The sequence below is a fragment of the Manacus vitellinus genome, unplaced genomic scaffold (genome assembly GCF_001715985.3).
Source record: "Manacus vitellinus isolate BGI_N305 unplaced genomic scaffold, ASM171598v3 scaffold_66_pilon, whole genome shotgun sequence".
Taxonomy (NCBI): Eukaryota; Metazoa; Chordata; class Aves; order Passeriformes; family Pipridae; genus Manacus; species Manacus vitellinus.
This window is the reverse complement of record NW_021940729.1, coordinates 2954675-3013248: the sequence shown is the minus strand read 5'-3', so window position 1 is coordinate 3013248 and position 58574 is coordinate 2954675. Positions and strand designations below refer to the sequence as shown.

At 42.7% G+C, this 58574-nt stretch overlaps 2 protein-coding genes and 1 long non-coding RNA gene across 3 annotated transcripts in view; 2 read left to right on the top strand and 1 right to left on the bottom strand.

Moving 5' to 3' along the window:
* The first annotated feature begins 21485 nt into the window (after window positions 1–21485).
* LOC108641513 (C-type lectin domain family 2 member L-like) lies at window positions 21486–28762 on the top strand. Its single transcript, XM_029963966.1, has 6 exons — window positions 21486–21729; window positions 22524–22607; window positions 23510–23694; window positions 24387–24487; window positions 26121–26347; window positions 28345–28762. The coding sequence occupies exons 1-5, from the start codon at window positions 21486–21488 to the stop codon at window positions 26236–26238; spliced, it is 732 nt and encodes a 243-aa protein (XP_029819826.1). The 3' UTR covers window positions 26239–26347; window positions 28345–28762.
* Window positions 28763–31730: 2968 nt separating this feature from the next.
* Window positions 31731–40656, bottom strand: LOC108641517 (killer cell lectin-like receptor subfamily F member 1). Its single transcript, XM_018083628.1, has 7 exons — window positions 40575–40656; window positions 36507–36584; window positions 35129–35227; window positions 34423–34563; window positions 33313–33464; window positions 32508–32620; window positions 31731–31866 (listed from the first exon to the last, which is right to left on the bottom strand). Exons 1-7 carry the CDS (start codon window positions 40654–40656, stop codon window positions 31731–31733), a joined length of 801 nt encoding a protein of 266 aa, XP_017939117.1.
* Window positions 40657–56499: 15843 nt separating this feature from the next.
* LOC108641519 overlaps window positions 56500–58574 on the top strand; it is a 7643-nt gene continuing 5568 nt past the window's right edge. The window contains exon 1 of the long non-coding RNA XR_001922037.1: window positions 56500–56568. This is a non-coding gene — a long non-coding RNA (uncharacterized LOC108641519). The remainder of the gene's footprint in view (window positions 56569–58574) is intronic.

Sequence of the window (58574 nt, the reverse complement as noted above, 5' to 3'; positions counted from 1 at the left end):
AACACTAACCCTAACCCTAACCGTAACCCAAACCCAAAACTGTAACCCTAACTAACTCGAACCCTCACTCTAACCCTAAAACCTAACCCTTACTAACCCTAACCCTAAACCACAATCCCTAAACCCTAAACACTGACCCTAACCCTAAACCTGACCCTAAACCCTAACCCTAACCCTAACCCTAACCCTAACCCTAACCCTAACCCTAACCCTAAACCCTAAACCCTGACCCTAACCCTTAACCCTAACCCCAACCCTAACCTTAACCTTAACCCTAACCCTAAAGTCTAACCCTTACTAACCCTAACCGTAACTCTAACCTTAACCCTAAACCACAATACCTAACCCTAACCCTAACCCTAACCCTAAACCCTAATCCCTAAACTCTAACCCTACCCCTAAACCCTAAACCTAACCCTAACCCTATCCCCTAACCCTAACCATAAACCTCAATCCTAAACCCTAACCATAACTAACCCTAACCCTAAGCAGAACCCTAAACATAACCCTAAAAATAACCCTCACCCCTAACCCAAACCCCAACCGTAACCCGAACCATAACACTAACCCTAAAGAACCCTAACCCTAACAATAACCTTAACTGAAACTCTAATCCCTAACCCTAACCCTAAACCCTAACCCTAACCCTAACCGTAATCCAAACCCCAACCCTAACCCTAACCCTAACCCTAAATCTAACCCTAACCCTAAATCTAACCCAAACCCTAACCCTAAACCTAACCCTAAACTTAACCCTAAACCCTAACTCAAACCCTAACCCTAACCCTAACCCAAACCCTTACCCTAACCCTAACCCTACCCACCCTTTTGCTTCATGAGGATCAGTGCAGCCAAGTCATATATGGTAATGCACTTTCTGAGCCCTTTCTAATAACCAGTGGTGTGAAACAAGGTTGCGTTCTTGCACCAACTCTCTTCACATTCTTCAGCAGGATGCTCCAAAGGGCCACGGTAGACCTCGATGATCAAAACGGTATCTACATCTGATATTGTACTGATGGAAGCCTATTCAACCTAAAGTGACTGAAGGTCCATACTAAGACCTTAAATCATCTTGTCTGGGAGTTGCTTTTTGCTGATGATGTCACCCTTGCTGCCCACACAGAAGCAGCTCTGCAGCGTTTAACTGCTTTGCTGAGGCTGCTGAGCTTTTTGGGTTGGAAGTCAGCTTGAAGAAGACAGAAGTTTTCTACCAACCTGCACCTCAAGAAGTCTTCCATCATCCCCACATCAAAATTGGTGAATCAGAGCTCAAGTCAGTCCAGCAGTTTAATTATCTGGGAAGCATCATTTCCTCGGACAGTAAGATCGACAAAGAGATATACAACAGGTTAGCAAAGGCATATAGAGCTTTCAGAAAACTCCATAAAAAAGTTTGGTGTAATAAACACCTGAAGAAATGTACAAAGATTAATGTTTACAGAACCATTGTGCTGTCTACTCTTTTATATGGGTCCGAATCATGGGTCATCTACCGCCACCATCTGCAACTCCTAGAACGCTTCCATCAACAGTCTCCGTACAATCCTAAACATCCACTGCACTGATTACATGACTAATGTGTCTGTTCTTGAACAGGCAGCAGTTATGAGTATTGAGGCCATGTTGCTGAGAACACAGCTGCGTTGGGCAGGGCATGTCTCCAGGATGGAGGACTACTGCCTCCCTAAGATTGTGCTCCATGGTGAACTTGCCCCGGCTGCTGCAAGAGAGGAGCCCCAAAGAGGAGATACAAGGACTCCCTGAAACAGTATCTCAACTTTGGCCATATTGATCATCATCAGTCTACTCTGGCCCTCAATCAGGAGACATGGAGACACACTATACATAACGCTGCTGCCTCTTTTGAGAACACACGCAGAATCATTCTTGAGGAGAAAAGACAATGCAGGAAGAACCGTGTCTTGACAATATTGCCTAAGGAAACTTTCCGCTGTGCCTTTTGCAACCGGACTTGTCTATCTCTCATTGGCCTTTTTAGCTGTCAGCGTGCTTGTAGCAAGCATGGATAGAATCTTTCTCAAATCTTCGTTCATGAAGCCCAGCCATGATGATGTTGTTTTTCAGCTACTTCAGAGGTTCTACTTCTGTTTTCTTTGACAACATAGTTTCTTCTATTGCCTTTTCCTCTTCCATCATAAATTTTCAGTTCCTTCTTCATCTTTCTCCTAGAGCTTGCACTGAAATGGGATCTCTTTGCATTTCATGGGCTCAGTTTTGTAGTGTCTTTTCCTCAAATTTCCATGCCATGAGATCTTGAAGAAGTCAGAATGGGCTGTACTTTTTCCAAGCTGGCTCTGAACCAGGCCAGCAAACTTCCACAAGGCTGGAGGAGCTCAGGGCTCTCACACACTGATGTTAAGCACAGTAACTAGAGGAGTTCAGAGCACACATATGAATCAGAAAAAAAGGCACAAATCTCACAAACATAAGCACAAGTGAGACGGGGAGCTGGGCTAGAATTTGTGTGTCATATTGGATGTCTGTTCTTTGCCTGAAGACAAACTATGGTGTGAATATGTAGAACTATAGACAGATTATGACAGGAGACACTAAATAAATCTGTCTGGTTTTGGTTATTTATTGCAAATAAGGGAGGCCCTTTTGAAAAAATGAAAGCAGGACACTGAAACAATCAAAATCATTTCATCACCTTTCAATTAAAATAGGGTGGGTTTTGTTTTTATTTGGAGTACATATTGTTTGCTCAATATGCTCAGTTTACAAAACTGCAAAAGGAAGTGGCTCCTGGTTTTAGTCACCCATCTGTGAGCACACTAAAGCAAGGAAGACAGGGAATCAGATAGGAGAGATGAGAGGGACTGGCTTCTCCCTGTGTGCTCTCCATTTTCCCTTGTATTCACTTCCATGTCCAACACAAGCCAGCAGACAGTACCTGAGCCAACAGTGGGATGAGTAACAGACATGGCTCAGTGACTGAGATGGAAAGCTTCTTCCTGGACAGTCAAACTGCAGTGCCAAAGCAGACAGGGCTAATGGGCATATGATGAAACTGCTCTTTCTGACAAACCGATTTCTTCTCCTCCCAAGTGCCAGCAGATGGGCACGAGTGGCGAGTTCTTCCTCTTTCAGATCCTCCTTCCAATGCCAGATGTGAAACAAAGACCTAAAAAACTATTGCAGTTGAGCACAGCAAGGTCTTTGTGAACATCTCTTCCCCCTTACTCTCAAACCACTTGCATATGAGGGTTGCTATTTCTAGGCCCTATTAAACAGCAACACAAAGCTAAAGGCAACATCCTCAGTAAAATTCTGAGTGGGTCTTACTGGGAATTAAAGGGCTGACAGTACTACTACATTCAGTAGCAATATACAAATTCAACTGTGAATCAGCCAGTTCTTTCTGCTTTACAGATGAACAGCTGTATCAAAATCACAGGGCCACAGAAGCCCAGGGTACCTGAGACTGGAAAGCACCTCTGGAAATCACCTGGTCCAACCCCCTGCTCAAAGCAGGGTCAGCTACAGCAGGTTGCTCAGCCAGAGTCTGTGGATGGAGACTCCACAACCTCTCCAGGCAGCCTATTCCAATGTTCAAACAACTTCACTTTAAAAGAGCTTTTTTTTATGTTTAATGAAATTTCCTCTATTCAAATTTGTGCCCATTGCCTCTTGTCTTTTCACTGCATATCACTGAGAAGTCTGGCTTCATTTTCCTTCTTCCCTTCCGTCAGATATTTATACACATTCACAAGATTCCCCTGAACCTTCCCTTCCCTACACAGTCTTACCCTTTCAGACAGCATAGTGGTGGATTTTGATCAGTTTTGACCCAGATTTATCTTTCTGATTATCAGTTTCCTTCAGAGGAAAAGAAACAATGTCCATTTATAAATAGAGTAATCTGCAAATATTTTATGCAATTGAAAGCCAAGAAACAAATCATGCTTTACTGTGACACTGTGGCATATGCTGGCAGGTGAAAACACAAAGCTGGAGAGTGTAAACGTTGGGATTTCCTCACTCTTTTGGGTGTGCAAAGCCAGTAGACCTGTAGGATACAAAGCTGATGCTGTTACTGGTTACTATAAACAGCGATGTATTTGTCCTCTTTTCATCAAATTTATCAGTTCAACATGTGAACAATGAACCTGTAGCTTAGGACAAGAATGCTCTGTTTTCTTATCTAAGTTGAACTTGCAAGTGGGATGGAGAGCACCATCCTTTTTATTTATAAATAAACCTTTCATCTGAAGTGCACTTGGGAGATGAATGATCCCATAAGCAGCAATAAAATGAAAGAGGCAAGTAGAACAAACAAAGAATAACACTATCACCACAATTTTTATCCAAGTATTTTGTTATAAGCCTTTATTTAAAAACTTGTAGATGGATACAGTGGAGCAAATGTTGCCATTGTTTATATCTTATATAATTCCTCCTTAAATTCACTATGCTTAAGCAGAACTTGGTTTTACTGTTGTTCTAAACTATTTTGGTCATTCTTGATTAAAGCTAGGGCATTGAGTTAATCAAAGTCATATTTGCTTGTTTTGGTTTTTTTTTTGAGCTGTAAAATATTGTGTGTAAAAATATCTGTACAAAAATACTCGGCATTTTTTCAAAACCTTTCAACCTGGCAGGTGATGCAGTTTCACAGTCAATTGGGAAACATGGAAGCTTCCAGACTTTGGTATGATTGAATACAAAGAACTTTAAAAATATTTGCATACCTTTTATATGAAACTCAAGTCATCAAGGACAGAATAGCTACAAAATTGACTAAAGAGCCATTACTAAAATGAGTTGCCTATAAAACGAACAAGTTAAAAAAGAACAATCAGAGTTGAAAAGTAAATATTGCAGTTTAAGTACAAGGTACTGGTACCTGATCCATCACCTCTCCACAGAAGTGCCTCATATCCCTGATACCTCAGGTATGTCTCCAGTTAAGATGTATCTGTACAGACATCTCAGTATGATTTCTGGCAGCAGGAGCGACAACAACATGCTTGAACATCTGAAACGCAGCAATTCTTGTCTAGGCTGTTTCACAACCTGTGGTTCCAATGGTAGCAGTAAGTCAGCGCAACTGACTTTCCTTCCAGCTTTCCTTCCCTGCCCCTTGCAAAGCAACCCTTTCCTTGTCTTCTAACTGTATATACCCAGCAACTACCACCTGAAAATAACCAATGACCCACTGCAGATTAGAGAGTCACTGAGATGCAGGAAAGAACATCTTGATGTGCTCAGAAATCAGGTTTGTAAAATGTTCCATGTGGACCCCAAATGTTGCCCCTGAAAAGGCCAAGTAAGGGATTCATCCTATTGACAGATGACTGTTATTCCCCAGCTGCTCTCACTGGAGCTCTTAAGGCCAGAAGCACATCACCAATGGCATCCATCTAAAAACACTGCTGGCCAGAAAGGATGAATTTCTAGAATCTACACTGGTCTCTTGTGACTCCACTGCTGCTCAGCTCTGCCCACTGCTGTCCTTTTCACTAGTACTCTTCTGGGTATTTTTTCCCTACTCAGCACTCATATACAGCAAGGCATTTCCTCATGGACATTGTCAAGACCTGGAGGTGAACATCTGTAGGCTGTTTTGTACAGCCTACAGGGAAGATTAATTAAAGGGATACAATAAGGAATGTGCCGTGTTCTTTACAGGAAATCACCCCACCTTCTCTTTCTAACTCCCCTGCAAATAAGCCTAGAATGGAGGGTAGATAAAGTTCTCTTGTGGACATTTTCCCCCATGTTAGCTTGTATTAACCCTCTGCTGAGTGCTTGAATGTCTGCTCTTCCAAACATTTTGTATCTTACACTTTTTCCTCCTCACCTTTGTCTTATGGGAGGCTCCTCAGAAAGGTGTGTAAGTGTAATTAGCTCAGTTGATGAAAAAAGACCTTTTTTTTGATATTTACACCATAAATGTTTGGGTTGCCGATACTTTAGTCTTGAAATTCTTTAAGGGTCAAGTGAAAATAGGAGAGAATCCCTTTTTCTCCCTGCTACTCAAAACTCTTTTTGTCAAGAGAAAAGGGACTGATTATCCTAAGAAGTGTCCACTACACATTGATCTTGACAACTGCTCAAAGTACAAACTCTCTTTTATCTGGATGGTAATCACTATTCCAGTGCCAGGACCCTTCCTCCATGCAGTGGGAAACAAACTGGCAAAAGAAAGGCCCTTTATCCCTGTGTCCTGGTGGGGTCTCTGAGTAGGAAAACTGGAAGTGTTTCTTGGCTACACGACAGACATAATCAGAAGAGAAATAGTGTAAGGTTTGCTGGAATGCCTCTTCAGCAGAGGGTTTTCCCTCTCCAGAAGTTTCCAAGAACTGCCTTCTGCACCCTGCAAAGGAGATGTAAACTAACTGGAGTTTCGAGTTGGAATCACAGCAGGGTTGTGATCATCAGCAATGAGTTGCCTCACCAGCAACCTGGGACATCTGTAGAAGTTTCTCATCAGTTGATTTGGTTGCACACTTGTAGGCAAAATTAGCAAAGACAGAAAAGGTAGACAAAGTTGCAAAGACCTTAATACAGCCGAGGAAATTCTTACAGGAGTCACCAGTGTCCTGGTCTAATGAAGCAAATATGAAGATGGCAATCACAAAATATAAGGGTGCTAGAAGGAAAGTTGATATCCCGAAGATAATACTAACTGATTAATAAGGTGATGCCCTAGATGATACCTCATTAATCATCTGGATGACTTTTCCATACACCTCGGTACCTTCACGGACCGTCTTCAGCTGGTCAGGTAGTGCCTCACTGAATGTGCCTCCTCTCCATCTTGGAATGACCTGATCATCCACTGCAGGCAGGACCAGGAGGCACTTCCCACTGTAAAGGGATGGGGGGCTATAATAAACCATGGTGGCATTTTTCATCTCGTTGTTGGGAGTGCAAATAACTTTGATAACTTTATGCAGAAAGTGGATGTCACTGGTGTCAATGTAAGTCAAATGGGTGAAGTGTAGCAGCAGCAGACAGGGCACCAACATGATGGGGATCATTGGCTTCCTTTCTGAACAGTCTTGGAAGATGGGTAGATCAGCTTCCAGAAGGCACCACCTGCTCTGGACAAAGTCAGGGTTGAAGATTAAGACAATTTTCTGGTTTCCTTGCATGGCCTCAACCTTGTTTTCAATTATTGATTTACCTGTTATAAAGTCCCTCTCATGATAACAGGCCTTCAGATTTGGAATCATGACTTCTAAGCTCTGGATAACGGTCCTTGCCCAGTCTGAATTGCTACTACTGTAGCTGATGAAGATGTGATGTCTCTCATGGGCTGCCAGTGCAGGTAGCTCAGAAAGGATCTGTGGTCCTTGAAGATCTGTCATTCCTGCTCTTGCAGATATTGCAGAACTGGTCTCAGTAATACAAGTATCTGAAATGGGTTTAATTTCCTCTTTGAAATCTGCCATTCTTTACTGCAAAAGCAAACCATGAAAGTACAAATGATTAAATCATTCTCTGCAGAAACAGAAATAAAAGGCATAATCATGCATACCATTTATCCTGTTTGTGCTTCTCTTCTCAGGCTACACTGTACATTTGTGGTTTCACGGACACACTGGTGATGGTGACAGACTCCGAATTTGGGAGTTGGGGTATAAGCATCCAGCTTAGTCCCTGGCTTCAACTCAACTCTATGCAGCAAATTTCAGCCCCATTGGGAAACTTCAGTCACTGATTCATATTTCTATTTTAATGCAGTGGAATTGTTTATGTGAGCAAATCTATCATCTATCAATTAAACTATCTACTCACCTATTTAGAATTTTGATTAAGTTACAATAGTAATTATAAGTAACTATTTCATTCAAGGATTTCCAACAGTAAAGCTCCTTCGTGATAAATAAACTTGGGATATAATATTAGGAATGCACAGAATAACGTTCACTGCTTTTGATCAACATGGAGAAACAAGAAGCAGAGTAAGTGCAGCAGCCCTCTTGAGAGAACTCTCTGCAGACCACCAGGGTGTGTCCTGAACCTTCTTCTACTGTCTGTCCCTCACTTCAGCCTGGCCATGCAAGAAAAGAAGAATTGTAATAAGTAAGGAAGGAAGAAATAAACAATTTGCTCATCAAAATATATCTTAAAATAATATACTTTATACCAATATTGTTAAAACTTCACTTAGGCTGAAAAATCATAAGTTGCAGAATAGTTAACCATAATGCTGACATGACAAATTGTTATGCTTTGCTAAATGGGTATATATCCTGTTATTCTAAAAGTGTATTGTCCAAGTGTACTTATAAGGCAAGGAGGAGACGGTAAGGAACAGAGGGTCAAGCACAAGGACGATAAAAGAGGAACCAGGACTGCCATCTGGAAAGTCCCACATACCAGGCCTCAAGGACAGTGGACTAATCAAACTATTGGTGGGAAGTCTCTAGCAACTAAACTGAGCCCACAAAAGAAGGACCAAACAGAATGGAGCCAGCAAACCTAAGTCCAATGAAGAGATGACAAGTGACGGTGGGAGGGGAAATTAATAAGGGTATAAATGTTGACTGTGAGTGGAGCAAAGGTGTCCCTGGTCACCCAGCGCACTGTTTTGCTTATTTGCACTTTCAAATAAATCTTATAATAAATTTTTACTATTTTGATTTGATTTAACCATAACAGGATGGAAACAAATTGTCTTGGAGCCCTTTATAAGAGTTGGGGGTATTCACTGTGGAGGTTTTTGTTCTTGGTCTGAAAATCTCTCCGAAACAATCCATCTATCCACACTGGAGAGACTGTGGGGAGATCTCTTAGTTTAACAAGATTACAACTTCAGAATTAAGAGAGACTTCAGATGGAAGTGTGGAAGAGGAAAAAGAAACAGCTTTTTATTAACAAAATCTGAATAAACAACAAATGGTGCAATCAAAAACCTTCAGAGGAAACAAAACAAAGTCCCAATTCCCCAGGTGGGGAGGAGAAACCCGCGGCAACCCGGGGGGGGTGGAAATGCAAGACTGTAGCTGCTCGCAGCCATGTGCACTGGCAGACAGAAATGAAGGAGTCCTTTTTCCCACAGGCAGTCTTGAAAGCAGAACACCTCGCTCTGAGACGGGTCGGTCTCTCTCTCTCTGCTGTTCTCTGCGAGGTGTCCCGTGGGGAAAAAACTTCCTCTCAGGCAAAGAGAATGAGGAGGCCAAAAACTGGGCTCCTGCTCTGTCCGGTCCCGGACCAAACCCCAAAAGCCCCCGAACAAAAGACTCCCCCAGCTGTCCCTGCAACCACTGTGTTTTCCCGCGAGACCTGCCCCTCTCCCCGCTCCTGTGCTGCCCCGCACATGCGGCTCCACTCCACACCCCCACCACCCCCATCTGTTTTTAGGGCACATGGACGAGACCCTAAGGAAGAAAAAGAAAATTCCAACATCTCTTTTCAAACCTGTGACAGGAGAATACAATGACCCTTCCAAACACCAAGATGCAAGATGCCTGTTCCCCGTGAACAATGAGGTGTAGTAAGGCTCAGGTTTTGTCACGTTATATTACTCCCTGTATCATCCAAGACCTCATTAGTCTTAGAAAACATTAATTTTATGATAGCAAAAAGATCTAAGGGATGCCAAACTCTGTCATTCTACTCACAAACACTCTCAAATACTTGCCAAGAACTGCATGAGCAGTGCAGGATGTTCTTTGACATCTCCAGCCTCTCCTTCCACTCCCTTGCCAGTTGATGGCAAGTGAAACCCTACTCTTCTTCCTGCCCTTCACCTCTGACACCTCAGAAAGGAATTCCCCTTTTGCTGAGAACCTCAGATCAAAACTAACCATCTCTGACAGCGCCAGCACAGAGACCCTAAGCCTGAGGAACAACCTGGGAGCTGCGGATGGGGCATCATCCTCACCGTGTGAAGGAAAGCAGTGCAGCAAGGAGGAGGAAATTGTTTACTCTCCACCTGGGAAGAGGTGAGATCGAAGGCTCCGAGGCTGCTGATTTCAGCGGCTCCCTTCCAGAAAGGAGAAGCCTTAGTGACAAAGGGGGAGGGCACTTGGCAAGAAGACAAATATTTGATGCCTTCCTGGTTTATGAAGCTCAAGCCCTGCCTGTGGTAGAATTTCCTTCCCTGAGCCTCTCCTTGAAGCATCATCGCAACATGGTCAAGGGCAATGTGGGTTCCTCCACAACAGCCATATAGAAACATCCTTATCCTCCTAGTGTCAGGGAGTATCCCACTCCTGGACAACACACCATGTCCTCCCAGGGCCAAGACAGAAAGAAACGCAGGGAGAATGAACAAACAGGGGCAACCACAAGGGAAGTGGGTATGGAGACAGGAACTTGGACATGGTTGGCAAGAGAAGGGACAGAGCACAAGGTGCCCAGGTGGCCTGGAGTCATGACCAGGATGAGCTATCCCTGTTAATAGGATTAGTTCTCCAATTGACCTTTATGATTTCTATTACCTTTTCCTTCAGAATTTACTTGAAATCTGCCTGTGTTATTGATGTGAGTCTGGCAGCCTGTATTTTGTCTGGATATAAGAAACAGGCAATGTCTCTCAGAAATATTTGGGGAGCATTGTCTGTTTCCTTTTTCATAGCAGTCAGTGATTATCCAGGCAGCCTGTGAGAGAATAGACTGCCAGAGAATAGCTCTTGCTCTGCCAGCAAGAAGAAGGTGCTGTCACTTCAGCAAGGCTGCAGCTCTGCTTTACCAGCCCCTTGAAGAATAGTGGGTGCTTTAAACACAGCGAAGGAAGCAGCAATGGTCGGATGCCCCAGACTTTACATTATTTCCCACCAGCTTCAACACCAGTTGGCACAGGCTTGTGACCCAGCAGGGTCCTCTGCGATCCCAGATACCAACACATTACTTGTGCCTCATAAAGATGACCATAAATGGTATGAGTTATACCTACATTTCCTGTAATAAGCAATTGCAAACTTAGGAAAATAAATTGACCCTGCCTCCCGCACCCAAGGGAAATGGATGCCATTCACAGCCCGTTAAGTTGCACTGAGAACATCTTCAGGGTCTCTCAAGATCCTTGGCTTAATTAGGTATCACAAGTGGTTTTTTTAAATTATGTACCACAAGAGGTTTTGCAGATGTTTTCTGTAAGTGTGACGGTGTCATCAACTTTTTCCTGAATGTAATTTTCATGATTTCATCAGAATTTGTCCTGGAACAGACAATCTGCTCTACTGGCAAAACGGCTTCCATAGGAAAGGTTCAGCACAGCTTTATCTCAGCCACTGACCCCAAATCCAACTTCCTCACTCATCCCAGGCCCAAGCTCTACACACAAGACACAGGCATCTTCAGCTTTCATGGAAAAGGCCTCTGTGTCACACTGGAATCCTGCACTAAGGAGAGAGGAAACACTGCTAAACACAGTGAGTCAGGAAATGGACAAACAGGCAGACTGTGCCTTTGGAATACGGGAATGATCTCTGCTTTACTGAGTTTTGTTGGCATAAAGGAACGATGTGTTATTCACAGGGCACAAAGTGTAGCTGAATCGAAATTCCTGGGGGAAAAGGAGGATGTTATATTACAGAATCAAAGAATCCCTGAATGGGTCGGGTTGGATGGGACCAAGTGGGTCATATGGTTCAACCTCCCTACCAAAGCAGGGTCATCCCAAAGCACATGGCACAGGATTGTGTCCAGACAGTTCCGGGCTATCTCCAGATAACCCACATTAATTTTATACTATGTTCATTCCCCTAGGTAATAACTTTTGAGTAACTATTATATTTACCATTTCTAGGATAGATCCAAGTCCTCTATAGGCCCTTCTGTGTTCCCAACTCCACCAGCTGAAGAGCTCCTTACTAAGTCTTGTAAAACACTGGTGCAAGTTCTTTGCTGGAAATTTTGTTCTCCTCATGCTAGTTGGGTAAAATACTGCATGTTTTAGATTCATTACTTGAGCAATAGAATGATTAAGGAGCAAATAGAAAATATCTCATCTCCCTTTATGCTTCTTGCCATCTCTGGCTTCTCATGTTGACACAGGGTTGGTCTGTGTGTACTCTTCCTTAATATTGTCACTGAATATCACTGGGTCACCACTAAATTCAACAAGCAGTCAGGCCCTTGTTTAATTGAACAAAGCCTTTGTTCCACTCACTTGTGCTCACAGTCTGGTCTGGGACCTGCAGGAGCACAGGATTGTGTAAGAAATTCCTACCAGTCAGAGTTCCCCCAAGCATTTTTGTTCCTATTGAAGGGTCCCTTTCTTAACACAGAAAGTTGGAGGTGAGAGAACAGTTCTGGCCTGTTCAAAACAAGCCACTATCAACAGACACTTTTAGAAATACTTTGCTCCATCTGCAAAAAAAGAAAAAAAAATTGGTAACACCAAAAGTTTAAGTCTTAGTTCAATAAGTTTATTTCTAACACTGAAATAAGGAGAAAAGCAAATTCTTTGTCTCTCACCCTCTCCTGAGTAACCTGAGTGGAAACCAAGAACCCCTTCAGCTCAACTTCCTTCTGAAATAAGAGTGCAGCTCCTGGTTTCTGACACTGACATTATTCTGTTACAGCTCCATGTTCTTACTTTTCTCCTTGGGGATGCAAAATCAGGGAAGGAACAGCAAATCTGTTTCCAGAGCATCCTGATGAATGGGGGCAGTGAGGAGGATTGCTTGTCTTAGGAACATCAAAATGTGCTTTCCAGTCACAAAGAGACGGTTTTTCCTGTATGATTCCTTTTTCACTACCTTTGGCCACAACACACCACGTGTAAAATCTCTAATGAAGCAAAATATTTCTTTCCCTGAAGAGAACCCAGGCCATCATGGTCATTTCATCAATGACTTCACAGAGCTTTCTTAATCCTGCATGTGAAGGAGAGAGCCAGGAATGGCACCATTCTACCTCAAAGGACACAGTGAGAAAGATAATCCTTGGAGTCCCAAGAGTCATTGAAGCATATTGGAAGAGTTTTGGCAAAATTCTCTGTTTGCTGATCACATCTCTGTTTTCCTGGTACCACCTCTTCCTGGTGTTGGCTTTGCCTTGTCTGAGAAGACAGAAACAGAAATACAGAGACAGTGTATGAAGTCTGTTATTGCAGGAAGTAATGTTATGCAGGTGTAGCAAAACCAGTGCAAGTTTCTGCAATAGTTCCTAGTGCATTAAGGAAAGTTAAATCATAGGTTAGAATTTTGCAAAGTCCTTTATACTAAATCAAACAAAATCTATCCTTGAAATATTTTGTGCTTGATGTTATCAACACGTAGTTTGTACAGATAGAGCCAGGAGGAAAAGCCCCAAGGCATTCTCTGCTGTGCTCAGGGAGCAGAAACAGCCTGTGCCTGAGACTGCTGCAAACACCAGCAACAGGAGGCACTCAATCCTGATCCCTTTGCTGCAGGAATCAGAGTCTGCTGGGGGAGAACAAAATTGATAAAAACCACTCTTAATATCACACAAGACACTCTCCCTCACACGTACACCATAGTAAATGAAAGTAGAACTCAACAATCCCCTCGCACTTTTTTTTTTGTAAAAAACCCACATGGATACCCCCCCTCCACTGGTCCTCACATTTCCTTCATGCTCTTTGGGGCTTTGTTGCTCCATGGCACACCTTCAAAATATGTGGAAAACAAACTGAAGAATGCAAAGAAAGCTCAGTGCACACCAAGTGACCTACCTTGGACATCAGTGACCTGCTGTACTCTGGGTCTGGTTGATTCAGGCAGGTTCAAGTCAGTGCAAATATTTTCTGCCATTCTTGCTCTCCCTTGTCCTTTCCTCTCACTGCTGTTCTTACAATGACACTCTGGACTGGGGACAACTCAGAGCTCTCTCCCCTCTCTAACCTTCAGGAGGCAGTTCTTTCCTTTTCCAGTCCTACACAAACTCATAATGAGAAGAGAATTCTAGTACCAATTCACCTTTTGATGGAAGAAGGTTAAATGTAAAAAACATAAGTAAATATAAATTCTGGCCTCCCTGTGGCCACCTTTGTTGGGAAGTGGTTCTGGCATTAGTCGTGTCTTGATTTTCCAAATCTTCAGATACATACACACTGCTTTTACAGATTGAAAAGCCAACCTTTATTCCCGGAAATGGAAAGCAGAGGAAAGTGCAGGGATCCAGCAGTCAGCCCCAGAGAGCAGAGGGAAGCTCTCTGAGTGGGCCCATGGCCATAGCACATCCCGCAGAGCAGCCCTGTGGGGTCCAGCAGGTCCTGCTCTCCAAAGCAGACATCTGAAAGTAGGACATGCTGGCCCTGAGCCAGAAAGGAATGGACTCAGCCCTGCTGAAACAGGACCCTACCACACTCAGGGGGGTCACGTGTCTGCAATTCTTCAAAACCAGACCCAAGCTAACTTGCTGTGTCATGAGGAACGTGGGGTTTGTGCAGCTCGGAAACATGTCCTTCCTCTCTGCAGGTAAATTCTGAGGGCAGTGGGGATTCATAAAGGGGGATTGGTCCAGCCTGCTTCAGGAAGTGCAAAAGGTGCTTAATGTACAAAGCAGCAAATGGAATAGGTCAGTCTAAACAAGACTTTTGTGTAACTGCAGTTTACAATATCAAATTCTTTATGCTTGAGATATAGTAATTAAGATGCAACAGAGAGCAAGAAAGACAGATGACACAAAAGAGAAAGATTCCTGGAAACTACATTGTACAATATGTTTTCTTAAACTGAGATAACTACAGTAAATAGGGTATGTCAGAGTTTTTGGCTGTATACCTTCCATTGATTCAAAGGTTTTAGTAGCAAACCAGGAAAGAAAGCCTGGTAATGCCTTCAGCATTTTTTCTCACCGTTTATGGAATATTCAAGTGCTTTGCAAGCCTACTTGCTTTATCCAAACTTCAGTGTGCATGTATGCCAGCTAGCAGACCTCTCTTTTCTTTCCAACACACTCACACACAGGAAATCCTGCCCAGGCTTTAGCTCTTGAGTGGATTTTTTTATTTCTATCATGTTATTGATTCAGGCGTATAATTTGTAGAAAGGAGTTGGTGTCTGGACACAGCCTTGTGCTTCACAGTTCCTGGTGATTAGAGAAAAGTATTCCCTATCCCTTTCTAATGCTCCCAGTTCTTCTCATGTGCTCTGTAGGGAGCTGTGGAGCTATGTGTTAAAGCCAGGGAACTAATGCTTGGTTACTCCAGGACCTTGTATTTCTGTCAAGTGCAAGGAAGCATAGTCCAGATCTACACAGCTGGGACTGTCCAGACATAAATATTTACAGGATGCACACTAGGAGGACACATTCCATGCTGAATGAAAGTAGTTCATCCTTGGCAGCACAGGATTGTATTTGGGTTTGCCCTTCCCCTTCCCTCAGCAGAGTTGCAGCTGCAGGCCCACGGCCTGTGGAGCCAGCTGAGCCTTTGGCTCCACATTATTCAGTGGGATTCTGGATCGAGCTTTTAAGCCCAGCTTTGTTATTTGCATTTTTTTAATGGTTTAGATGGATTTCTTGAAGGAGCTTTGAGCAGCCCCTGTGTGTTGTTTCTACTGTCAGCACAGATTCTGGTGTCTGTATGTTCTGAAGAGTGTCCTGGCTGTAATGGCTGCAATGGCTGCAATGTCAGAGCAATAGGGGAAGTACAGGGAGAATGGGAGGTGGGAACAGGGATGAGGATTCACCAGACAGACCATACTGAGTTTTCTGATAGGTGCTAAATAAGTGCAGTAAGAAACGGGAAGTCAGGGGCAGATACTGTGTGTGGTCAGCTGGACATGACTATATCAGTCAGGATACACTTGATGGAAAAAATGCTCTGAGTATCTTGGCAAAAATCACAACCAAGAGATTTTAATTTTTAGGAGAAAACAGCGAATGAAGGCAAGGTTCTTAAAAAAAAAAAACCTTAAACCATTAAAAAGCCCCAAAGCTGTTGTATTGAAGTAACTAAGCAACAGGGAAGTAGTACACTAACAAAAAGCAAGTACAGCAGAAAGTGGCTGAATAGCAGCCAAAACAGAAGCGTACAAAAGACAGAAGGAAAAAAATCAAAAACAAGATGGGGAAAAAAGAGGAGAGGCGTGGGGAGAAACACATACTTTTGAGATACCATGAGATGGTCTGATTTCTCTGCAGACCCATCACCCCAGGCAGGTCTCACTGCACTTCTCACACAACATCTTTTTTGGTCCTCCAGGGATAGCAGTCTCGGCTACAGCACCTTCAGTACTGCAACAGGAAATGCTGGGCAGAAAAGCTGTTAAACTGACCCAGATTAGGGAAATAAACCTTTCTGAGCAGCCCAGATGCTACTCATGCCTGTGGTGGAAGGTGCTGTGCTCCACCAGCTGCAGCCATAAGACACATGCACAGGATGCTGGACAGGAAAGAGGCTTGAGAAGCTCTGTGAAGCTCATGGCAGGATGAGTCACCATTTCAAAAGTCACAGGTGACCTCTGTGCATGCATGTGCTCTTCTCTTTTCTCTTCTTTGGTTGAGAAGGGACCTATCAGGACAAGCAACTCTGGCTGATGAGGAGGCTGCAAAGTCTCATTTCAGTGCTGGCCCCTGAAAGCTTCCTGGAGCAGAGGCACAGCCTGCAGACATCATGGGGAGAAACATCTGACACCTGCTACCTGTGCAGGGGACGTGGGGACACCAAACTGAGCAGGCAAAATCTACAGTTTGACTTTTTGGAACCTCTTTTTAGTTTGTGGCTGCAAAGGCTTCACATGGTGAGTGTCTTTTCAAGGTGCTGAACGTGCTGGTTGCTCTATGCTGAAACACATATTATCTATAAAGAAATATAGGGACAATACTGGAAGATAACATTTACATAAAGTACATCTACTAATCTTTATTATGACCAGACCATCAGGTTCTGGAGATAAAGGTAATTAAATATCTTTATATCATCTGAGATTTCCATCTGAGGTTTAACCTCCCTGTCATGCTCCTTTTTTACGTTTTTCTCTTTTTATTCAGCTTACTAGTATTATTTTCATGTTGTTACAATACTGTGGTATTCCATATTCCATAACTCCATATTCCAACCCTCCCTTCTTATTCCTATCCTCCCTCAAGTAATTTTCAGTGCTAAGAATGTAATTTCTGGAGGATGAAAGTTATGTCTTCTACTCAATAATAACAACACACAGGTGTTATGAACAAGTAAATAGCAATCCTATTGAATGCAGGCCTTACCAAAAATAAAAATGCAGCTGATAAAGCAGCTGAATTCTTTTCTCTTGTGCCTCCTATTCCAAACATTCCAAAACAACGTTTTGCAAGAATTCTGTGGCAGAGGCTTTTTAGTGTAAAAGACTTAGTTGGCTGACTTTCATAAAATGTTTAGTTCTTCTCAAACACTAACCTAAGTTCTGCAGTAAATACAATTTGTTAATACCTCTGTTAAATACTTTCTAAAGGAGACCAAATTTTTTAATATTCGAAACTACTAAGCACATGTTATGTCTCATAAGCTGCTCAGTGTTATTTCGGCTACATTCATCCTTCACCACTTTATTTCATTTCATTTCATTTCATTGATAACACATGGATATTTTCTTCATTATTTTTATTAATCTGACTAGTTTCATGTTATTCAACAGAAATGTTTCCAAATTAATAGATAAGAAAATGCATTTGTCTTTCCAGTCTAACAATTTCACTTTGAGAATTGCAGGAACCTCTCAATATCATCCTGGAAATACGTCACCTCAAAAAGTAAGAGGAATCATAGAATCACAGAATGGTTTGGACTGGGAGGGACCTTAAAGATCATCCAGTTCCACTCCCTGCCATGGGCAGGGACACCTTCCACTAGCCCAGGTTGCTCAGAGCCCTGTCCAGCCTGGCCTTGAACACTTCCAGGGATGGGGCAGCCACAGCTTCTCTGGGCAACCTGTGCCAGTGAATAGCAAAACCTTTATAACTAATAAGAAAGAAACGTAATTTTGTTCAGATGAACACAGGGTTAATGAAAAATAAACTTCAGGACTAGCAAACAAAAAGCAATAAGAAAAAAGTAAGTATTTCAGTACTTTCCTCCTTATTTACTGGCAGGATTCTTATGGTACAGAGGCACACAGAGAGCAGGGAGCTTTGGGGGGTATGGTCAAAACAAGAGTTCCTACAGCACCCAAAAATATCAGAAGTCTTATTTGGGGTACAAATCCCTCAAGGTCTGATGAAAGCCTCAGAGAACTCACTAATAGTTCTTCTGTTGACTGAGGAGGGAAATAAAGATGAACTGACAAAGTCAACCGAGAACAGGGTAAATTAGCCTGTCCAGAGAAGCTGTGGCTGCCCCATCCCTGGAAGTGTTCCAGACCAGGTTGGATGGGGCTCGGAGCAATGTGCTCTAGTGGAAGGTGTCCCTGCCCATGGCAGGGGGGTTGGAACTGGATGGTCCTTGCAACCCAAACCATTCCATGATTCTATGATCACTATATTCCTGTCTTTACTGCAGGACATCATTTTTCTGATACAGAACAAATGATACTAGAAAGTAAATTTTTTTTAATAAAATAAATACCAATGCCCACTGACCTCTTTCCTTTAAAGATACAATTTTCTATTCTGTAAGTATTGTCTCAGGGCTGGCAGATCTGAAACACCCTGCTGCCAGTGGTAACTACAGATGCTCCTGCAGTGGGCCAGTGGTGTGTTCTGGAATTCTGTGCCTCATTTCCCATAATCAAAGGCCAAGATAAGCCAAGCAAACCCCAGTTGTGTGAGAGAAAGAAGAGGAAGTGAAGCGGTTTCTTTTGTGTTTGATGACTCAGAAGTTCTCACTGCTGCCAAATGAGGGTTTGCAGTGGCCCTCAGACCTGGCACGGGGAGCTGTCCAGAACTACTGTGACAGGCAGCCCCCTCTGGAATGCTGATGTCTCTGATTAGACCACTCTCATTTCTCTGGAGTTCCTGGAGATGGAAGGAAAAAGTAAAATTACATTATTAGTTTTTAATTTGGGAGTCACAAAACTCTTGCACAACACTGTATGTTTTGGACGCATTTAAGTCACTTTTCTTGCTATCTGGCTGTGTAACTGGCCATCTCAGGGACAGTCACAATAATGAATCTCCCCTCTGACAGCGCAGGAGCTCTTTGAGAGAGGGGGAGAACAATCCTTCCTCAATGTAAGAGATTTTTCCCCCTAATTTACCTCTAGGATGAGGAGGTACCAGTCTGATGCACTGAAATACAGTCAGATAAGAAGGAGCCAGGAAGTTGTGTTCCATGTATGAGGATTTTCTGGATCATCCTAACTCCTTTTGTATCCACATTGTCTCAAGGACCTTCAGAGATATTTTATTGCTCATTCTGTGGAAAATGCCCTGCTATGGGATCATCCTCCATTGCCAAGGCTCAAAAGTGGTTTTTTTCTTTTTGGAGAAGAATTTTTAGCTTTTTAGTTCAAAGTTAACTGATGACTAAATACATCTTGGACTGTAACTGCAGCCTAAAAAATAGGCCTTTATAACTCAGGTAATTTTTTTCAGTTCCTGTAGCCACAATATCATTATGCAAGTGAACAGAGGTTGCCCAAAGAAGTTACGGATGCCTCATCCCTGCAAGTGTTCAAGGCCTGAGCAACCTGGCGTATTGGAAGATGTCCCTGCTCATGGCAGGGAGGCTGGAACTAGTTCTTTAAAGTCTATACCAATCCAAACCATTTCATGATTCTATGACCAGTAAGTGATAAAAGTAATATTATTTGTGGTAGCAGCAAGCAGGAGGCAGCATCACAGAATCCAACTTTAACTTTTTGAGTCAGTCCCATGAGAACCCTTCTACAAAATGCTACACTTTCTACTTAGAATATTTGCATCTTTCTCCATACAACACGGCAATATTTTAGAGTAATTTTCCTGTGATTCAGTTCGGGGGCTATTTTTGTCTTTTGCCTTTTTCCTTTAAGAAATTCTTATCTTGTTTATCAATCTTCATTTTAGAAAATGTCTGTGGGCCTCTCAGCCAAACTGATCAGGGAAAGTAAAGATCGAGTGTCTCAGTCATAAGTGTCTGGGGTTAATAACTACAATAGCTTCAGAGAACGAAATGATTCACAACTGAGTATGTGACAGGTTCTCAGAGGTTTTTGCCAGCCTGCAGCTGCCAAAATTATCTTCTGTACCAGTGGGTGAGAATGAAAAGAGTACTCACTTGTGAATGCTCTGTGGTTATAAGCCACAATGTTATTTTTGACCTCGGCGACAGGCAGGACTGAACGGTAAGAGAGAAAGCCACTCTTTCCAAGTGAATAAATGCTGAATAACCTGTTCTTAGAATACCAGCTGTTCATACATTCATCTTCCATTGCATATTGAACCTCTCTGCTGCCCTAATTCCACACCCCACTCTCAGTCTCTGCCCCTCTGGATTCATGTCTTGCCAAATACTCTGAACTGTCTGCAGCTTGTGCTCTCTGGACCCATCACCTCCTCCCTCTCCCAGGATTCTTCAGTTCCCTGACCTCCCCGAAGCCACCATGTTTGAAACCTTGCTGCACATAACTTTTGGATTATTCTTCACCCTTTTGCCTTTCTATTTCTTCTCAAGTGCCATCCCAGGCATGATGGACAATCCCAGTCCACTGCTTAAATGAGCACCTGCTGCAGGCAAAGGCTAAAATCAGCTGCAATTCAAACTATATTCATGGAAGCATGAAGTTGATATGGCTCTTTATTGTTTATTATGCAAATATGCACACCTGAAGACAATTTTCAGCAACTGACCACTGCTCAAACTCTATTATCTGTAAATATAAACACCTGGAGATAATTTTCTGACCACTGCACAGAATCTTTGATATTCAAAGTAGTTGGAGACTGCTGTGAGACCATAAAGTGTAACTCTCCACTCTCACACTTTTCTATTCGAGGTTTTCTCCCCAGATCCAGAAGGATGTTCATTTTGGATAAACCGTTGGCTGAACTCCTTATCAGCCTTGTACAGAGCCCGCACGATGATTCGAAGAGAGCTGTGTCCCTCTGGCTGTTTGAACATGCTACACAGCCGAGATCTGCTTTAAGTAAAGCAGTTAAAAGTGCAAAACACACCAGATGAAATGTCTGCACTTACAAACAATGCAACTTCTGTCCCACGCTCATTTCTGTCTTTTTTTGATCACTTTGGAGTGTCAGGAACTACCTTGCTATTAGGTAAAGTTCTGGATGATGTAATTAAAATTCACAGTAACTTCTTCATCCCCACAGCTGGAAAGTCAGTACCATCGGGCTTTGCACTCCCCTGGGTGAAGCAGATCACTGGCCATGTTTTCCAAAGACCTCAAGTTTTAGGGGATCAGCGTTTAAATACTTCATTTTACTCTCCTCCTCCACATATTCCTCCTCATCTTCTGTATAAAAGAAGAAAATATATAAATGAACATTAAATAAATAAATAAAAACACCAAGAGCCGCTTTCTGCCTTTGTGTCAGGTCCTGGAATTCGCTGACGTCAGAGAAAACCGCAGTGAGACCTGCTGGCAGCCAAGTTCTCCTTAAAAACACTCCCCATTTCCTGTTTCAGGGGAGTTCCGGAGCTACTATTCCAGCACAAAGTACCGTGACCATGCATGCACTCGGGGAGGACGGCGCATCCCGGGATCGAGGGAAGTAGATCCCACGGCTGTCCCCACCCTCGGAGCAAGGACCAGGACGGAGGGAAACGGATCCCGGCCAGCTGCTCCCAACCCCGACGCTCGGGCAGTTCGGCCCTGATCTCGCGTCCCAGGGGGCAGCGGCTCCGCCCAGCCCATGAATGCCGAGGGGCCGCGGGCGCGGCGGCCTCCCGGAAGCGGGGGGCTGGATCCCGCGAAGGTGATGCGGCGCCCAAAGGGAGAGTGCCCGCGGGCTTGGATTTCCATGGCTATGAGCCGGGCGGACCGTGGACGCCGCCGCCGGGAGCGCCGCGCCCGATTGAGCTTATTTTTTCCCGGGCAAGCCCCCGCCGGTCCCGGGGCGGGGATGCTCCCGCTTTCCCCGGCCCGAGGCTGGAGCACTCTGGCTGCTGCCCTGCGGCGTCCCGGCGGCTGGAAAAACCCTGTGCTGGCAGCGAGAGGGGACCCTCCCTTGGGAGCCGGTCGGGGGACACCTCATCCCCCACTACCGCCTGCAGGGTTCGATATAAAGCAGGGCAGTGGCAGGTTGGTGTGTCCTTCCCACCTCCAAACCCCTGGAAGGGAGCGGAGAAGAAAAAGAGACCCTGAAAAGCTGTGGGATAAGGCGGGATGTTTCTCGGGAGACGTTTTGGGCTGCGGAGCTGAAGGCTTGTCTTGTTTCACTTATCCATGCCACATTTAGGCATGAGGTCAACAGCAAACATACTGTCCACCCTCATTTGTTCCATGCTCATTTCTTTCTTTTTTGATCACTTTGGAGTGTCAGGAACCACGTTCCTATCAGGTCAAGTTCTGGATGATGTAATTAAAATTCTTGTTGCTCTAAATGTCACAGACTTCCTATCCTTCAGTTCTGCTCCCAGCCTCCTATCCACAGGGAACTGCTTTTGCTTTTGGAACAGCTTTGTGGGTCCTGGGCTCTACTCCTCCATAAATTGGTTGTGGGTTTTTTGTTTTATTTTGTTTTTTGAAACATGACATTTATTTTTTCAGATCTGTTCTCCAATATCTGGCTCTGGCGAGCGGTGGCTGGAGTCCTTAGTGCTGCTGTCATTTTAATTTCGTGTGTTCAGTTTGGTAAGTCATTTTAAAAGAAAAGATAATTAGCAATAGAAATTTCCAGAGTTTTAGGTTGTCAAAAGTCCATCCAAACCTTAAGTGGTTTATTCAGAACTCACCTTATTTCTAAATTAAATAGATGTTCCATGACATATTTTCAACATGGAGAAGTCTTTGGGGTGACCTAATTGTGGCCTTCCAGGACCTGAAGGGAGCCCACAAGGAAGATAGAGAGAGACTATTTCCAAGGGCCTGGAGTGACAAGACAAGGGGGAATGGCTTCAAACTGACAGAGAGCAGGTTTAGATTGAATATTAGGGAGAAATTCTTCCCTGGGAGGGTGGGGAGGCCCTGGCACAGGTTGCCCAGAGAAGCTGCGGCTGCCCCATCCCTGGAAGTGTCCAAGGCCAGGTTGGATGGGGCTCTGAGCAACCTGGGATAGTGGAAGGGAGCAGGGAGTTGGAACGAGATGATCTTTAAGGTCCCTTCCAACCCAGGCCATTCTGTGATTCTGTGTTGATTAAAAAATAATGGTGAAGTGCTGGAGAAATTATTCTACTTGTTGCAGTGGCATTAGGGAGTGCTAATAAGCAAAGCTATTAATTCAGCTGTGAGGAAGCAACACTTCAAAAACTGTGGTTGTCAGAAATATTAATGTTGTAGAAGAGTCCTTGGAAGATACTTAATTATCACCCTCTCAGCTGCTTCTACCAACCTTTAAAGGTATGTCAGGAGCCATAAGGGTGCAGGATCCAGAGTATTCAATTAGTTTACAATAATTATTTCTGCTCAGCAGAGGTAATAATGCTATGATTAGACTGAGATTATTTGGAATGATGCAGTCACAAAGCAAAATAAAATGCTCCAGAGACCTTTTCCCATTGGAAGAAATAGGTAGATTGTTCTTTGTCTTTTCCCAGTAAACCTTTCTTCAGCCAAAGATTTTCCTGTCTGTCCTTCCCTGGAAGTCTGCCCATCAGGTTGGCTGTATTTCCAGAGGAAATGCTACTACCTGTCGGAGAATGAAGCCGACTGGAACTCCAGTCAGAGCCACTGCTCTTTGCACAATGCTTCCCTCCTGGTGATCAAGAATCATCAGGAACTGGTAAGGGAACAAACGGGGCGTCCTGATTTCACCCTGTTCCATGTCCTGAAGTGAGTTGTCCTTCCAGCCTCCTAAGCTGAACAGTTAGGAAGCTGATGCAAGGCCATGTTGGGTCACAGCCTGCAGAAAACTTCCTGCCTTCTCTCCCTGAAAACAGAAAGTCAGTTTTATCAGTTGATGTTTTTAAAAGTGCCTGAGGGCTTATCTGAGTTAAATTTGGTGCTGCTCACAGCTATAAATACTCAAGTTGAAGGCAACTATCAGCATAAACACTGTTGCAACTCATTTATCTTTAATTAACAGTTTTATCATATCAAGATAGGTTAATGATGCACAAGTTAGTAGATATGTCAGTTGTGACCTTTGGAGTTAGAAGATATCCTAACCACTGCTTGGAGCATCTCTTTCTATATTACACTACAATACTAGGAAAGATTCCAACCTGCACAAAAAACTAGGAGAATATATTCTTCCATATCTATTACAAACCTTGATGGCAGTCCTTGATATTTTAAAACAACCTCTCTCTAGGTCAGTCAACCCTATCACAGGTACCAGTACTCTGTACATTTAGGTTTTAATATTGTTTCTTCTGAGACAAAGGCAAGATTGATCCAGGGCTAGAAAGCAAAACAACAAAGACAGTATTTTCATAGCATGACTTCTTTTCTCATATGAGTTTATTCCTACAGAGTTTTATGATGAAGATAACAAAGCAAGACCCATGGATTGGACTCTATAAAAGAAATGAAGAGTTCTTTTGGGTGAATGGAAAAGCATTAGACAATGAACTGTAAGTTGACGTCAAGAGGTTTTGCTGGTGATACTAGGTAATAGGGGAGTAAGAAAAGATAACTAATACAGATATTGACAGTGACTTGAAGGAAATATCTGTCATTATGTTGGAGGGATGATTATTGAGAGAGAATGGAATGCAATAAAGATTTCATATAGCATTGATAAAAGTGTGAAGGGTAAAAGTTAGAAGATGAATTTGTAATGTTCAGAAGGAACATAAGGTAGGAGCTCATGGCAACAGACGGGATGGCAAAGTGAAAGTTAAACCAAGAGACCACTAAGATACCAAAGCAACCAGTGGAAGAATAGAAGGTTACAATAATGCAAATTCTTCCTTATACCATATATTTTGCAAAAGTACAAACCTCCACGTAACCTGCATGAGGTTTGTAGCAAAGAGATTTGGGAGACCTCTAGGAGATGTTTTCATACTTCTTATAGAATGTTCCTAAAAAAAGGCTGCTGGAGGGAAAGGGGAAGCTGTAAGTTTATGTTGCAGGAGCTGCTCTGTGGTCATGGCCCTGTGTCCTTGTCCCACCAGTGTCAGGTGTGGGGCAGTTTGTTCCTCCCACTGACAGCTGTCCCTTCTTCTCAGGCACTGCTGTGTCTCATCCTGCAGCTGCCTGCAGGAGTTGATAGAATTATCAGTGATAGTAATAAGCACTGAGATTTCACAAGTCTGAAATTGACTTAAAAAGTGGAAAATTTAAATACTTTCAAGTTTGTGACATTACTAGCGGTGTTTGACTATATTCAGGTAATCCCCAAGACTTAAGGGTGTGATCTGATAAAGGCATTTGATGTGAGATGTGAGGAGCACATGGGCATCTTGAGCTGAAAACTGCAGTCCTTCCCCCTGTTTTATTCCCTGCCTGCAATACAAACATCCACTGATGCTTTCATTATCGGTGATGAATTTCTTCCCATTCTTAGACTTTTGCCTCAGTACTTGCCTCACACTGACCCTCCTGTCTTTAGGAGGGCGAACACCTCGATGTCTAAGCTCAGATGTTATTACAGTCATGGGGATTTGTCCCTTGGCTTTTCCAGAGACCATTCTAGTTGGGTTGGCCCTATCCGCAGAACATTATAGCACTGTTTTCAAACAGAGTTGGTGAAGGAGTCTCTCGCCTCTTATACAGAGGCATCTATAATGTGGGAACTGAGGTTCACTTCCTGATTTCCGCCAGCCCCTGAACCATGGTGCCCTCTTCTGTTCTGAGGAAGAGAGAAATGAGAGATACATTTGTTTCGCACCTTCTGCTGGAACATTTTAGCTGTATAGGAGGATGTGGAAGTCAAAGGTGGTACCAGTCTTGATAGCACAGCATCCTTGAGACAGGGAAACCCAAGTTTCAGTCTCCAATCTAAGGGTGTGTTTCATATTGAGTGACCACTAGACAAGATTCAGGACTACTATAAGGCCTAGATTTTGTATTCTGGGCATGAAGTCCCATTAAAAAAAGAAAATCCCCCATGGTGTTCTCTTCAAAGCACAAGCTGTCATCCTCCTGTGTTGCCTTGCCTGTGGCAAATTGGGCTTTGTTCAAGAGAACCCATAGTTGCCTTTGCTCTATCACAATATTCAGTCGTGGGTATCAAATTAACCATGTCTTTCTTCCTTCCAGAATTGAGGTAAAAGGCTCTGGAAACTGTGCCTATCTTGAGTCAAAAGGAGTCTCAGCCTCTGGATGTTATTTAACCAGGAAGTGGGTCTGTAGCTTGACCATTAACTCAGCGCGATGAAGGTGGACGAAGCCACCCCCTGACATTTTCACCTATCTCTGATGTGGTGTCTGCACAGGCTGTGTCAATACTCTGCGACCTGGGAACATGTCTCAGCTCCTGCCTAAAGGTGAATGACTTTTCTGGTAGCCAGAATTCTCCAACCATGGAGGAAGCCTCTGATTTTTAAAGATACCACTTAAAAGGTTTGCTCCAGCACCTTGATAAGTCATTTTCTTGCCCCATTTTTCTAAGTACTGCCCAGCCTGTAGTTTCTTTTTGTTGTGTCATCAGCATTTCTTCCATTAACCCTTCTTTTGGAGGAGCAGCTGCTCTTTCTTTTCCTTTTTGGTGTGCATCTGGCAGTTTTTGTTCTGCTTTTCCCTCTGTGTGCAGGGATGGGTGGTGAAGTGGGACTTTCTGAAGGTCTGCCAGTGCCTCTCAGAGATAGGGGAATGCAGGAATAAGCACTGTTGTTTTAGACAGGATCATAGCAGGTTTCCCTCTTCCGGTTTGATGGGATGCATCTTGTGTGACTCTGCATTGTATTCAATGTTTTGTTAATGTTATTTTACATTAGCCTTGTTAAATCCCAGTGATAATACTGTCAAGCTGATTTATGTAGCTGCACTGGACCTGAAGTTATCCTTCCCACAAGACTTATTTTAGCCCAGAAAACCCCAGAATAGATAAGAATATTTATTTACCTGAGGATCTGTTCTGATGGGGGGTAAGAGAGTTTGAACTGGAAAAGTAATAGTGAAGCTGCAGGCATTAATGTTTAACGTCAGAAATAGTTCTCAGTGTGAATAGGCAAAATCAGGAGAAGAGAAAAAGAGAATTAACAGCAAAGGAGGTTTCTCTGTGGTTTCCTCGTGTCCTGTGACTGTCAGAGTGTGAAGCTTCTTAGCAAGTGGTACATTTCTGGTTGGATAATGAGTGTTTCCAGAGAAGGAAGAATGGGAGGTTCACCTTCCTCATTTTCTGTGACAATAGGACTTCACTGTAACAGGACCACATAGTATGGATATTGTCACCAACTTGTAACTTTAAGATGTTTATTAATATATAATCACTAATTTTGCTGAACTACACTTTTTTAATGGCTTATATTCTTTATAGGCACAGTAACAGGACTCTACAGTGTGAAAAGCCTAATAATCTGTGTATTAACATATATGTTGTGTTGGGAGGGTATTTTTCTGCGATGTTTTTAAATTAAGCTGGCTCTGAGGGATATGGTATGTGCAATAGTCCCAAAAAGATACTCAATAAATATCCTTACAGAGCCTCCGAATTACAATGGTTTGTGCCTTAATATTGTACCATTAAAAGTATTTTTCATTCTGGCACCATTTGGGGAGGAAAAAACCCACCAGACAGAAGCAAAGTAAAATATTCAGGTTTTGAATGTGAAAAAATCTTTAATTGTAATGTTGGGGTTGACACAGAACAAGACATTTGACCCAAAAAATAATGCATTTAACTTCCCAACTCTTCATAATGTGTCAAACTTTTAACAGAAGCATTTAACCTAAATGTACTTGTGCGGAAATGCTGAAATAGGCACAGTGAAACACACACAGGATGGTAAATTTGGAGGGATAACATGGAATTTTCCACAGTTCATTATTGGAAATTTTTCTGAGAATATTTGCATTGGGGACATAGTAGAGGTACATTTCACAGATTGGATAGAAATTGTGATGGATAAGGAGTATTCATTTACCATTTTGTGTCTCAGCCTTTCTTACTGAGCTGATTTACCTGAATGTTTTCTTTAACTAAAGAAAATAAAGTTGCTCTTACAGAATCATAGAGTGGCCTGGGTTGGAAGGGACCTTAAAGTTATCATCTCATTCCAACCCCCTACCATGGGCTGGGACACCTTCCACTAGCCCAAGTTGCTCCAAGCCCCATCCAACCTGGCCTTGGACACTTCTAGGGATGGGGCAGCCACAGCTTCTCTGGGCAACCTGTGCCAGGGCCTCCCCACCCTCACAGGGAAGAATTTCTTCCCTATATCTAACATGAATTTCCCCTCTTTCAGTCTGAAACCAAATAGGTTTTTTTATAATTACATTTACATTTATTATTCTTTACATTTACTTTTTTCTTTTTAAACAGGTTGGTTTGTTTTCCCATCAGTGTCATCTATGGAGAGAGTCCAAAAACAGGAAATTTTGGTTCTGAAAGGGAGTTTGGAGAAACTGTGAGCACAGTAGGTTATAATGAAAGCTCTTCTGTAATCTGACTCTTAAGAGGTGCAGTTACCATTCTCTTCTGTGATGTTAAGAAACAAAGGGTCAAGCTATAAACTCACTTTACTCATAGTAGGGTCTGATGAAGTACTTCAATAGCCATTTTTTTTCTTTTTAAATCAGTGACTGCTTAAAAAGTAGGTAAGAGGTTCAGTGAGGCAAAAACGTGTGTAATTACATGAGCAATAGCAAGAATGCTTAAATAGTAGATGTTTCATTGTCATGGTTTGAGATGGCCCCAAAATCCAATTCCCTAGCTCCATACCCCTCCCACATCTCAACCTAATGTGAGATGGGTTTTTCCAGACAAAACACACCAGACTCAAGTGGGGGAAAGGGAAATATATTACAATGACTGTACAAATAAATACCATATCACATTATACACATGATCACAAACTATCTCTACCATGACATATAGTATTTACAATGATCAGATCTCTTCTCCCCTCCAAATAAAAGTCCAGGAGGGAAAGAAGGACAGATCCCTTCCAGTCCTTAAGCAGCAGCATCTTCTGAGGCAGCAGTCTGTCTGTCTTCTCCACATGCAGCAGCTGTAGCTGGCTTTCTGCCAGCACTCACGAGGGAGGTATTCAAGCCTCTCTCGGCCCCATCGCCTCACAACCGAGGGGTCTTCCGTGGGCTTCGTAACCCCAGACAAGGTCGTATCACCACGTCATATCACGAAGACTCAGGGGGGTCTTCGTGACGGTCTGGTATCTCCAGGAGACTCAGCTCCTTGCAGGGCCTCTGTGCCCTGCCTTCAGGTTGCCACCGTGGCAGCAGTGCGAGGGGAGAGCCAAGGTCAACTCCCCCTGCATTCCATCTGGCCGTCCCGGTCCAGCTCCGGGATGTCTTTGAGCTTCTCAGCTCCTCTCTCTCTCCGGTGCTGCATGTCTAAAACTCTTCTCCTTAATAGGAGTCCATCTCCCTCTTTTCTCAGAGGGATCTCAAAGGAGTTTTGGGGGGCTGGTACAGTCTTACCCCCAGAACTCTGTCTCTCAGGCTGCTGGCTCTCTTTTTCCCGGCTCTCCTTCCAGGAGTCCTTTCTCTGGTGCTGCATGCTGCTTCTGCTGCTCCTTCAGTTCAGGTGTTATCTGCCTTGGCTCTCTGCCACCGTTTCTCTGGTCAGTGCCGGCTGCTGCTCTGTGCCCATGGAGAAAACATCTCCTGGCATAACTACAGGCACCTAGCCCAGCTTTATGCTGTTCCAGGTCCCCGCAGCCCCCAGCCAGGGGCTGGGAGGCCCCAGAGGGCCCAAGGGGCTCAGAGCCCCTTCCTCGTGGCTCTACAACATGGCCGCCTCTCCTACAACAACCAACCTACAACTCATCTTTTCCGGTGAGCTTGTGGGATGTTGACATTTTTGCAGGAGCGCCCATTGGACAGAACTCCAAAACTTCCAGGGGTTTCCACCCCTTGGGGTCTACCACTTTTCTTAGCCTCTGGGGGAAAACAAGATCCAAACCACTACATTCATGAATGTTTTTTAAACCTAAACACCACTACTAATCTAAGAGGTGTGATAAACTGAGAAAATGATTTGAGCTAATTAAGAGAAAACAGTGTAAGGTCAATATGATCTGGAGAGAAAAGAAAAACAAGTCGTAAAACTTAATTGGGCTCCTATAAAGAGATAAAACAAGTTACCTCCCTTTTACCTTGTGTAGGATTTATAGTGAGAGAATTTTGTTTAGTTAGCTAGATAATAGCACCTTTCTTAAAATTTATAACTTTGTATAGATAACAAGCGAACATCTGCTGAAAGTCTGATTTAACAATGTGTAATGTTTATACTCATGTACCTAACAATGTGTAATGTTTATGCTTATGTATAATGAATATGCATGAAGTAGCTGGAAATAAATGTAGAACAACTGTATTCTTTGGGTGTGACAGGCGTTGGGAGTTGTTGGACCCCTTCCCTGATCACCCAGCGCTGAAGTTGCTTTTATCATATAATAAATTCTGATTGGAAATTGCCCGACTGGGTCTCTGTTTCTCACAGAGGGAACAATCCAATCCTCTTCCCCACATGTGTGCTGCACTGAGTTTGGGGGATTTTTGTTGTTCTTGTTTCCTTTTACATAACAGCAGTTTTTCAAATGAGCTGCTGATGCTGCATTTTGGAGGGTAAATCTGTGTCAGGGTTTTTTTTGTTTGAAGGGAAGTCACTGAAGGTACAGTTTGCTTTTTAACCTGTAGCCCCAGAGTCCTCTGTTCTTTCAAAAGGATTTGTTTCTCTCATTGCTTATAAGGACTTTAATTACAGTCTGTGTGATTTTTGTTAAAGTAACATGTTCAATTCATTAAATTTGTTCTTTTTTTCAAATATATGGATGTAATAAAGGCACTAAGTCAGACTGCTCATAGCGTTTTTGTATTGTAGACCTAGAAATAGTGTTTATCCATTCAATACCTAAGTAAAGTATTTACTGAGTGCATTCACAGGCATTAATTTCACCACCTCATCGTACCTTCTGTGGAACTGTGGTTCCACATTAAAGAATTTGCAATGTAAAGGGACAAAATATAGGTGGAGAGGCAGGTTATCCTCTTTATTTCTTTGCTTTACAAAGTAGTCTTAAAATGTAAGCCCCTTCCCTAGGTAAGAGTTTGCTTTCAGGTTCCAAGGTTCAACATCAGAAGATGGGAGCAATCAGCTTATTAACCACAAGTTTTACAAGTCACTTCATGTTTGGTCTGGTATCTACACACAGAAGCTGGGTAGCAGCTCTTAATAAGATACTGTCCAATAAATGTATTTTTTCCAGCCCTTGATTGGCTTCTGTGAGTCACAATTAGGCTCTAAGGAAAAAAAGCCACCCAAACTTCAGAGAACACTAAAATGCTGAAACCCAAATAACAAGTCCTGAGCTCAGCAGCTGCCTGAGGGACCCGTATGACAGCAGTGGGCTCCAGCACACTCTTCAGCCCCTGCAGATGCCACTTTTCCTGCACATCACACAGCTCACCTGCACAGTGCTCATCCTCATCCTTCCTCTCTGCCCTTTCCTAGAGGCAGCTGCTTCCAAAGTCTGTCCATATGAAGGCTCAGCACCCCCAAATCTAGAGGTGCCAACTTGCAGTCCTGTGACCTGTCACCGCTGACACCTGGCAACTTCTGACTTCTTAGGGAGCACAAAACAGCAATATTCCACACAAGTTTCATTAAAATTATTTACACTGCAAGTTGGTTTGTCAGTAAATGGGTCTTCTGACAGAAAACTGCCTGTTGTCTGGAAATTTGGCTCAGAGCTCCAGCAAAGTTGCGTTCTTCTTACAGATCCACTTTTTCAATGTCTGACAGTTGTCTGCTTGGATCACATTTTTCCTTCTGTAAACAGCACAGTTCTTGTCGGTCTCAATTCTCTTTAGAGCTCTCCTGCTGAGGGAGCAAAAGGAATGCAATGAGTTGTCAGCTTTAGATTCAGTACTAAATAAAAAATTCTGGTTAAAAATACTGGTGGAGTCCTGAGTGAGGGAGTCAGGTGATGCCCTTCTGGTAACCAGCTTGAAGCACAGCAGCCAGGAACAGGTGGGATAGGCAGCCACAGCAGGGTCTGCTGGCTGCTGAGGGATGGATACTTGGGAGCATGAGGGTAATAAGGAGGAAAGCTCTACATGCAGCCACAATGCTGAAGGACCCTTCGGCTGGACAGATCCCAGCACCCATGCTATGGGACAGGCATCGCGTTCAGGAGGCAGGCAGCACGTGGTCTGTAAAGTGAGACAGTTTGTTGACAGTGATTTCAGTAGAAGTGTGTAATAATGTCTTTCAACATTAATATATACATGAACTGTGGCTGGGGTCGGTCTTGGAAGCAGAAAACATATGTTTCCAAAAGTGCCAGGCAGGAACCGGCTAACCTGGGGCTGGCTGTGGAATAGACTTCTGAATACGTGCCTGAGGCTGCAGGATTAGATCTGTGCTTTGGGAAATTAGCTCAGATCCAGAGTTGTATTTCCAAGCAGAGATACCATACCTTTGCTATTGCCAAAGACACCCCCCCACACACAAATCATCACCTGTTTACTTTTACTCCATGATCTCCAACTGAACTCCATTGTTTCTTCTTGTCTTGAGTCTTCAACACAATCCAGATATATTTGGGATCTTTCTCTTTATTGTCTATAAATTCCTGTGGAAAGAGTAGAAGCATGTTAACTCACAGAAGAGCTTTCCTGCTGTGTCCAGGTCACTGTCCTGTCTCAGGCACAGCTTTTAGTCCCTCACATGGAGAGCAAGAGCAGGCATCCAGCCATTGGAAAGCAACCCATTACAACAGCCCATACACTAGGGATCAGCCACAGTTTTAATTCAGGCTGATGAGCTTCCTGACAGCTGCCAAACAGCAGACAAAAATGTAGTGATGCCCTTCACCCTAATGAGACCAGATTGCAAATCTTGGTCTTTAAGGTAAAAGACCTGTTCCTCGGGGAATTATGAGTTTCTCAGAACCATTTGGTAGTACCTTGCTATTCTTTTCCTAAAGGAAAAGGAGAAGGAGGTTTGGCTGTTGAATTTCTATTTAGTGGCTGAATCAGACCTCTCGTCCCAGAGCCAAGCAATAGAAATGTGTGAAAAGTCCTCAGCATTTCCTTCTCCCAGTCAAAACTACTCTGGCTTCCATGCTTGGCATCTCTTGTGCTTCTTCTCTTCAACTCTACTCTGTTGACAATCCCAAAACAGGTTCCTGTTGATGGGGAGACAGATGCTTTGCCCTTGATGGGATTCTTGCATGTGTACCTGACATCTGATACCTTTTCCCTTGGAGAAATGTTTGGCTAAGGCAGATGCCTGTTGTGTTTTCAGGGCTGTTGCAAGACTCACCATCTCAATTTCATCTTCAATGACAAGAAGCTGGGATTTCCTGGCCAGACACTTTTTCTGGCTGTCATCCCAACTTCTAGCCTCCTCAGAGAAGTAGTAACATCTGCCCCTGTGCAGCTGCCACCCGGGAGGACAGAGCTCACATGTAGTTCCTGTGGGTGGAGAGAGGGGACCATTAGCTCCCACTGTGACTCATTCCAGTTGCCTTGTGGCATTTTATGCTCATATGCCAAAAAAGTGGCCAGTCCACACTCCCAAATGTGTATTTTCTGTGTGTGGAGAGAGGTTTGAAGGCTACAGTGACCACTTGTCCCCTCAGCTTCCCACTCCCTTGCTGTGGCACCGTGCACATCTGCACTTCCACTGGCACATACCTGGACTCTCTCCACCTCCCAGTGAACCTGCCCAGCAGAGAGCACTGGGAGGACCTGGAAGGCTGCAAAGACACTTTTTGTCCTCCCACATTCAGCCCTTGTGAGGAGACCCTGTGGGATGTGACAGGATTTGGGGCGTGTGAATTTGACACATGATGTGACCAGGCACATAAGATGACGTCCAAACTTCTGTCCATGAGGCTGGAGAAGGAACTGTGTTAAGTGGAATGTTGCTGTTCCCAGGTCAACTTCCCATTTCATGCAGAACATCTAGAAGGAACATTCCCCATGTCTTCTGTCTTTGCTTCCTCTAATGTTTCAAAAGAAGAGCAAAGGATCAGCCCTCAGAAAAAAACATTGGTATTTGCCAAGAAAAAAAAGGTCAGGAAGGTCTTCCCCTGCCTGATCCTTGCAAATGGATCGAAAAGCTGAATTCCTCCCTCTGTTTGTGAACAATTGGTGTCTGGAAAGTGTTCTCCAGGCCAAGGGGAGGATCTACAATATATGGTATTTCTGACAGCAGCTCTTGGCAGAAAGACTTGTAAAGAAAGTACCAGAAACTTTATACCAAAAGAGGAGCAAAACTATTGTCATTAAAATGTTAGTTTAGATTCTGTCTCTGCAGGAACATGAATCTCCCTGGGTAGTACCAATGAGTTCCCATAAACTGTAGCATATCAGAGAAATGGGAACAGAGACAACAGAAATGTGCACACAGCATGTCCTGTAGGCTCACCCTGTCCATCTTCACACAGTTCCTCCATGAGCCATTTCAGGAGCACTGCAGGGAAGGTCTTCTCTGAAGAAATGTGATTGCCGCTGCTATTCAGACTATACTGGGACAAACCTTCTGATTTTCCTGCTCTGCCCTTCAAAACTTGAAGAGAGAGAGAGAGATTATGGTTAACAACCAGGATAAGAAAATGTGGTCTATGTATCCAGTGCTGTACTGAGTGTGAGGATGTGTTTGTGTATGTACATTGGTTTGTACAGACAGTCAGTTGTGAGTAGACTCAGTGAGAAAAAGATGTTCACGTGATGGCCTGGGTTGGATGAGACCTGAAAGATCATCCAGTTCCAAACCCCTGCCATGGGTAGGGACACCTTCCGCTAGCCCAGGTTGCTCCAAGCCCCATCCAACCTGGCCTTGGACACTTCCAGGGATGGGGCAGCCACAGCTTCTCTGGGCAATCTGTGCCAGGGCCTCCCCACCCTCCCAGGGAAGAATTTCTCCCTAATATCCAATTTCAAGCTACTCTCTGTCAGTTTGAAGCCATTTTGCATGTCCTGTCAGTGCAGGCCCTTGTAAACAGACTCTCATTTCCCATATTTGAGTACAACTGAACACCCTTAATGCAATACTGAGGGAATTTTTCTTCCAGCTTGTGAGGTTTAACCATGCCTGCGAGGAAGAGATGAAGCAGCTGGCAGGATCTACTCACATTGCTTGGCTTGTATGGCTATGACTCCGAGCAGAATGAGCACAAGGACTCCCAGGACCAGCACCACATAGAACCAGGCTGAGCACCTGTGTCGACAGCCTCAAGAGAGGCAGGAGGAAGGGCAGATTAAGGTCTTGGCGTTATTAAAATGAACACTTGCGTAGGCAAGTTTCTTCTGTGGAAACAGCAGAGAAATCATCTGCCTAAAATCAGCCTGGTGTTTGAGGGATACAGGAATATTTTACTTTTTAAAAATTTGTGTTCATTTTGCATACATGAAAGTGAAATCTAAATATTTTGTCAGACCGAGCAAGTGGTTTTCAATCATTCCTTTAAGAATTTTCTCTTTCTCCTTTGAGTTACTTTTCTCAAGCATTGTCTCCTCCCACCTACACACCCACACCCTGCAAGACCCTGCAGAGCAGTTAAGGGAAAGTGTCAGGGGTGGTCTGTGGCATCAAGGATGGTCTGTGGTGTCAGGGATGGTCTGTGGTGCCAGGGATGGTCTGTTGTGCCGGGGTGGTCTGTGGTGTCAGGGGTGGTCTGAGGTATCAGGGATGGTCTGTGGTGTAAGGGATGGTCTGTGGTATGTTCCTCCTCTTTGATCTCAAGTGTTAATGTGCCTGTCCTGTGGCTCAAAGCCAACTTCCCTGAGTGCACAGAAAAGGCAAAAACCCCATTCTGACACCATGGCACGGGAAGTACCTCTAAGCATCTCTCCAGCTGTTTGGCATTCATCATCTCGTGAGAGTGAAATCCTCAGGAAGAGGCAGAATGGGAGGAAATTTGGGGTCGAGGTGTCAGTTCCACCAGACACAGAGTTGCATTGTCATAACCTCTGTTTTCCTGACCTTGCCTGTGTGAGATGAGCAACTGCCCATTTTCTGGCTGCCTCGGATATAAGTTGTAATGTTCCTCTTTCCAAGGGCCTGACCTTGCCTGGCAGGCAAATCCTTCAGTACAGGAAGGGTGGTAATCATCAGTGCACTACCAGCACACAGAGAGCTGGGAATTAACCTGCTTCCAAAGCCAAGTGTGTCCCTGTGACTCTTCCTGCAGAGACATTTACAAGAGGATTCCTAAAAAAAACATGGAATTTTACTTTCCTTTGCTAAATTTTCAATGTAGGGCACAAAGGCATTTTTAAGAATTAGTTTTGAAATGCCTTTCAACGTTATTTTTACAAGGAAAGTGTGTTGCCTGAGAACCCAGCAGAAAATACCCACTGGATGAAATGATAATTCAGTTTTTTAAGGAGAGTGAACATGAAGACTCTTGATACCAGGTTTTACCGTTGGGCAATAGGAAAGACTAAATCTATAATAGGAAAGACTAAACCTATAATTAGTAACCAAACAAAATAGCTAAAATACACTACCAGAAGAGGAAGTCTCTGGTCTGCTGTTGCCTTTGGGTTTTGGCTTCACGCGCAGCTCAGCGTACATGATCATGTTTCCTGTGAGGAGCAGAGAAATGCTGACATTTGTGGTTGTGCAGATCATTAAGTGGAGGAACAACAAAGAATTATGTAGAAGACTGAGTCTATATGAAAAGGGGAGTGTGTTTCCACAGCTGCTTGTTCAGCTTTTTCTTTTTTCTAGGAAACAACAGGCAAGGTGATGATTTATCGTTTCTTGTTGCTGTCAGGAAGTAAAATCCTCCTCCATAATCTTTGAACTACTCAGGTCCTGCATGGCTGGATCAGGAGGCAGACTAACAGACTGGATGGATAAAATCTGGATCCTATCCATAGCGAACGTCCCATCTGTTGCTAAGCCATCTCAGAAGGTGACATAGGGGCTTGAGGGGCATCAGAGCCATGACTGCTTTGTGGAACAAAGAGGTGCCAAAGGGAAAACTGCCACTCAGAGAAATGCTCCTGCAGCAAGGTAATTCTTGGGGCATTCCTCACTTGTGAATGTTTATGCCAGGATATTACATGGTGCATGGAAAAGGAGAGGAACGGACCTGATGGTTGGAGACGTGCTTTTCCAGATGCACATTGACAAAACAAAACCAAAGAAGGCATAAATGTAGCATGGTGTGGGTTAGATTCACATGGATTCTTTCTGAGTGTATATTCAATTTTGTTTAGCTGGGTATTTTGCAGTTAGTTTTCTTCTTTCCATAAATGGAGAGATTTTATCAATCTGAATCAATAATAAGCTTCTGTGCTACTGCCCTTGTTTGTGATCACTGAGGCTTTTAAAAAGTGCCTCATGTTGTAAAATCTCACAAATAAGGGAAAAACTTAGCAGAGGAAGAAAGTCTCCTTAGGCTAAAATGAGGTATCATCTGATATGAGAATTGCTGAAGTGTAAAGAGGTTTTACAACAAGAAAACCACTGAGGACCTGATTGGCAAATAAGGTTTATTCATACAGGTGAGATATTCTATGCTTTAGGGAACCTGACCTAATACACTTGGCTGTTTCCTTTATTTAATTTTATTAGTTCAATGAACTAACAGAAAATTTGTAAACTATATTTACTGTTCTCAAAAACAAATGCTCATGAAAGTTTTTCTTCTTAGAATGTAAATAATTTTCAGAAAACAGTCAGGGCTTTTAAACTTTTAAATGCACTGTAAATGGAGACACTTCTAAACTAGTAGCTATCTGCTACTATTCTTAATATTTCATCTCTCAAATAAAGATCTATTCCTTTGAAGAATATCTCTAAGTCTGTAAAAGAAAAATTGTCCATGCAAGCTGAATATTTAAAAAAATTATTACTTCTATAACAGTGTGTTTTGGCACATTTGCATGTGATGTCCTTAGACATCAACAAGCAGATTTAAGATATCACATAACCTTAATTTTGCCAGATGCTTCCACACCCTTTACCTAATTCAGCAACAAGGAGCCCTGGTAGTGGGAGGAGATCTCTGTCACTTACTGAAACTGAAATTTCGCTTCATTTCTCTGTGCCAATTGTCAGGTGCAGAAAAACATCTCCATTTATTGGAAGTTTCTACTTAGTGGAAGTGCAGGAAGGGATTGCTCCTGGCAGGTTGTCCATTATGGAACATATGGGCCACCCCATTCAGGGGGAACTGGGAGAGAGAGAGTCCAGCAGAAGGTCAGCCTGGTCAAGAGGAGGTTAAGGAGGGGAACAAGAAGCTAAAGGGGACAGCTAATAGCAGGCTACAACTACTTCTAGACTAGTTTCATGACAGAGTCAAACTCTTTTTGGCTTGGCTTTCTGCCAAGGAAAGTTCCAGTCTATCAAGTTTATCCCAATAGTTTCCCATGAGTGAGCTTTCCTTATCATTAAACTGTAAACTTACACATTCTCTGCAACTGTGCCACCAGTGGTTTTTTATATCTTTTTGTTTGTCCTCAAAAAATACATTGAGTAGACTTTGAGATAAGAACAGAATTTGGGAGAACTCCAAGAAAGTGCATAATTTCACAAAATGAAATCCCTTTCTCATAGATCGGGAAAAGCTAAAGATCTGTAAAGGGACTTTCACTCTCAAATCCAGATTTTACATATTTAAAACACCTACTCAGCTGCTGGAGAACACTGGCAGAAGTTCAGCTTCCTGCACGTTTACCTTTCCTCTGCATCAGAGCTTGGCAGCAGCTCCACCTTAGCAGAACAAAGCTGTGCCCCCCATCTGTGTTTTTTAGTATCTACTCCAGTAAATTGACGGTAAAAGTTGCACAAAATGCAACCAGGAGGACGTGGGCATTTTCCACTTTCCTAGATATTTGAAGTCCTGCCTAAATTCTGGGAATCTGCCACTCAGAAGGTTCATCTGCCAAATTTTCTGTGGTGATTAAATTAAACCTTCTTCATGGTGAGAGTTTGAACCAGGAAGCGCTTTCCCTCAAGCTGCTTCTTTTTCTGCAAGGTAGTCAGTCTGCCCGAGAGAAAGACTGGGATAAAATCTGGGAAAGGGATGGATGTGACTATTAGCCATCCTCAGGGAACATTTCAACATGTCCCAGAGCTGGGATATTGCCACGGCAGAAACTGTGATATTTGCCACAAGGAGCCCCATCACCTTGGAGCCAATATCCTCACTTGGAGAACCAGCTTCAAATTCCTGCTCCAAACTATTTTAATAGCAACAAACCCCATGTTAGTACACATTAATCACAAGGACAGAGAAATAATTGTCATCAAGGAAGTATTTCTAGTGTGTTCTATATTGGTATGAGCTCCAATACTGCTTAATACGATTTGATGCTTTTTCTGTTTGTGTCAAAGTGAGCAGAAATATAATTGCTAATGAAATCTGTAAGTAACAAAAAAATTAACAAAGCAATAAATAAAGGCAGTCCTGTAAGTTCAAGCCTGGTCAGACAAAATGTATTTGAGTATAATCAGATGTAAGAGTGAGGGAAGGTGATACTGGCAGTTATAAACAGTGAAGAAAAGATTATTTCAGGGATTTTTGTCTCTATATAACTTTAAGACAGCATAACCAAGACTTGTAGTAGTACTGGGTGGATCTCTGGTGCCCATGTTTTTTGGAGATAGGTCTTGTAAAAATATATAAAAAAATAACATTTTCTGTCATTTAAGTGCGTGTTTTCAGAGCACCATCATCACCATTCATCTACATTGTAACTAGAACATCTTATAAAAATGCTTATTACACAATGTTGTTTCCTTAAGTGATTAAATACATTAAGTACTGAGCCTTGAAAGCATGAAAATATGCTCTTAGTCTGACACCACAAACATTTTCTATTTTCTCATAGTGAGAAGTTGTCATTCATATTTGCTGTGATCCAGAATTTTGTCCAAATGCTTTCATGAATGAATTTCATTTTTTTTCCAAGTAGTAGAAATGTTACTTCTTAAAAAAAAAAATAAAATGTTTAAATCATCTCCTTACCCTGAATATTGACTTAATGTGTTACAAATACATGAAGGGATCACAGATTGATAATTTAGTTCTGGAAGAATCACTACTGGAAAATCAAAGAGAAAGAGCAGGAAGGTTTTAGGATTTATTCAGTACTTCCTTCGGTGGCAGTGCCTGCACTTTCAACTGCTACTAGTTTTCTGATTTAATAATTAATTTAATACTCCTTTTCCACAAATACGCCTTAAAATACATTGATCTGATTTTTGGACTAGGTAGTAATTTGGTGGAGCATTGTCTTGACATTGTTCATTTAACAAGAAATATTATGCCCATTATTCAAAAATTAACACTTTTTCTTCCTCATTCTGCTTCTTAAAACAAGGGACCAAATCTGAGCCCTTGCTTCTTAGTGGTTCTGACTTAGTAGCTTTGCTGACTTATACCTCATGAGGATTTCTTCTACTATTTCCAACTTTTCCCACTTCCCATGCCTTGTGCATGCAGCATGTTATAACCTTCTTCTAGTTTTATCCAGTGACAGTATTAAATATGAAAGAGAGAGAGACAGAGAGAGAACATGAGAGCAAACAGTGTCCACCCAGGAGAGGATGAGGTGTTTTACCTGGAACTGGTGTCTGAGAAGGAATGTGTGGTTTTTCCCTAGGCAGCATTGCCACATCCGCATATGTGACATCCCCTGCCATTGATGAGCAAGTCCCCCTGAGCTATGGAAAGAGCAGGTTTAATACAGTGGGTTGCATCCTGTATCAGCTTTGCCTGCCTCCAGAAGTCACATACACCGTGCTATGGCTCTGAGAATGGCTGAGAAACATCAAAAAGGAAGGAAGTTACTCCTTTCAATACAGCTTCAAAGCCTATTTGCAGACATTCTGTCTCTTCTTGTGTGATCTCTGGCCCTTCAGAATACAGGAGAAAATGAAGACTAAAAAACATTCTTTCTAATAATATATATTAAAAAAAAAAAAATCTTGTTGGTCAAAGCAGTGTGAAGTTTCTAAGGAATAATCAAAAATGGGCTTTCACAAGTGCTGGTTCTCATGAGAAGCGCTAACGCAATACAATCAATGTTGTGCTGTATTATCCTCATGTCCATGATCTTATACAGCCTATTCACCTAAAAGAAAGATAAATAAGATATATATCAGTATAAGATGTTTTTGGGTTGATGTAACTGCAACCACATAGCTATAAAAATGTAACTCAAATTCTAACCTGCTCCACGCACAGAGCACTTTAATGGTTTAACGACTGGATTTAGATGGTATTGATGAGGTGTTAAAATTAACTCAAAATAAAATAACTGGTTACAGTGTTAAGTGCAGTAACAAAGAGGAAAAAAAAAGAACCTTTGATAGTCATGGAACAGATTACTCAGAAGTGCTGCTCAAGTACAGTTTATATGCAAGGTATCTAAATCATTATTTATCACCACTGATAAACCGATACTGTGAACTGGATACCGACAAGGTTTGATTCATGGACACCTACCTAGCAGGCATATCACTAATCCTAATGTGAAACAAAACGTGTCCTCTGATTCAAACAGTTTCCGTTGCTTTCCCTGAACTTCTCATCATCCTTTACAACAGGATATTTAGGCCTGAAATGGAAAAAAAAATCAAAAAAAACCCCCCAAAAAAAACCAAAGCAAAAAATAACCCCGAACCAAAACCCACTTTCCTTATTTGGACTTTTTTAAACTTGGGTCCACAAAGGAGAGCTAGAAGGCTTGCTTGAACACTTGGGCTCTCTTTCCATCACTTCACATACACTTAAGCAGTCTTTTCTCACATAAGCCCCTCCTAAATTAGTCAAAACCATTAAGATGTAACAATGTATAGTCAGGATACACACAGGTCTTCATGAATGAGTGGAAAAAAACAGCATTTCTATTTTAAGGGAACATGTCTTCCCGTCTCCTCTGAAAAACACATTTTCAGACAGAAGAGCAAACTCATGAAGCGTGCAATGCAGACCAGGCAGCTGCATCCTCTCTGACTTAGCAGATTCTCACTTGCCTGAAGAAAATTAGGAATGCACAGAGTTAGTTTCCAGAGCAAACTTCCAAATAACCATAAGCAGTTCTCATTTGGGATTTGAAGTCTACATGCTGTGCTTACTGCTAGGGCAGATAATGAAAAGGAGGGTGAATTTTAATTTTTAGAAGGAATAGATGAGCCTTTGCAAGACATTTTTCTTAAATTTTCTCTTTCCTATTGGAAAGCTATCTTTTTTTTTTTCTCTCACTGCCACAGTATTTTCATTTGCTAACTATCTTCTTTAGTGTTAATAGTTTTAGCTCTGTTAGTACTTTAATTCTTTTCTATTGTTTTAATTTTGAATTTTAGCTTTATTTATGAATACTCAGATGTGAGTCACCAAGCCAGTAGCACTTCCAGAAGAAAAAAACCCAGGCTGTTGTAGGAAAAGGCCATTTAGATCCAAGAGGTCTTTGTTAGCAAAATGGCCCAGTGCTCATAAAGGTGATGGAAATGTCTAGTCCAACCCCTGCTCAAAGCAGGATTATTCAACAGTTAAATCCAGTCACTCAGGGCTTTATCCAGGCAGGTTTTAGAAATCTCCATGGGTAGAGATCCCATGGGCACCTGTTGCACCATTGTCATGAAGGAAGAATTCTTCTGCTTTGTTCAGACAGTGTCACAGATGCACTTGTATCATATATCCAGAACCTGAGCAGACCTTTCCCCTGTGACCATGCACTGCTGTCTGCTGGTAGATTTTGCAGAATAGATGCTTCAGAAGCAGGGATTGGCTCAGCCCAGTCATACCCCCATTGGGATCTTTTCACACTCAGGTATCATAGTCATTTTGGTTTGTTACTCCTGGGGGAAAAAAGTGGCCCAGATATAAAAATCATGGAGTCATTTAGGTTGGAAAAGAACTCCAAGATCATAAAGTCCAGCTTTTACTCATCACCACCTTGTCACCCAGAGGACTGAGTGCCACATCCAGTCATTCCTTGAACACCTCCAGGGATGGTGCCTCCACTATCTTTCTGGGAAGCCTGTTCCAACCTCCCATGAAGCACCTTGAGGTCATTTCCTCTTGTCCTGTCACTTGTTCCCTGGGGAGTTGGAGACAGGGAGGTGGTCTCTGCTGAGCCTCCTTTTCTTCCAGGGTAAACACCCCCGGCTCCCTCAGCCACTTATTCACAAACTGTAATCTGGGTTGAGCTTAATTTATTGCATGATCCACCCTTGTGTCTTTTAGGTTCTCCAGGTAGAGTCTCGCTTCACTCTGTTCTCTCCTCCCAACCACCTGATGAATATGCAGAGCTTATAGCACACTAATGTTGGTGAGGCCTCTAAAACATCAGGGCTTGCTGTGTATCAGCCAGCCACATGTCTGGGAAGCAGGGAATGATTTTTTAGCCTTGAGTTTTCAGACCGGAGATATCTGCAAGGAACAATAGTGGGATCATTGTGTAGGATTCCTCTGCCACTGGTCACTGAGAGCTCATCAGCCTGGAGCTTCAGGGGCTCTGTTGAGGCAAAAGAGGTACCAGCTCATGTCATTCTCCACCTTGACACATGCTCCTGCGTGAACACTGACTCTCCACTTGTAACCGTCATGCCTGAGTAACGTCACTTGGTGGTGTTCTGGTGCCAGTTCCAGTTTATGCACAGGGTAACTGTGATAACAGCTGCAGATGACACCTCTTCTGTGGGTGTGATAGCATGTCCTTCACTGCGTGCAAAGGCACAAGCAGACAGAGAACAACAACGTGGGCTGCAGAGCAGAATTCAGCAGAGCAGAATTCAGCACCTGCTGCCACAGAACAGGCAGCTCAGCCCAGGACTCCAGCTGCCTTGTGGTGCACATTCTGAAGAACCTGAACTGCTGGTCTGACAACAAAATGGACCTTTGTACTTCCCAAAAGCTGAGCTGCAACACAGAGACTTCCAGGCTAAACTGAGTGAGTCCCATGAGTAAATCTACAGTTTGGGTTTCAATTCTAACCCTCTACTGTGTCACAGCAGAGCCTGTACATACAGTGAGATGCAAGAGCAGCACCCAGAAGGCATTGTCAGAGTTAGGGCTGAAACCATAGACACTATTGCCATAAATGAAAGTCTGTGCATTGTTATCCCACACCGCAGAAAAATAAAAAAGGCATTTAAATAGAGAAAATCCACGAATTCACCACGATACAGGAAAAAAGAGAGAGTTTAGTGAAGCAGCAGTGCCTGCAGAGTGCAAACTGAACAGCAGCAGCTATTCAGTTGCAGCTTCACGTTCATTAGGTGGGACATGGATTAGGTGGGAAGCAGACAGGGTTGGAAGCCTGTGAAGATGGGTTTCTTCCCAGTGCAGGGTTTGGGATTTTTTTTGAGCATGTCAACTCTTTTTGGAACTTCAGAGTGATTCTCAAAGATGCTGCTGTGCAAATTATTCACTCTGAGTGCCATGTGTTCCCCTAGATGCATTTTTCACTGCTAACCAGTGGTGGAGTGAATATGTGGACAGGATGATGTGTGCAGTCTCCTCAGCAGTTTGGTGATGCTGTGTCAGGAAAGAGCTGGTGAACACCCCTTCCAGTGCCACACTGCCGCATTGCCTTCTCTCCTCTCCTGCACTCTCACATGCTGAGTTAATTTTCCTTCAAAGGATTGAAGTAGTGCTGGGACCAACTCCATAGGTAGCACGTTCTTGGCAATATTATAAGTTATATTTTGGTCTTCTACAAGCCTGTGTCTGTGACTTGGAGAATGGCGGGGGAAAAATGGTGTATCCTTCTGCAGACAATAGAATGGTCTGGGTTGGAAGGGACCTTAAAGGTCACCTAGTTCCAAACCCCTGCCATGGGCAGGGACACCTTCCACTAGCCCAGGTTGCTCAGAGCCCCATCCAGCCTGGCCTTGAACACTTCCAGGGAGTTCACAACTTCTCTAGGCAAACTGTGCCAGGGCCTCACCACCCTCACAGGGGAGAATTTCTTCCAAATATCCAGTCTAAACCTGCTCTCTGTCAGTTTGAAGCCATTCCCCCTTGTCCTGTCACTACATAGTCTTGTTAATAGTCTTTCCTCATCTTCCTTGTAGCCCCTTTAGGTACTGGAGGGCTGCTATAAGGTCTCCCCAAAGGTTTCTCTTCTCCATACATCTACACAACAGCATCTATTGCTTTGGACAACAGAGGGTGTCTCTGCAAGCTGAAACACAGCAGAGGTGCTGTAGGTCACCTAGGTGTGATTTCTGCAAACAAACCAAAGCAAAACAAACCAACCTAATAAATACCAAAACCAAACAAAAAACCCACAGATACTCAATTTTCACACACACACACAAAACTAACAGAAAAAAACCCAAACCAAACACCAAACAAAAACCTCTGTGTAAATTAAGATGGCTAATGAGCTGAGACCACTGTCAAACTTGCTGTCAGCTACTGCCTCGCGTTTATATGCCTCTGTCTCCCAGTCTCCTTTTTATACTGGGACTCTCAGCACTAGTATTCCAAGCCTGGTGTTACTATTAGTAGTGCATTTTACCCAATTCCCATCTTATTTCTCACTGGCAACTTTAGTAGCACCAACAAAAATTTTGGCAGATTTGTGGTTTTCTATGATAATTCAAATATAAGATTTGTTATTACAGAACAAACCCTAAAGCAAACCATAAATGCTTAAGTGCTCACCTGCACTGGAGTTTCTCTTGCTTGCCTAGAAACTAAGTTCTGTGTAACCCTCTTCATTCTCCATCTCAGTATTACAGTCTTTTCTTTCACTTGCACTAAATCCCCTTTACATTCTCAAAATTTTTTTTGCAAGTTTGGAATAGAAGTGAAAGTGTTTGCAGGAAGCCCACCCAAGGAAAAGAAAAAGAGTCTTTTAGGATAACAAGAGTAACACACCTCTCATCCACCTCCAAATTAACCAAACAATTAATGCATACGTGTAGCACACGCCCAATAATGATACAGCCAACTAACATGCACACTAAATCCTACACAGCAGTGAAACATTGATCTTTGAGCAGTCCTTCTTGTTACAGTATTTTCAAGGATCTAGGGTTTTGACATCATTCTATAGCAAGGATTGCATTGTTTTTATTCCTGCAGCAACACTGTCCTGGAACAGTGAGTACCCTACAAATATATGACAAGATGGTGATTTTACAACGTTGAAGTTTATTAGTGCATTCTACAAAAAAGATATGCCAAAGAGATGGATCCAGAAGGAAAATGGAGGAGCATGGAGCACATAAGAAGGCTAAATCAAAACCTCCTGAGTTATTGCTGAGGTTTTAGTGCCGTACAAGCAGAGAGCAGCTTTGGAGAAGTACCAGAGGAAATTCAAGGATTAAGTTATTTACAGGCAACATGTTCCAGCTGTGGCAGAGACTGGAAAAAAAGAACACAGAGCTGTTTATTACACAGGTTTGTAAATTAAGTTAAGCTCAAGGCTGTTTGCAGGTTGGCAGCAGAAACTGACACCAACATTGAGGGCAGAAGGTAAGAAACAATCGAGCCTTGAAAATGTACATCACTGCATAAACAGAAGGATGAAGCAATTTGGTCCCAAAGGCCAACATAGTGGAGCAATCCAGGAAAATGTAGGCATGCTTACATTTAAACATAATGTTTCCATGGAATTTTCTGAGCATGTGTATTTTCTGAGTACCTACAGTTGGTGCGCATAGTGTTTTTAAAGATCACAAACCTAGTTCCTCTTGTTTTTGCACATTCAGAGAACTGGCTTTGTCTTTCATCCTGCTTCTTGTTACTCAAACAGACTTCATGCTTCAGATTATTTTTTTTCACCAGAAAGAAAACTTCAAAGTCACTTACATGCAAATATAAAATGCTATAGCACTTCCTTTTCTTTTGTGAAGGCCAGTATATGTTTTAACTGAAAAAAAAAAAAAAGGGCCATTCTGGGAAATGTAAACGAGCATCCTTTCTTGGCAACATGGTGTTGTCAATTCAAGACAAAAGCCTGTGGGTTTTTTTCTTTATTTTGGAAGGATATTCATATTCCTTTTACTGAGATGATAGATCCAGAGGATGATGGCAGAGCTAAACAACCAGGCACAACAGGCTGTGACCAGCAAGAAGACAGCCTACAAAAAGGCAGGTGTTGAAATTAAGCAAAAGGAGAGGACTATAATGTCTCTTACATTGAATGTGAAAACATAATAATAATAAAAAAAAAGAGACTGAGTAGCAGCTTGCAAGAAACATTTAAAAAAACCCCTCCCCTTCTTTAGGAATAGGAAATCTGCCAGAAGGTCTGTAAGGTGATAGATAATCAGTTTATGAATAAGGCCACATGGTAGTAGGGGGGGGAAAACAGTGGGTTTTTTTAAATATTTGCTGTGGAGGAACCTGGGGAGGTTCCCATACTGGAATCTTCCTGGGCGGAATATGAGAGTCTGTGTCTCAATGAATGTCAGTGAAAGAGGTTATGAAACAATCCATGTAAATTAGTAGACCCAAATGGCTAAGGTCAGATGGGCTCCCAATGATTTTTGAGTGGTCTTGGCAGTCTGGAGAGGTCCCAGCTGACTGGAAGCTGCCAAACATCCCAATTTTCAAGGAAGGCAAGAAGGTCAACCCTGGAAACTACAGCCTGTCAGTCTCACTTCAGTGCCTGGTAAAGTTATGGAGAGGATTACTCTGGGAAGTGTTGAAAAACACCTGAAAAATAATGAAGTCATTGGTCACAGCCAGCACTGCTTCATGAGGGGAAAGTCCTGCTGATCAAACCTGATTTCCTTTTAGGACAAGGTGACCCACCTGGCTGATCAAGGGAAGCCACTTAATTTGATCTTTTTGGATTTCAGGAAAGCTTTGGATACTGTCTCTCACAGGATCCTTCTGGGCAAAATGTCCAGGCCACAGCTGGATAAACACATCATGTGTTTATCAGAAATATGGCTAATAAAGCCAGCTGGGAACTACTTTTTTTAGAGAGGGAACATTTTGTAGACACTTCCAAAATTGCCCTTTTCACCTTCAAATTCAATTAGCTTTGGCCATTAGCTGAAGTCTCAAGAAGTGTGATGTCTTTCCATTTTATCCCCACTACCACAAACACAAGTGAGTTCCCTAGAATTTGTGTTACTGGGTTTATCATGTAGAATAAAGCTTCACATAGGAATTCCCAAATTCCCTGCTGAGAGCTACAATCTTTTCCCATTATAAATCTCATTGTTCATTGGCTTATAATGTTTGCACCTATTCTTTGAAATTCAGCAATTATATTAAGCTATGCAGCCAGACTCCAATTTCTACATGCTGTAATATTCTGTTAGGTCACTGATGCCTCCCATAAACTATAAAAGTCATTTGAAAATCCTCAACCACGAGAACTCAGAGTTTTGGTCAGACAACTGGTGAAGATCTTTTGCAATGTTTAGGCTTTATCTCTGAGAAATCTCTTTACATGCTGAAAAGCAACTACGGTTTTAGCAGATCTGAGGGCTTTGTTATCACGGAGGTATGTGTTGGTAAAATGAACTTGTTTAACTCTGAAATGTAACAACATCTACTTTTGTAAACATTTTAACGGTGTTGTGAACATCTTTACAGCGCAGCATGTAATAAAACCACACTTCTCAAAATTCCGCTTCAAAACATGTTTCATGTAAATGAAGATCAAAACTCCTGTAAATGGCATTGACACCATGCAAAGAAGCAGGAAGCTACCTAGAGATTTTATGATACAGATCAAAGGATACTAAAGGTGCTTTAATAGAATGTAGATGCTCTCATATAGTCAGAACAAAAATAAGAGGGAACAAATTCTGCAAATCTTTAAAATTACCAGTTCCCATGGCAGCTCTTATCAGGTAGCAGATATTCACAAGCTCAAAACCATCCTTGTCTGCAGCACTATGGTCACAAGGCACTTTTTCCACTTTGGATTTCTTCTGCAACTTTCATCTTAATTTTACCTTGTTCAAAGCAGCCTGGAATAAAGTGTTATGTTACAGAATCATAGAATGATTTGGGTTGGAAAGGACCTAAAAGATTACAGCATTCCAAGCCCCTGCCAGGGACACCTTCCACTAGACCAGGTTGCTCTAAGCCCCATCCAACCTGGCCTTCAACACTTGCAGGGATGGGGCAACCTGTACCAGGGCCTCACCAGCCTCACAGGGAAGAATTTCTCCCTAGTATCATAAATCTATTCTCTATCGGTTTGAAGCCATTCCCCCTTGTCCTGTCACCACATGCCCTTGTGAAAAGTCCCTCTCCATCTTTCTTGTGGGCTCCCATCAGGTACTTGGAAGGCTGCTATGAGGTCTCCACACAACATTCTCTTCTCCAGACTGAACAGCCCCAATTATCTCAGCCTGTCTTTGTAGGAGAGGTGCTCCACTCCTTGAAGCATCTTTATGACCTCCTCTGGACCCACTCCAATAGCTCCATGGCCTGTGGAGGTGCACACCGGCTCATTTCCTAAGCATCTCCTTGTAAAGCTTTCTTCCTGGGAAATAGGTCCACATTTAGTAGCCATCTCCTATCTGTGTACAATTTTAAGAAAAAGAATGCAAATCATGCCCAGGGAAGCTTTTAGATGACCTGATTTGAGCCACCAGCAAATGCCACTGTGGTTTCAGCAACCTTTAAGCCTCTGAGTAATATGAATATGGTTGCTGCAGGAAGTGGAGGTAAAGTCTACAGATGGGCACCTTCTGTTCTCTCCTTGCCAGACCTGAGAGGAGCTCTGCTCATCACCTCCATGGCCTTCCAGCTGTACCAGGGCTGGCTGGCAGATTCATTGGGACAGAGGTGAAGCCTCGAGAAATGGGATTAACAATGTCTACGGTGCTGATAAATCACCCCCCTCTTCTCCTTTCTCAGACTTCCCATTTGCAGCCCTTATCATGTCACAGTCCGTGCAAGTTCTTTAACATGCAATTTATTTGCAGTTGGTGCTCTCTTTGTTACAGGAGGAATCCCTACAAATGGGATGGGAAGGCTTAATTTGAATGATTGTGGGCTTTGAGATTGATAACTCTCAGAAGTGTCCTCTATTTTTTAGGTTTACCATGCATGGCTGGAAAATAGCTGAAATGGGATATCTGCAAGAAGGAAGGGACCTGTTTAAAGAGTTTTTATGCAATTAACAAACGAACCTGAGAAAAATGACAATTCTGATGAACTTCAAGGTATCACTCACGACTAAACACTTAGACCGTCCCATCTCTGTTCAGAAATGTCTGAATCAGTGATTACAATGCTTGTTTATTTAACACAGGCCTGTGTGAGTGTGTCACTGTTGCTGTATCAGTGACTCATGGATAATCCCCCCCCTTTGTAGCTTTCTGTGGACAAGTGTTACATGTCCTCCAGTAACACCTGATCCTGAACAGCAATTTCAGAACAAGCCGAAGGAGGGTAACTGTGCAAATATCACTGACTGGCAAAACAGCTGCTTGCGCTGCCTGAAAGCTGCTGATCTCAAGGGAAACCTTCCTCATAACAATGAAAGTGATCCCTGAAAACTGCCAACATGGGGAAGGACTTTGGCAACAGAAAATAGCTTAGTTCAGCCTAGAAAAACACAATCCAAAATCTGTAGTTGTATTTAAGTGCAGTTTATTCAAGACAGTTCTTGATCATCTTTTTGTCTCAGAATCTCAGAGGAAACATCCAAGGTAAAACAGCCAAGAGCCCCAAACTGCCTTATACCTCCTCCCTCTCAAATTGCCTCTCCCCAGGAACTCACTAAGGGAGCTTTCCACACTGTAAGTTTTTGAGACTCATTGCATTCCTCTTAGTATTCTGTTTGTATCAAAATAAATTATTTACATGAGTCATAAACGACCTGCACAGCTTTTGAAATGCAGAGTCCTGATTTCATTTGCACCAGTGGAAAGCAGAGACAACTTAGTACAGTTGTCTATGGGAGCTCTTGGGTGTGAAGCTGGGACCTGATCCAGGACTAGTGTCCCTACAGAGCATTCTTTCCCAGAAGATTCACTTCTGGTGTTTTCCGTCATTAATGGAATACCATCCTTATATGAGTGCTTTCTTCTAAGCTAATGGAGCCAGCCAGGCTTTAATTGATTGCAACGGAAAGACAATCCCTGGAAAAAATAGAGGACTTTATTCACTGTAGAATTACAATTTTTATATCTTTTCATTCCTTAATATCCAAATACCACTGTTCAAAATTACACAAAAAAAAATAAGTTATCCAAGCTCGCACATGATAGTTCAGGTGAGCTGAGCAAGGGGCAGATCATAATTCCATAGTTTGCCTTTATCCAAATGAAGGTATCATGGAATAAATGTAAGAAAAAGAATAAGAACAAACTGTTATGATGTTTTCTGCAAGAATACACAGCTTTCAGTTTATCTATCCAAAATTTCATTAACATATATTCTTAGGAAATAGGTCTGAAGTACCACGGTTTCTTGTGGGATTTCACGACGACTCTTAGTTTTTTTAATGCATCATAAAATCTGTAAAATGAAGGCTTCTTTAACATTGTGCATAAAATACTGCATTACTTTTTAGTAAAAGGCAGACAATTATTAATTTCAACCCAGCACCACATGGTTGTTATTAGCACCATTTATGACATACATTGTAGATGGATTTGCTCAGACTTAGGAAGACCTTCAAATATTTGAAATAAGGTTGTCACAGGAAATCTTGCCTAAAGTTTTCTCCTGGTAACTACAGAAAAAAATAGTATTGTGTAGGAGGCGTGTCCAAGGCACGGGGGACGTGCTGGGGCAGAGAAGCCCAAAGGAGTATGCGTCTAAATGGATAACCCTATTGGTTAGAAGGTCACGTGGTTTTAGGGGATAAAAAGCAAGCGCCGAATTTGAAATAAATCTCTTTGTTATCCACCTCACAAAGAGCGTGCATCCTTCTTTATTATATAAAGGTATAACGACACGTGGTTCCTACACGTGGCGCATCGGACGGGGACATGAAACCTATATTAGGATAGATTAAAATATCCTGGATCAGGCAAAAGATCGGTAAGCCCCGAGTATCGTCTTAATTATCTGAAGGCGGGGGCTTTTCACTGAAAAAAACCGAGACGCCTGTAAATCCGTTGTCTCAGTAGCGCATGAGAAACGGGAATTAAAATACTGAGCTCAAAAAATATTAGGGATAGTGCACAGGAACAAGAAGAAAGAAGAAAAGAAGCCGAGAGATTGGAACAGCGGACAGCCAGAGAGAGCGGAGCAGGGTCTAGCATCCACCGAGTCAGGCTGAGAGGCAGCGCCAACATCCAGCACCCAGCCAGGGCTAATCCCTGAGCGGCACCGTGTCCGCAGCTCAGAAACCCGGGCGGTGGAGCACACTAAAGCCGCCGGGAAAACCCGTGCCGCCCGCCGCGGCCACCAGCAGCTGCGTGAAATCAAGCTCCGCTGCCGCCCTCTAACATCCCCGGCCCCACTGCCAGACCCCGGGAAGCCACGGCATCGGCGGCACCTTTCCAGCCAGCAGAAAGCGCTGTCAATGCCCCCGCCCGCGCACGGCCACTGGGCGGCTGCCGCCGCTGCGGGACCGGACCTAGCGCCTCGTTGCCTAGCAACCTCGGCAAAAGCCAGCGTTTACAAAAGGCGGGTGCAAACGGCTGAGCCACGCGTGTGGTCCGCCGCCGCCTCCCTGCGCCCTCAAGCCGCCGGGGGCTCATGCTGCGTGCCGCCGGGACCGCCGAACAGAGACCAGCGCCGCCTTAACACCGCGCCGCCACACCGCGACCCCCGCCGCAGCGCCGGAACCCCCATACCGCCCAGCGGACCGTGGGAGCCCCGCAGCCACCTCCTGCCGACCCACGCATGCCGATAGCCACTGTGTGAAGCCTCCACGCCAAGGAGAAACCCACCAGGAGCAACGCAGACCCCGAAAGAACCTCCCGCCGCTTCCCGCCACCGCAGCACCGAGGAACAGCCATGCCGTGCCGAGAAGCCCCCCGCTGCAGTATTGTGTCTCTGATCTCCCAAGCCGACTGTGAATCCCCTCAAAACATACTTTCCACACCTGGGCTGTCGCTGCCCTTACAAAGAGTGAACAGGAGCTGGTAAGACACTAGAGGGAAGTATAGGCGTCAACACTTCTCTTGCCTCTGATTGCTATCAAAAGAATTACCTGGATGTACAGCATTCAGTACTTTTGAATGCATTCCTAAGAGATGTATTGGTCAGAAGCAATAATAAAAGTAGTTTCCTATTCCCCTTCTATGAAAAAATATAAGGAAATGGTGGTGAATTATCAGATGGCAGCGCCTCCACCCTCCTGAAAATACAGGACTTATTGCTCAGGAATACTAAGTTTCCACTTGCCACCTTATAGAGATTCCTTAAAAGGAAAAGAGAAAAAGGAAAATACTATTTTAATGCCATTCTCAGTGGCTGCTGTTCTGCTTGTTCAGCTCTAGTCAGCTCATCAGTTCATGCTCAGCAGTTGAAACTCAAAGTGATAGTGTGACCTATATCCATGGAGATTTATATACATAAATACAAGCACAAGTTATGTGCTTCTTTTGGACATAAATGATATGAATCTATTCTCCACAGGGAAGAGTTCAAAACCATGAAAAAGCCAAAAGGTTTTCCATAGATTGTCCCCTTTCTACTCTGCCCCAGTGCAGGAATAACAGCATGCTATTTTCTATTTCAGGGAAGGGAAATGCTGGATTTTTTAGCCTAAGCCAAGGGATTTCCTTTAACTAGGAATTTGTAGTGGGGTGACCATGGCTGGATGCCAGGCACCAACCAAAGCTGCTCCATCACTCCCCTCTGCCACTGGGCAGAGGAGAGAAAAATATAACAAAAGGTTCATGGGTTGAAACAAGGGCAGGAAGAGATCCCTCGGTCAGTTCATCACAGGTTGTTCCTGCCGCTGCTTAGGGAAAAAAGTCCTTCCCCTGCTCCCTGTGGGGCTACTCCCACGGGAGAAAGTTCTCCATGAACTTTTGCAGCGTGAGTCCATCCCTTGCACAGGGTCACTCCTGATGGGCTCAGCCTTGGCCAGCGGCAGATCCGTCCTGGAGCTGTATGGAATTGGCTGTCTTGGACTCGGAGGAAACCTCCAGCAGCTTCTCACAGAAACCACCCCAGAAGCCTCCCTGCCATCAAAACCTGGTATCTTCCTTTATCTACCTTTGTCTTCCAGGCTTCTTTCTCCTTCACACTCCACTTGTCTCTAACAAGTTACTTTACGCCGCTCATACTCTTTATAAACAATGTACAGTATGGTGCAGTAGAGACATCTAGTGACTATTTCATGTAATTAAAACGCAAAGGATTGCTGTAGGAGGGAAAAATAAACTTCTTCCAAACCCTTAAAATACCCATCTTTACATGCTCTCCTCAAATCCACTAACAAAATAATTTGCCAGTTCTGGGCTAATTAATACACAGGATGGAAAAAATGATCAAACATCACTGGCTTCTGTGTCTCCAGAGCCTCTTTCCTCCTTTACCCAGGTGTCTTCAAAAACCTTGGATGCTACAATAAATAAATTTAGCCTAGCTTTGCATTGCTGGCACCGAGGACACCGTTTAGTGTTTAAGTACCAATACAAATCCCTTCCTCATATTATTTTGCTAAAGAATCTTCCTCAGAACATCTTGGCTGCAAAGCCAAGCAACAAATGTCTTTTTCAACTGAATTACCACTTACCTGCTAAGGGAAGGGTGGGATGTTGGAATTAGAAGGGGATGGATTTTGCAGCTGGAAGGGGGTTGGAATTAGGTGATCTTTAAGGTCTCTTCCAACCCAAACCGCTCTATAATTCCATGTTCCTTTGAACAGAAATTCTTCAACCCTGAGATATTCTGCCCTTTAGGTGCCGAAATCTAAGCTGTCCATCAACATCTACTTTCCAATTAGTAAAGAGAAATAGCTACCTCCATGATCCTAGCACGTTCTCCTGAAAGGTCAGAGGAATGGTCCCTGAATGTCTCCTGAGGGACCAGCTGAAGGAGGCAGCAGGAGCAAGATGTGTCCTCCGTTCCTGCAGTGTCCCAGGCTGCTGCTGAAGGACAGGACCTGGCTCCAAGGAAAGAGCTTTGTATGTGACCGCTCCATCAGTTCTGTCAAGTGCATGAAATAATGAAGATCAACCTGATGGTGCTTGTCTGTCTTGCCAGAAACCTCCTCTCTCAAGAGGAAGACTCCTGAATCAATGAACATGAACTAGGTCATTCATGATGGGCCAGAGCTACTAAAAAAGTAAATGTAAAGAATAATAAATGTACATGTAATAATCAAAAAACCTGTTTGGCTTCAGACTGAAAGAGGGGAAATTCAGGTTAGATGTAGGGAAGAAATTCTTCCCTGTGAGGGTAGTGAGGCCCTGGCACAGGTTGCCCAGAGAAGCTGTGGCACCCCATCCCTGGAAGTGTTGAAGGCCAGGTTGGATGGGGCTTAGAGCGACCTGGGCTAGTGGAAGGTGTCCCTGCCCATGGTAGCGGGTTGGAATGAGATGATCTTTAAGGTCCCTTCCAACCCAAATGATTCTATTACTCTATGATTAATACAGAACTTTTCAGTTACCAGTGTTGTGAAAGCCCATTCTCAACACAGTTCAGTCATTTAAGCTGAAAATGCTGAAGTCATTCTTCTTTCTTTCATTCATACTTCTTCTATGGCTGGTCCCAAGAGGTCAAAATATTGCATTTCTTGACTTACCATCATGATAATTCCAAAGAACTGTGTTGTCTGTCTTTAATGAGAAAATTTGATGACCAACATGAAGAGGAATAATAGATCAGACTCAGCCCTGGTTTAATTCTGAGTTTAATAATGCCACTGGGATATGAGGACTAGCATGTGGTGTAGAGCTGATTGAAGAGCAGAAATTCCCCTGGGAGAAGAATTCAAAGTTTTGCTATAATTTTAAGTTACCATAAACTCAAAAAAAAATAGAAATTTCTATGAGGATGAAAATCCAAAGGAAAAAAAAAGAAAGTTGGCCTTATAGCAACATTTTCAAACCTGATTTTTAAAATTAATTTTATTCTTCATGAAATAAATTTAAAGAAAATTTAAATGCAGAAAAAAATTTTTTTCCAAACTCTTGCAATTCGTTTTTTCAGCAATAAAAACCTCCCTACATCATTGTTTCCTGAACTACTGAAGTTTAGGAGGAAGTGATCTGATAATCACAAACTGAACAATCTAATCACAAACTGAACAATCTAATCATCACGATCTGAGTTGAAACACATTTTAGTGTCCAGTTGGTTTGAGGAGGATATGAACACACTCAGCATGTTGCCAGCTTGAGTTCCAAACAAAAATTAGATGTGGGCTGAAGGTCCCATTTTATGAGAAAGTTGATCAAAATCACAGCTTTAATAGAACATACACCATCAGAAGGGAGTAAGAATGAAGAACTGCTTACCAAAAGCTACAAGGTGAGAATTTACATTTGAAAAAAAAGGGGTTTGGTTTCCTTCCGTTTTACAGACATCTAAACAGTTGTTTTGACCTCATGGAGAGCAGCCAAAAATAGGGGATGGTACTTTTTCAGTGAGTCCATTTTGATTGCAGGTCTGAAAGCAGCTTTTCAAAATGGCAGGTGAGGTGGTTTATGCTGAGGTACCACCCAAGGAAAGAGTACATTTCACTTCAGAAACTTCAGATACAGGTAAAAAAATGCAATAATGTTAATAATATTAATACCATTCATAATTTAATGTTGCTTCATTTCCCTCTGCTCGATGCCACGTTTCATTCTTTCTTAGATCATTCAGAAGTCATGTTGAAAGCATTTTGATAACTGTTAATAACCTCCCCTGTTTATTATATATCTCTTTGCTTGGCAAATTCATGTTTATTAATAGAATAAATACTGAATTCTAGCAAAAGTGAAGACTGACCTTTAAAATCTCATTCTGGATTTCAGTAGTATGGCTGAAATGTTCTGTTTCTGAAAAAAGTTAATGTTCAGACATGGAAGATATTTACACGGATTATTGGAAACTCATTGACAGCTGAATGGACTTCTTCCTCCTGCAGTACACTTCTATTTTATGTCTTAATTTGATTTCTTTCTTTGACACCAGAAATATTTTTAAATTCTAAAATGATAGTTCTGTTTCTAGTTTTTCTTCTCTTTCTTTCTTCTTTCTCTCTCTCTCTCTCTTTTTCTTTCTTTATCTGTCTCTGTCCCCCTTTTTCATTTCTAAAAGTTCTATGGCGAGAAAAATGCAAGTCAAATTTTAATAGAAGTCTCTGTAATTTTGAAAACTGTTAGCCCTCCAATTTGTGTATGACCTACTGATACCTTGAACTGTAAAACTGATTACTCAAAAATTTTATTTTCAAGTAATAAAGTGCAAAATATAGCCACTCATGATGGATAAAAGCAGGAAATAATTCATGTTTTTAAGACATATATTTTACCAGTATGAGATGCTTGGAAATTCAGTATCTAAAAATTTTTTGTGGACAATTATAAGGCTGAATAAGTAACCAAATTTCATGCAAAATATTTTTCTTATGCTTTAGAGTAGGACAGCATGGTATTTTGAAAAAAATCTTTTCAATTGCAATAGTAAAATATCACCAATTCTTGTCACTTCTCCTAATCTTGCATCCCTTTTGGTGTCCTAATAAATGCTTTATTTTAATATTATCCTAAAACACTGACTTCCACAGGCTGTTTGTAGTATCTTGCATGAAGAAATACTCTAAATTGATCTGGAATATGACATCTATTAACAGCATCGGTGTGTGCTACTGAGATATAGTGAAAAAACCTCACCTATCTTTATAATTAATATTTTTTCACATTCTTATGTTTATAAAAATTTCCATTCTTACAACCTCTCTCTTCGATTTCTGTGTGTTCCATTGCTTTCATACTTGAGAGCCCGAGTGCAGGAAACTAAACTCTCATCTTCTGCCAAACTCTGTTAAACTGTTCTGACTCCTTGGCAGCTGCACGAGAAAGATTTTTTTAGAAAGTTCTAAAAGAATGGGTTAGATTCCACATTTTTTGTAAGTCTGAGGTAGATCTCAGCAGCCCTGGCACCCTTAGGACGTTGCTTTTCTTCGGGCCAAAGCTTGGTGTTTGCCATTACAGAGAGTTCAGAGCAGGGATGTTACCTATCACCCACCTGCCTGAAAACACTCAAGAGACCTTGCGGTCTTAATCCATACATATTTGACATTAAGTCATTGATACAGCAAGGCTAAATTTGCTCCTTTGAGACAAAAATTATAACGTAGGCCATAAAAAAAGGGGTGTTCATACTGCCCTACCTGTGAGCATTTTCTTGTTACACACTTCAATGTTTGTGCTGCCTTACCTGATTTTGTTGCTCTAAGTTTGCTTTGCTTCCCCACAGCCACTACACTTGTCCACTAGTTAGCTTGCAACCTGCTTTTCCTCTGCCTTCAGCTTCTGCTTCCTTGACTTTTTACAAGAGGAGGACAGAGCTTTTAACCTGCAGGCCTGGACATGTCCTACATTTTGCACTGCTGAAATTTGCATTTGCTCGTCTTCCCCATGGCACTTCAGAGAAAAATCTGTTTGGTTTCTCTCTTAAGATTGAAAAAAAAAAACAAACAACAACTTATTTCATACACTTTCAGCAATCAAATTTGATGGAAGAAGCTCCTGGGAAATGAGGCAAAACATGCAAAGCA

What these genes read in the sequence shown, in the direction of transcription:
- LOC108641513 (XM_029963966.1), top strand. Translation starts at nt 21,486, where the DNA reads ATGCACTCGGGGAGGACGGCGCATCCCGGGATCGAGGGAAGTAGATCC. An exon ending in GGGGGCTGGATCCCGCGAAG is followed by an intron (nt 21,730 to 22,523) that starts GTGATGCGGCGC and finishes TTATTTTTTCAG; the next exon opens with ATCTGTTCTCCAATATCTGG. An exon ending in AATTTCGTGTGTTCAGTTTG is followed by an intron (nt 22,608 to 23,509) that starts GTAAGTCATTTT and finishes GTCTTTTCCCAG; the next exon opens with TAAACCTTTCTTCAGCCAAA.
- LOC108641517 (XM_018083628.1), bottom strand. Translation starts at nt 40,656, where the DNA reads ATGGCAGGGGATGTCACATATGCGGATGTGGCAATGCTGCCTAGGGAA. An exon ending in AGCCATACAAGCCAAGCAAT is followed by an intron (nt 34,564 to 35,128) that starts GTGAGTAGATCC and finishes TCTCTCTTCAAG; the next exon opens with TTTTGAAGGGCAGAGCAGGA. An exon ending in TTGAAGATGAAATTGAGATG is followed by an intron (nt 32,621 to 33,312) that starts GTGAGTCTTGCA and finishes CTCTTTCCACAG; the next exon opens with GAATTTATAGACAATAAAGA.